Genomic DNA, 60,948 nt, shown 5'->3' on the forward strand with positions numbered 1-60,948 from the left:
TGCAATCCCACCAACAATGGAGGAGTGTTCCTCTTTCTCCACATCCTCGCCAGCATCTGCTGTCACCTGAATTTTTGATCTTAGCCATTCTGACTGGTGTGAGGTGGAATCTCAGGGTTGTTTTGATTTGCATTTCCCTGATGATTAAGGATGTTGAACATTTTTTCAGGTGCTTCTCAGCAATTCGGTATTCCTCAGGTGAGAATTCTTTGTTCAGCTCTGAGCCCCACTTTTTAATGGGGTTATTTGATTTTCTGGAGTCCACCTTCTTGAGATCTTTATATATATTGGATATTAGTCCCCTATCTGATTTAGGATAGGTAAAGATCCTTTCCCAATCTGTTGGTGGCCTTTTTGTCTTATTGATGGTGTCTTTTGCCTTGCAGAAGCTTTGCAATTTTATGAGGTCCCATTTGTCTATTCTCTATCTTACAACATAAACCATTGCTGTTCTATTCAGGAATTTTTCCCCTGTATCCATATCTTCGAGGCTTTTCCCTACTTTCTCCTCTATAAGTTTCAGTGTCTCTGGTTTTATGTGGAGTTCCTTAATCCACTTAGATTTGACCTTAGTACAGGGAGATAGGACCTTAGTACAGGGAGATAGGAATGGATCAATTCGCATTCTTCTACATGATAACCGCCAGTTGTGCCAGCACCATTTGTTGAAAATGCTGTCTTTCTTCCACTGGATGGTTTTTGCTCCCTTGTCAAAGATCAAGTGACCGTAGGTGTGTGGGTTTATTTTTGGGTCTTCAATTCTATTCCATTGGTCTACTTGTCTGTCACTATACCCGTACCATGCAGTTTTTTATCACAATTGCTCTGTAGTACAGCTTTAGGTCAGGCATGGTGATTCGACCAGAGGTTCTTTTATCCTTGAGAAGAGTTTTTGCTATCCTAGGTTTTTTGTTATTCCAGATAAATTTGCACATTGCCCTTTCTAATTCATTGAAGAATTGAGTTGGAATTTTGATGGGGATTGCATTGAATCTGTGGATTGCTTTTGGAAAGATAGTCATTTTTACTATATTGATCCTGCCAATCCATGAGCATGGAAGATCTTTCCATCTTCTGAGATCTTCAATTTCTTTCTTCAGAGACTTGAAGTTCTTATCATACAGATCTTTCACTTCCTTAGTTAGAGTCTCGACAAGGTATTTTATATTATTTGTGACTATTGAGAAGGGTGTTGTTTCCCTAATTTCTTTCTCAGCCTGTTTATTCTTTGTATAGAGAAAGGCCATTGACTTGAGTTAATTTTATATCTAGCTACTTCATTGAAGCTGTTTATCAGGCTTAGGAGTTCTCTGGTGGAATTTTTAGGGTCACTTATATATACTACCATATCATCTGCAAAGTGATAGTTTGACGTCTTCCTTTCCAATTTGTATCCCCTTGATCTCCTTTTGTTGTCTAATTGCTCTGTCTAGGACTTCAAGTACAATGTTGAATAGGTAGGGAGAGAGTGGGCAGCCTTTTCTAGTCCCCGATTTTAGTTGTATTGCTTCCAGCTTCTCACCATTTACTTTGATGTTGGCTACTGGTTTGCTGTAGATTGCTTTTATCATCTTTAGGTATGGGCCTTAAATTCTTGATCTTTCCAAAACTTTTATCATGAATGGGTGTTGGATTTTTTCAAATGCTTTCTCAGCATCTAATGAGATGATCATGTGGTTTTTGTCTTTGAGTTTGTTTATATACTGGATTACGTTGATGGATTTCCGTATATTGAACCATCCCTGCATCCCTGGGATGAAACCTACTTGGTCAGGATGGATGATTGTTTTGATGTGTTCTTGGATTCGGTTAGCGAGAACATTTTTTTTTTCCATTTTTTATTAGGTATTTAGCTCATTTACATTTCCAATGCTATACCAAAAGTCCCCCTTACCCACCCACCCCCACTCCCCTACCCACCCACTCCCCCCCTTTGGCCCTGGCGTTCCCCTGTACCGGGGCACACAAAGTCTGCGTGTCCAATGGGCCTCTCTTTCCAGTGATGGCCGACTAGGCCATCTTTTGATACATATGCAGCTAGAGTCAAGAGCTCAGGGGTACTGGTTAGTTCATAATGTTGTTCCACCTATAGGGTTGAAGATCCCTTTAGCTCCTTGGGTACTTTCTCTAGCTCCTCCATTGGGAGCCCTGTGATCCATCCATTAGCTGACTGTGAGCATCCACTTCTGTGTTTGCTAGGCCCCGGCATAGTCTCACAACAGACAGCTACATCTGGGTCCTTTCAGTAAAATCTTGCTAGTGTATGCAATGGTGTCAGCATTTGGAAGCTGATTATGGGGTGGATCCCTGGATATGGCAGTCTCTACATGGTCCATCCTTTCATCTCAGCTCCATACTTTGTTTCTGTAACTCCTTCCATGGGTGTTTTGTTCCCACTTCTAAGGAGGGGCATAGTGTCCACACTTCAGTCTTCATTTTTCTTGAGTTTCATGTGTTTAGGAAATTGTATCTTATATCGTGGGTATCCTAGGTTTTGGGCTAGTATCCACTTATCAGTGAGTACATATTGTGTGAGTTCCTTTGTGATTGTGTTACCTCACTCAGGATGATGCTCTCCAGGTCCATCCATTTGGCTAGGAATTTCATAAATTCATTCTTTTTACTAGCTGAGTAGTACTCCATTGTGTAGATGTACCACATTTTCTGTATCCATTCCTCTGTTGAGGGGCATCTAGGTTCTTTCCAGCTTCTGGCTATTATAAATAAGGCTGTTATGAACATAGTGGAGCATGTGTCCTTCTTACCAGTAGGATCATCCTCTGGATATATGCCCAGGAGAGGTATTGTGGGATCCTCTGGTAGTACTATGTCCAATTTTCTGAGGAACCACCAGACTGATTTCCAGAGTGGTTGTACAAGCTTGCAATCCCACCAACAATGGAGGAGTGTTCCTCTTTCTCCACATCCTCGCCAGCATCTGCTGTCACCTGAATTTTTGATCTTAGCCATTCTGACTGGTGTGAGGTGGAATCTCAGGGTTGTTTTGATTTGCATTTCCCTGATGATTAAGGATGTTGAACATTTTTTCAGGTGCTTCTCAGCAATTCGGTATTCCTCAGGTGAGAATTCTTTGTTCAGCTCTGAGCCCCACTTTTTAATGGGGTTATTTGATTTTCTGGAGTCCACCTTCTTGAGATCTTTATATATATTGGATATTAGTCCCCTATCTGATTTAGGATAGGTAAAGATCCTTTCCCAATCTGTTGGTGGCCTTTTTGTCTTATTGATGGTGTCTTTTGCCTTGCAGAAGCTTTGCAATTTTATGAGGTCCCATTTGTCTATTCTCTATCTTACAACATAAACCATTGCTGTTCTATTCAGGAATTTTTCCCCTGTATCCATATCTTCGAGGCTTTTCCCTACTTTCTCCTCTATAAGTTTCAGTGTCTCTGGTTTTATGTGGAGTTCCTTAATCCACTTAGATTTGACCTTAGTACAGGGAGATAGGACCTTAGTACAGGGAGATAGGAATGGATCAATTCGCATTCTTCTACATGATAACCGCCAGTTGTGCCAGCACCATTTGTTGAAAATGCTGTCTTTCTTCCACTGGATGGTTTTTGCTCCCTTGTCAAAGATCAAGTGACCGTAGGTGTGTGGGTTTATTTTTGGGTCTTCAATTCTATTCCATTGGTCTACTTGTCTGTCACTATACCCGTACCATGCAGTTTTTTATCACAATTGCTCTGTAGTACAGCTTTAGGTCAGGCATGGTGATTCGACCAGAGGTTCTTTTATCCTTGAGAAGAGTTTTTGCTATCCTAGGTTTTTTGTTATTCCAGATAAATTTGCACATTGCCCTTTCTAATTCATTGAAGAATTGAGTTGGAATTTTGATGGGGATTGCATTGAATCTGTGGATTGCTTTTGGAAAGATAGTCATTTTTACTATATTGATCCTGCCAATCCATGAGCATGGAAGATCTTTCCATCTTCTGAGATCTTCAATTTCTTTCTTCAGAGACTTGAAGTTCTTATCATACAGATCTTTCACTTCCTTAGTTAGAGTCTCGACAAGGTATTTTATATTATTTGTGACTATTGAGAAGGGTGTTGTTTCCCTAATTTCTTTCTCAGCCTGTTTATTCTTTGTATAGAGAAAGGCCATTGACTTGAGTTAATTTTATATCTAGCTACTTCATTGAAGCTGTTTATCAGGCTTAGGAGTTCTCTGGTGGAATTTTTAGGGTCACTTATATATACTACCATATCATCTGCAAAGTGATAGTTTGACGTCTTCCTTTCCAATTTGTATCCCCTTGATCTCCTTTTGTTGTCTAATTGCTCTGTCTAGGACTTCAAGTACAATGTTGAATAGGTAGGGAGAGAGTGGGCAGCCTTTTCTAGTCCCCGATTTTAGTTGTATTGCTTCCAGCTTCTCACCATTTACTTTGATGTTGGCTACTGGTTTGCTGTAGATTGCTTTTATCATCTTTAGGTATGGGCCTTAAATTCTTGATCTTTCCAAAACTTTTATCATGAATGGGTGTTGGATTTTTTCAAATGCTTTCTCAGCATCTAATGAGATGATCATGTGGTTTTTGTCTTTGAGTTTGTTTATATACTGGATTACGTTGATGGATTTCCGTATATTGAACCATCCCTGCATCTCTGGGATGAAACCTACTTGGTCAGGATAGATGATTGTTTTGATGTGTTCTTGGATTCGGTTAGCGAGAATTTTATTGAGTATTTTGCATCGATATTCATAAGGGAAATTGGTCTGAAGTTCTCTATCTTTGTTGGGTCTTTTTGTGGTTTAGGTATCAGAGTAATTGTGGCTTCATAGAACGAGTTGGGTAGAGTACCTTCCATTTCTATTTTGTGGAATAGTTTGTGAAGAACTGGAATTAGGTGTTCTTTGAAGGTCTGATAGAACTCTGCACTAAACCCATCTGGTCCTGGGCTTTTTTGGGTTGGGAGACTATTAATGACTGCTTCTATTTCTTTAGGGGATATAGGACTGTTTAGATCATTAACCTGATCTTGATTTAACTTTGGTACCTGGTATCTGTCTAGAAACTTGTCCATTTCATCCAGGTTCTCCAGTTTTGTTGAGTATAGCCTTTTGTAGAAGGATCTGATGGTGTTTTGGATTTCTTCAGGATTTGTTGTTATGTCTCACTTTTCATTTCTGATTTTATTAATTAGGATGCTTTCCCTGTACCCTCTAGTGAGTCTGGCTAGGGATTTATCTATCATTCTTGTTGATTTTCTCAAAGAACCAGCTCCTCGTTTGGTTGTTTCTTTGAATAGTTCTTCTTCTTCTTCTTCTTCTTCTTCTTCTTTTTTTTCTTCTTCTTCTTCTTCTTCTTCTCCTTCTTCTAAAATATTTTATTAGGTATTTTCCTCATTTACATTTCCAATGCTATCCCAAAAGTCCCCCATACCCTCCCCCCCCCACTCCCCTACCCACCACTCCCACTTTTTGGCCCTGGCGTCCCCCAATGGAGGAGCTATAGAAAGTACCCAAGGAGCTAAAGGGATCTGCAACCCTATAGGTAGAACAACATTATGAACTAACCAGTACCCCGGAGCTCTTGTCTCTAGCTGCATATGTATCAAAAGATAAATAGTTCTTCTTGTTTCCACTTGGTTGTGGCAGCTTTCCCTTCCTCTTCTCCTGAAAATCTCTACCCCGACCTCACCTTTCTTTTAGATCCACACCCCTTCATTTCCCTTTAGAAAATAGCAGGCCTCCAAGGAATATCAACAGAACATAGCATAACAACATACAATAGGTCTAGGTACCTCCCCTCATATTAAGGTTGGAAGAGGCAAATCAGTAGGAGTTAAAGTGTCCCAAAAGCAGGAAAAAGACACTGTAGATCAAAGACTTCAATGTAAAATTAGATACACTAAATGTAATAGGTGAGAAAGTGAGGAATAGCCTTGAAAGTATTGGTACAGGAGACAACTTCCTGAACAAAACACCAACAACATAGGCACTAAGACCAACAATTACTAAATGAGACCTTATGAAACTGAAAAGTTTCTGCAAAGCAAAGGACACTGTCAAAAGGACAAAATTGCAGCCTACAGAATGGGAAAGGATCTTCATCAAACCTATATCCCACAGAGGATATATATGTCTCTCTATATATATGTATATGTATGTATGTATATATATATATATATTTGAAAGAATTCAAGAATTTATATACCAACAACCCATATAAACCAATTTTAAAATGAGGTACAGAGCCAAATACAGAGAATTTTCAATAGAGGAATCTCCATTGGCTGAGAAACAAATAAATGTTCAAAATCCTTAGTTATCAGGGAAATGCAAATCAAAACAATACACCCATCAGAAGGGCTGAGGTCAAAAACTCAAGAGGCAGCAAATTTTGGCAAAGATCTGGAGCAAGGGGAACACTTTTCCATTGCTGGCAGGAGTGCAGACTTGTACAACCACTTTGGAAATCAATTTGATGGTTTATATGCAACCAATATAGATGGATCTTAGGAATAATTCTACCCCAAGATCCAGCTATACTGTTCCTGGGCATATACCCAAGAACCTACCATCCCACAAGGACATTTGCACAACTATGTTCATAGAAACTTTATTTGTTTTTGTTTTTGTTTGTTTTTTCTTTCAAGACAGGGTTTCTCTGTGTAGCCCTTGCTGTCCTGGAACTCACTCTGTAGACCAGGCTGGTCTCGAACTCAGAAATCTGCCTGCCTCTGCCTCCCAAGTGTGGGCATTAAAGACATTCCAGGCTGAAACTTTATTTGTTAATAACCAGAAACTGCAAACACCCAGATGTCCTTCATCTGAAGAATGGACACAGAAAATTTGATTCATTTGCACAATGGAATACTATTCAGCCATTAAAAACAAATATATTGCAAATTTTGCAGGCAAATGGATGGAACTTGAGAATATCATCCTGAGTGAGGTAACCTAGACCCAAAAGGACATGCATGGTATGTACTCACTTATACGTGTATGCTAGCCACAAAATACAAGATACCCACACTACAATTCACAGTCTTCATGTGAGTTCCCCAACAACTGAAGTGGGTGGTGGGCTATCCCCCAATCTGTTGCATGCCTATAGATCTTATTTCCCTAACTGAGCTACCATCTCTGGCCTCAGTGGGAGAGAATATACCTATTCCTTCAGTGACTTGATGCACCAGCATGAGTGATTACCCAGAGGCAGGGTATCCCTTCTCAGAGGAGAAGAGGTAGAAGATAAGAGGCAGGGAGAGACTGTGTGAGGTGGGGACTGCAGGGGGAGCTGTGATTGTGATATAAATTGAATAAATAAATCATTTAATTGAAAAACATTTTCCCAATTAAAAAAAAAAGAAATCAGAGACAGCTCCCACTTAGACTGTTAGAAGTCCCACAAAATCATCAAGCTATAATCTGTAGTATACATGCAGAAGGCTTAGGTCAGACCCATACAGGCTCACTGTTGTTTCAGTCTTTATGAGCCCTTATTAGCTTTGGACTGTTGATTCTGTGAGCTCTGTTCTTGTGGTATACTTGACCACATCTGATTCTTCTTATTATTTCTTTGGATTCTCTGAGCTCTACCTAGTATTTGGCTGTGGGTCTTTGCACCTGCTCCTACCAGTTGCTGGATGAAGCCTCTCTGATGTGGATTATCCTAGGCTCTAGTCTATGATTATAGCAGATTATCATTAGGAATCATTTCACTGACTATTTCTTTCCAGTTGTATTGAGTTCTATCTTGGGTCTCTAGTCTATCCAGATGCTGATTCCTGGCCCTCCAGGTAGTGTCAGGGGTGGGCTCCCTCTTATGGCATGAGTCTCAAGTTAGACAAGTCATTGGCAGGCCACTCTCACAAGTTCTGAGGTTTAATCTAGCACATATTGCAGACAGAACAAATTATAAGTGGAAGGTGTTGTGGTTGGGTTGGTGTTCTAATCCTCCCACTGGAAATCTTGCCTAGTTATAGGAGATGGCCCCATCGTTTGGAGTCTTCACTACAGTTACCAAAGTAGATTCCAGTAAGTTTCAATTGCAGTAGGTTTCTTGTCCTTGAGATGCCTTCCAATTTCAGTAGTCTTCCCCTCCATCCCCTAACTCAACCAGATTCTTCCTGTTTATTCCCACACACACCCATAGTCTACCTACAACATCTATTCTATTTCTGCTTCCCGGAGAGATCTGAGTATCCCACCACTTACTCCACCCCTTTGACTTAGCCTTTCTGGGTCTATGAATAGTAGTATGATTATCCTTTACTTTATAGCTAATATCCATATATAAGGGAGTGATATCCACATATATTATGCCAAGGAATAATAGGAACAGAAGAAGAATACCAAATAAAATGCTCAGAACATATTTTGAACAAAACCATAGAAGAAACTTTCCCTGATCTAAAGAAAGAGATGGCTATAAATGTACAAAAAGCCTACAGAACACCAAATAGATTGGACCAGAAAAGAACATCCTCTCATCACATTACAGTCTGTCTTAGTTAGGGTTTTACTGCTGTGAACAGACACCATGACCAAGGTAAGTCTTATAAAAACAACATTTAATTGGGGCTGGCTTACAGGTTCAGAGGTTCAGTCCATTATCATCAAGGTGGGAGCATGGCAGCATCTAGGCAGGCATGGTGCAGGAGGAGCTGAGAGTTCTATGTCTTCATCCAAAGGCTGCTAGTGGAAGACTGACTTCCAGGCATCTAGGGTGAGGATCTTATGCCCACACCCACAGTGACACACCCATTCCAACCAGGCCACACCTATTCCAACAAGGCCACACCTCCAGATGGTGCCACTCCCTGGTCCAAGGATATACAAACCATCACACAGTCAAAACACTAAATGCACAGAACAAAGAAAGAATATTAAAAGCTGTAAGTGGGAAAATACAAGTAACATATAAAACCAGACCTATTAGAATTATACCTGAGTTTTCAACAGAGACTCTAAAAGCCAGAAAGACCTGGGCAAATGTTCTGCAGACCATAAGAAACCACAGGTACCAGCTCATATTCCTATACTTAGCAAAATTTCAATCATTATAGATGGGGAAAACATGATATTCCAAGAAAAAACCATATTTAAACAATATCTATCCACAAATCCAGCCCAACAGAAGATAATAGAAGGAAAATTCTCACTCAAGGAAGTTAACGACACCCATGAAAACACAAGAAATAATCTTACACCAGCAAAACCAAAACAAATGAAACACATACAATCAGCACCGACAAAATAACAGGTATTTTATATTTTCTCATTGAAAATAAATCATGCAATGTATTCTAGTCATGTTTTTCCTTCTCCCAACTCTCAACTCCTCCCAAATCTCTCCTACCTCCCTACCAACTCTATGTCCATTTCCCTTCCCATTAAAAAACAAAACAAAACAAAAAGACCCGAGAAAGACACATACACACATATGCACACACAAATACCCTCTCCAAATCACCTGGATTTCTTTGCATAATATAATATCCAGTTCTATTTATCTTTCTACAAATGACACACTTTCATCTTTATTCATAGTTGAATAAAATCCCTATTGTACTCATGTACAACATTTTATCTGTTTATCACTTGTTATGTTAAAGAAAAAGTCTCACTATGTAGCTCAGGTTGGTTTCAAAATTATTATGTTATCCCAGGCTGGACAGGAATTCTTAGTCTTTCTGCCACAGTCTCCTAAGTGGGGAGATAACAAAATGTATATACTATTCCCAGCTCAAGTCCAATTCTTTACCACTTTTAAAACTTGTTTACACAGTAGTCATTCATCCTGAAATGCTTTGGGTACAATTTCTACCTATATAAAAATGTTCCTCAGAACACACAATTTGTCTGCCATCTCTTTCAAAGTACCTTGTTATACTGTGATCATTTTGTAATCTGGGTGATGTTTTCTTAATCTGAGTCACAGATAATATATCACTAATTTTATAGAATGATCAACTATTTCAAGCTGTACTGTTAATTACTGATACAGCAAGTGCCATGTGTGTTCTATGGCAGTGACTCAGCAGAATAATGAGTAAAGGACTCTGGAAATATCTGTGGCATTGAAACTAACTATATCATCTCTATATAAATCAAGGCCATGTTCTTCTATGCTAGGCTGATTCAACCTGGCACCAGATCCTGGAATGTTAGACAAGTAACAAGAAAAGTAGAAGCTGGGAGGCACATGTACAATATGGTTTGCCAATCACTACCTCTCTTTGCTCCAGTCTGTTTACATGGTTAACTGGACCTTACTCATAAATGATGCTGCAATATGGGAAGAGAATTATTCATCTATTTAAGACACAACCAGGATTTTTCCAGACTAGAGGGCTGTGTTTGGCAGGGGTGCAAATAGTTTCAATTTTTGGATTTTTAACAACTCTGCTTGAGTAATGATATAGACCTGTCTCACAGTTGCCTGTGATGAGGACTGGAAAGCCACAAATTTTATATCTGGGATAAGACTTGTCCTCAGCATTGAATCTAAATCCTCAAACACTCAAACATAAGCCTGATAAACAGGCTGAGATTTGAGACTCGTTGGAAGCAAGAGAATATTGTTAAACTGAAGGTACATGTAAATGAAGCAGAGAAGCCCTAGGTTGTAAGTGCTTTTGCTCTGAAAGCCTGTGATGGTATCATAAAGGGGACATAACTCATATGGCTTCATTAAAAATAAAATACAATAATAAGATACAATCACATTATGCTAATTAACTAACAATAAAAATATTACACAGCTGATTTAAAGAAGCCATCCAAACACTGTCCAATCCCAGACTCTTGACATCTCAGTGAACTTCTATACAGTTCCAATGGCCATTCTGCAGCCATGGAGCTTCACATAGGGATTTACACTTTCACTATCAATTCATTTTATGGATTTATCTACAACAGAAAAAGAAATGGGAAAGGTGGTGAGGTTGAAGAACTAGAGAAAATATATCTTCCTTCATATTTTCCTTTGCCTGTATTTTACCCTTTCTCATCACCAAATGTTACCTGTCTCTTGTAAAAATATATACTATACATATGTTGCAGGATTTTTCCCTGTCCAATCACAGTTAGAGGCCTGTGATTGGACAGGGAAAAGGGAGACAGAGCCAAGAGTTGCAGAGACAGGGAGTGTCTTGGGATAGGGGAAGGAAAATGTCTGCTGACATGTACCCATGTGGCATTTTCCAGCCACAAGTAGCAAGGTTAGAAATATTGGGATAATGCTTTTGTCATTATCAATTGGCTCTGAAATTATTGTATTGACATCTTGTAAATTGTGATATTATTGATTCATAAATCTGATATGTTAATTAAGCTTTAAGAGCCTTGATTCTACCAGGTTACTGGGTCTTGTGATATGCAACCTCAAGTTTTGTAGTTCCATTTAGTTGTGGGAATGTGGGATAGCCTACTGTCTTAGTCAGGGTTTCTATTCCTGCACAAACATCATGACCAAGAAGCAAGTTGGGGAGGAAAGGGTTTATTTGGCTTACACTTCCACACTGCTGTTCATCACCAAGGAAGTCAGGACTGGAACTCAAGCAGGTCAGGAAGCAGGAGCTGATGCAGAGGCCATGGAGGGATGTTCTTTACTGGCTTGCTTCCCTGGCTTGCCCAGCCTGCTCTCTTATAGAATCCAAGACTGCCAGTCCAGAGATGGTCCCACCCACAAGGGGCCTTTCCCCCTTGATCACTAATTGAGAAAATGCCTTACAGCTGGATCTCATGGAGGCATTTCCTCAACTGAAGCTCCTTTCTCTGTGGTAACTCCAGCTGTGGCAAGTTGACACAAAACTAGCCAATACAATTGACCCCTTGTCAACTTGACACACAAACACATCACTAATAAGCCTCAACCCTTACATTCTTATTCATCCCCAAGGTCTAAATAACTTTAAACATCCCACAGTCTTTACATATTCTTAAAATTTCAATCTCTTTAAAATATCCATCTCTTTTAAAATCCAAAGTCTTTTTACAATTAAAAGTCTCTTAACTGTGGGCTCCACTAAAATAGTTTCTTCCTTCAAGAGGGAAAATATCAAGGCACAGTCACAATCAAAAGCAAAAATCAATGTCCAACCTTCCAATGTCTGGGATCCAACTCACGATCTTCTGGGCTCCTCCAAGGGCTTGGGTCACTTCTCCAGCCATGCCCTTTGTAGCACATACGTCATCCTCTAGGCTCAGATGCCTGTACTCCACTGCTGCTGCTGCTCTTGGTGGTCATCTCATGGTACTGACATCTCCAAAACACTGCATGACCCCTTCAGTCCTGGGCCTTCAATTGCAACTGCGGCTGCACCTTCACCAATGGCCTTCCATGGCCTCTCACAGTGTCGAGCCTCAGCTGCTCTTCGTGACCCCTTCATGCCTTCAAAACCAGTACCACCTGGGTGACCCTTACATATTACCAAGTCCTGCTGCAGCAGGAGTACAACCTTGGCCATCTCTGGAACACAGCATCTTTGTGCTTTCAGAAAACACTTCCCAGAAGATGTCACCTCAATGATGCTGGTCTCTTCTTAATCACCGCTAATTTCTTAGCTCCAGCTAACCAGCATCAATAGTCCCAGTAATGCCAAGTTTTTGCTTTAGTAGTTCTGGTATCTTGTTAATCACAGCTGATTCTTCAGCCCCAGCTAACCAGAACCACAGAATCTTCACAATCAAAACAGCAATGGCCCTGAAAAGAGTCTTTAATTTTCCCTCTGAAATTTCACAAGCCAGGCCTCCATCTTCTGCACTGTTCTCAACATTATCTTCCAAGCTCCTACACAACATTTGACAGAGCTCTTAACAACAAATGGATCTTCAAGCCCAAAGTTCCAAAGTCCTTCCACAGTCCTCCCCAAAACATGGTCAGGTTGTCACAGGAATACCCCACTATGCTGGTACCAATTTGTCTTAGTCAGGGTTTCTATTCCTGCACAAACATCATGACCAAGAAGCAAGTTGGGGAGGAAAGGGTTTATTTGGCTTACACTTCCATACTGCTGTTCATCACCAAGGAAGTCAGAACTGGAACTCAGGCAGGTCAGAAAGCAGGAGCTGATGCAGAGGCCATGGAGGGATGCTCTTTACTGGCTTGCCCAGCCTGCTCTCTTATAGAATCCAAGACTACCAGCCCAGAGATGGTCCCACCCACAAGGGGCCTTTCCCCCTTGATCACTAATTGAGAAAATGCCTTACAGCTGGATCTCATGGAGGCATTTCCTCAACTGAAGCTCCTTTCTCTGTGGTAACTCCAGCTGTGGCAAGTTGACACAAAACTAGCCAATACAATTGACCCCTTGTCAACTTGACACACAAACACATCACTAATAAGCCTCAACCCTTACATTCTTATTCATCCCCAAGGTCTAAATAACTTTAAACATCCCACAGTCTTTACATATTCTTAAAATTTCAATCTCTTTAAAATATCCATCTCTTTTAAAATCCAAAGTCTTTTTACAATTAAAAGTCTCTTAACTGTGGGCTCCACTAAAATAGTTTCTTCCTTCAAGAGGGAAAATATCAAGGCACAGTCACAATCAAAAGCAAAAATCAATGTCCAACCTTCCAATGTCTGGGATCCAACTCACGATCTTCTGGGCTCCTCCAAGGGCTTGGGTCACTTCTCCAGCCATGCCCTTTGTAGCACATACGTCATCCTCTAGGCTCAGATGCCTGTACTCCACTGCTGCTGCTGCTCTTGGTGGTCATCTCATGGTACTGACATCTCCAAAACACTGCATGACCCCTTCAGTCCTGGGCCTTCAATTGCAACTGCGGCTGCACCTTCACCAATGGCCTTCCATGGCCTCTCACAGTGTCGAGCCTCAGCTGCTCTTCGTGACCCCTTCATGCCTTCAAAACCAGTACCACCTGGGTGACCCTTACATATTACCAAGTCCTGCTGCAGCAGGAGTACAACCTTGGCCATCTCTGGAACACAGCATCTTTGTGCTTTCAGAAAACACTTCCCAGAAGATGTCACCTCAATGATGCTGGTCTCTTCTTAATCACCGCTAATTTCTTAGCTCCAGCTAACCAGCATCAATAGTCCCAGTAATGCCAAGTTTTTGCTTTAGTAGTTCTGGTATCTTGTTAATCACAGCTGATTCTTCAGCCCCAGCTAACCAGAACCACAGAATCTTCACAATCAAAACAGCAATGGCCCTGAAAAGAGTCTTTAATTTTCCCTCTGAAATTTCACAAGCCAGGCCTCCATCTTCTGCACTGTTCTCAACATTATCTTCCAAGCTCCTACACAACATTTGACAGAGCTCTTAACAACAAATGGATCTTCAAGCCCAAAGTTCCAAAGTCCTTCCACAGTCCTCCCCAAAACATGGTCAGGTTGTCACAGGAATACCCCACTATGCTGGTACCAATTTGTCTTAGTCAGGGTTTCTATTCCTGCACAAACATCATGACCAAGAAGCAAGTTGGGGAGGAAAGGGTTTATTTGGCTTACACTTCCATACTGCTGTTCATCACCAAGGAAGTCAGAACTGGAACTCAGGCAGGTCAGAAAGCAGGAGCTGATGCAGAGGCCATGGAGGGATGCTCTTTACTGGCTTGCCCAGCCTGCTCTCTTATAGAATCCAAGACTACCAGCCCAGAGATGGTCCCACCCACAAGGGGCCTTTCCCCCTTGACCACTAATTGAGAAAATGTCTTACAGCTGGATCTCATGGAGGCATTTCCTTAACTGAAGCTCCTTTCTCTGTGGTAACTCCAGCTGTGTCAAGTTGACACAAAACTAGCCAATACACCTACTATATGAGTTTATGGCTGAGGAAGAACTAGCAGCACCAGGGACAAGCGAACAAGAACTGGGTACACATCAATCGGGAGTAGCAGGGGCTACCTCCAGAGAGCTGGCAGGAGCACGCGAGTGTGATCTGACCCCATGGAGAGTTGGCAGGTTCGTTTTTTAATATTTCCTGCAACATACATATACTTACATATGTCCACACACATATATGGCTAAGATCAACATATGAGGGAAAATGCATTTATTTTCTTTTGGAGTTTTGGTGACTTCAGTTAATATTACATTATTCAAAACCATACAATTTCGTGCAAGTGTAATTATTTCGTTTTTCTTTGCAGCTGAATAATACTCCATTGTGTGTATGTAACAAATTTTCATTACGCATTTACCTATTGATAGTCATATAGGCTGGTCTCATTTTCTTGTTATCATAAATAGAGCAGCAATGATAGGGATGTGTAACTATCTCTATGGTAGGATCTCTGTGAAGTTGTTTGGGTATATGCCCAGAAGTGGTATAGCAGGAGCCACAGTAACCACAGCTTATCTCATCTTCCTTCTGTGAAGTTGAAGACCTGCTCCCTGTTCTCTGAAGTTGCAATATCCTTCACTGAGTATAAACACTGTCGTGGTTATTCCTGGTTGTCAACTTGACTATATATAGAATGAACTACAATCCAGAATTGGAAGGCTCACCTATGATACTGATCTTGATGCTGAGAGATACAAGTTTCTGACCTGGATCTTGGCATGGAGATATTGAGGAATAGTGGCTATGTATCCCAGGAGACTAAGGCAAGGGGATCTCTGAGTTTGAGGTCATCTGCGACAAAGCAAGTCCCAGATCCAGGCATGGCAGCACACACCTTTATCTGGGTGACACCTTCTGCTGGAGACCTACATAAGGACATTGGAAAAAGGAAGATTCTCCCATGGCCTGCTTGCTGAGTAGGACTGAGCAACTGCTAGATCCTTGGACTTCCATTCACAGCTGCTGCTGACCATTGTAGGGAGTTGGACTACAGACTGTAAGTCACCAACAAATTCCCTTACTATATAGAGACTACCCATAAGTTCTGTGACTCTAGAGAACCCTGACTACTGCAGACACCTTGGTGAATTAAAGACAAAAATGGCACCGGTCCTAGATGCCAAACTTATGATTTTACTGGAAAAATTTCCAAAGACCAAGAGTTTCAATAGTCCCCAGCAATTGTTGAGAGCTGGTGATGAGTAAGTTATTGAAAGCCAATAAAGCCAGTAAATTAATACTCATTCCCTTGAAGGCAAAATTAAACCTACCCTATTGCATGGACCATTGTGTCTACAAATTCAATGTTTACTTTCAAATTCATGTTTTCTTTTATGATCTTTTGTGATCCTTAAATAAAAAAATGGCAGCATCCACCAATCTCTTGAAAACAACAGCATCCACTGATCTATTAAAGCTGGTATCATAAACTTTCTTTAGCTCTTCATTCATAATGTGGCATCTCAATTGTTATAGAATTGACATCAGTTTCTTTTGACTCTAACTTCTAAATCTTTCCCATATATCCACAAAACCCTTACTCTAGTATGGCCATCTCAGACCAAATGACATCAAATCTAGTTTAACCTATGACAGTAGTCCTAGGTAGAGTGACCAGAAGAAGTGACATTCTCTGGTTATTAAGGTAGCAACAATGGCAAAAAGGAATCTTCAGTGGGAAAATGACTTTATGTGTGAAAGACTATTGGGACTAAAACAAACTACAGGAGGACAGAACTTGATGCCAAAACAGTGAGCCTGACTGGGACAGCTTCAGTTGGTGACCTGCTTCTTCTGTTATGTAGATCAGTTACACTACACTATAATTCTTTAAGAATGCTATTAAAATACTTACATGATTACTTAAATGTAAATTTGATTTTAAATGAATTAGATTAAATACAATTGATAGCTAATTGAATTGAACACAATTGATAATTAAGTGAATTTAATTAATTACTTCTGGGTAAGGTAGACTGGATATATCTTCCTACTTCCCATGAAAATATCTGAAATAATACTTTTCATGACACTAGACATCAGTCAACAGTCACAATGATCCCATATTATACAGATAAGTTTTGAGCTCTATGAATTCTCTGGTTCTTTGAATATACAGTTTTGAAAGTTTCTGGGATGCCATTTAAAGAGAGAAAAATCTAGACAGAATGTGAAGAATCCCTTGAGGTGATAAAAATCAGAATCTAGAAAGACAAGTAGTTCCTGCCTTAAACCTTAAACACATGATCCCCAAAGTTCATACTGTAACTAGCTCAGCTGCACTCCAGGTTAAAACTTATACATGAGCATTCAAATAAATTTAGCAACAGACAAGTGAAATAAAAATGTCTGATTCCCATAAATGATTGTAGTGGCTCAAACTTGTAATCCTAGTACTTGGGGGGAAAGGTAGTGGCAGAATGATCAGGAGTTGAACACCACTCCTACAGAGAATTCAAAGCTAACCTGGGTGAAATGGGACCATACACACATATATACATACATACATACATACATACATACATACACACACATATACATACATACATACACACATATACATACATACATACACACACATATACATACATACATACATACATACATACATACATACATATATACTGGCTTCAGTCCTTGTGATAGTTTGTATGAGATGACCCCCAAATTCATGTACATTTAAATTCTTGGTCCCCATTTGGTAGGCTTGTTTGGAGAGGGTTAATATGTGTGGCCTTGCTGGAGGAAGTCTATCACTGGAATGAGTTTTGAAATTTCCAAAGCTATGTGCTGTTTCTAGAGTTCTCTCTCAACTCCCTGTTTGTAGTTTGAGATATGAACACATAGCTGATGTCCTATTTCCATGTCTGACTCCTGCCATGCTTCCCTTTCATGATGGTTATGGACTTTCATTCCTTTGGAATCATAAAGTCAAATAAACTCTTCCTTCAACAAACTGACTTGTTGCCCTGGTTATTGTGGTTCTGACCTTGGCTTTCTCCCTCAGGGTGTCCAGACTGTTACAAACTAAGCAGGAAAGGATGAATCTGAGTCTGGAACAGGTAGGCCAGCAGGATCCAGGTTCAGCAGTGAGTGCCAGGGTGTGGGGTGGGAGGGTTGGTGGGGGTCTTCTCCCAGGGATTCAATGTTCCAGTTCTTTTAGATGTTATTCAGTGAAGCAGCCCTCTTAGCCAATATTCAGTGAAACAGCTTGTGCTCTTTATTCGGGATGAACAGAGACTATATACATTTTGGAAGTAGGAAGGGGTTCTTCTTATGGTGAAGTTTCACTGGCCAAAGCTTAAGGTTCTGGGGATACCTCGTTTTCCTGTAATTTCACCAAGGACTATGTGATCAGGTAGAGAATGTGGGGGGGGGTCATGCTCCCCAGATAATGTCAGTCAGAGAAGAGGAAGCCCTGCTGGGAAAAGGAGTTCTTCATTTTGCACTGAGCTCAGGGGAGCTGTCTGGAAATAGTAGGTCTATGACCATTAAATAGCAGGAAAGATCTTCCAACAGTTTATGTTGTTTATCACAACAAGAGAAAAGAAACTAGAAAAGCATGAAGACCCAGAAAAACCCAAACAGCAATGAAGAAAGAAAACAATCATTGAAACCAAACACTGATGTCAGATTTTATAGACAAGAAGATGAATACAATTACTATGGCTGTGTTCCATAAGCATAAAAGACAAATAAAAAGCCAGCAAAGCCAGGGAATATATGTTTATTCTCAAAGTAAGGTCATCCTATTGGAAATTAATTAAACTTTATATATAACAATTATATATAAAATATAAAATGTAAAAAATTTAAAATGTATAAGATTAAAAAGTTAGATATAGAAGAAAAATGAAGGTGAACTAGAGAGTATAGCCATAATAAACATCCAAAATGTAAATCTAAATAAAAAGGAGAACAAATACAACACACACACACACACACACACACACACACAGAGAGAGAGAGAGAGAGAGAGAGAGAGAGAGAGAATAGGAAGGCAGCAGAAAAGTTATCTAATGGCCAGAGAACTTTTGTCAAATCTTATATAAAATTCAGCCATTACTTTAAAAATCTCAAAACATGAAAATTATCACAAGGTGCATCATACATGAATTCTTTTTTTAAAAGTAATAAAAATTTGTATTATAAGGGAATGTACATGAGATGATGGTAAATGACATTTTGATAGTTCTAAAGGAAAAGACCCTGTCAACATGAAGCTCTATACCTGGGAAAAGTATTGCTCCAAAAAAGTGATCTGAAAATTAAAATAGGTTACTGAAAAGAGACATAAACAATCAACCATAAAGTAGCACTTACACTAAGAAATGGCTTCAGTCAGTAAAAAGTTAAACAATATACAATAATTATAATATAAAATTCACTAAAAAGTGTGCAAAAAGAGAGAGAGAGAGAGATAAAGAGAGCCAAGGAGCAAATGGGGCAAACAAAACTTTAAGTGGTTAGGTTCAAACTTGACCATAATAATCACATCAAATATAATGGTTTAAATATGACAAAGATACAGACTGTCAAATTGAAGAAAGAAGCAACTTCTGACTTTATGAAGCCTATAAGACTATGTTTTGATCAAATCAATTCTCCATTTCTCCCTCCTACAATTCAGCTCCTATTTCAAACTGGCTCTCTTCCCCCCAGAAACCATATTGCTGCTCAGCTGGTGGTGAGATGAGCTTTCCCCAACCAATACTGGGATTTTGGCTGGCTTAATCTTGTAGAGGTCTAGTGCTTACCCTTACAGCTTCTGTAACTGCATGTGTGCATGCCATGTCTGGCAAATACTGTCTGACTGAAGACATCTAATTTCTCTGGCTCTTACTATGAAAAGGAGCTCATGAGATTTATCAACGATAAGTTTTTGGGATTGTGCTCACTACCATAGTATAATCTAGAATATCTTCATTGATGCAGTAGTGAAGACATAACTTGAACGAAGTGAAATTTGGCTTTGTCTACTTTAATATAATATTATATCTCATATATATGTATGTATATTTATATATATACATATATATGTACACACACACATATATATGTATATGTATGTGTATGTGTATGTGTATATGTATATGTATACGTATACGTATACACATACACATACGTATACGTATGTATACGTATATGTATGTGTATGTGTATATGTATATGTATATGTATATGTATATGTATATGTATATGTATATGTATATGTATATGTATATACCTGTGTGGTGGTTTGAATATGCTTGGCTCAGGGAATGAGTGGCACTTTAGGAGATGTGGTCTTGTTGGAAGAAGTGTGTCACTGTAGGGGCAGGCCTTGAGGCTATCGTCCAAGCTACCTGGAAGCCAGTCTTCTGTTTGCCTTCAGAACAGGAAATAGAACTCTCAGCTCCTCTAGTGCCATGCCTGCCTGGATGCTGCCATGTTTCCTGCCATGATAATAATAGACTGAACCTCAGAACCAGTAAGCCAGTCCCAATTAAATGTTTTCATTTATAAGAGTTGCCTTGGTCATGGTGTTTCTTCACAGCAATGGAAATTCTACCTAAGACAGATGTTGGTACCAGAAGTGGGATATTACTGTAATAGGCCTATCTTTTTGTATGGAGGAATATGGATTTGGGAGAAGTGGAATGCTTTAAGTGGTGCTAAATGGACCATCTTAGTGGGAATATGGAAGTCATTGGTGCTGAGGATGATTTGAACTGTGTGAGTTTGTATGTACATCTATACATGCCATGGCACACAGGTAGAGGTCAGAAGAAAATTTTAGGGCATCCTCTCCACTGACTGGATCCCAAGCTGGAACTTGAGTCCGTTGACATGGTGGCAGGTGCCTTTACCCATTGAGCTACCTTACCCTACCCACCTTAATTTTTGAGGCAGGACTTCTTCCTGAGATGTAGGCTAACCAATTTGGATAGAACTAGTCTTTACCCCTTAGCACTGGGATTGCAAGCATGTCACAAAACTCCACTTTTACATGGGTTCTGGGTATTTATCTCAGGCCCTCTTGTCTGCATTTTACCTACTGAGTTATTTCCTCAGACTCCAATGTGATGGATTTGAGATAGGATCTCATCCTAGGCTGGCCTCAAACTTTATATTACGTATCATCACTCACTGAGGATAACCTTGAACTTTTGGACCTATTTTGATCTTCTGTTTCCACCTGGTATTACTTCAGGTTCTCTAGAGTCACAGAACTTATAGCATGTCTCTATATATTAAGGAAATTTAATGACTTATGGTCTGCAGTCCAACTAACCTAAAAATGGGCAGCTGTTCGGAATAATGGGAAGTCCAAGAATCTAGTAGTTGTTCAGTCCCACAAAGGTAAGTGTTTCAGCTGGTCTTCTGTATAAGCTGAAATCCTGAAGAAGTAGGTTCCAACAGATGTACTGGCAAACAAGTGCAAATTGGTGAAAAAATTCCATTGTTCCTACATAGGCCTCTAGCAGAAGGTATGGCCCAGATTAAAGCTGTATACAACCACTCCTGGACCTAAGCTGCTTGCCTCTGTCTCCTGGAATTAAAGGAATAGACCACCTGGTCTGGGCCTATGCTTTTCATGACCACTATATGCTTCAAGATCTGAATCAAAATCCTGTGTCATCCAGCTTCAAGATCTAGATCACAGATGTGCCCTCCATTTCTGGATTGTAGTTCATTCCACATATAGTCAAGTTGACAACTGTAAATAGCCATCACAGTCCACACCTTGTCAACTAGTCACAAAGCATAACTCGTGTCCAAATGAAAACAATAACCAGGCCAAAAATATTTCCAACATGATATAACTAATGCTCATACAATCACAAAAGTATTGTAAATTTTAGGATAGGTCAATGTCCCTTGGGAAACACCCTTTTAGTAACAAAATAAAACAGCACCCATGTCACTTATAATCCTTGTTTCTGCAACTGGTCACATGGCCCTAGATAGTATTTATTACTACCTTCCTCTACTATCCATTATTAGAGATGCCAGTACCATGGGATGACCACCAAGAACAGCAGCAGCAGTGGAGTGGAGTCAACCATAGCCTAGAGTGCTACAGAGTTCAGAGCTGGAGAAGTGACCCAAGCCCTTTGGAGGATCCCAGAAGATCATGTGTGGATCTCAGACATTGGAACAAGCAGCTGCAAAGTTGAGATAGCCTTGGATACCCTGAGATGTTATAGATGCCAGAGCACCTCCCTCCTCTCCTCCCAGTCCTTCCCCTGAATATCTCCTCCCCCATTTGTTCCTCCTCTCTCTTCAGAGACCTGTGGGGCTCCCATAGATATCAACTAGCCTTGGAATACCAAGTTGCATTACCTAAGGGCATTTTCTCCTATTGAGGCCATGTGAGGCATCCCAGTATGGGGAAAGGATTCCAAAAGCAGGCAAAAGAGTCAGTGAAAGCCCCTGCTCCTTCTGTTAGGAGCCCCATGAAGACCAAACCATTCATTCTCCTGGTTGGTTCAGTCTCTGTGAGCCCCTGTGAACCCAGGTTAGTTGATTCTGTAAGTTTTCTTGAGGTGTCCTTGACTCCTCTGGTTAATATAATTCTTTCTCTTCCATAGGATTCCCCAAGCTCTACCTAATGTTTGGATGTGTGCCTCTGCATCTGTTGCCATCAGTTTCTTGGTGAAGCCTCTTTGGTGATGGTTATGTTAGGCTCCTGTCTGAAAGTACAGCACAATATCATTAGCAGTGTCAGTGGTTGTCTCCCTTCATGGCATGGGTCTCAAACTGAGCCAGTCATTAGTTGGATGTTCCTTCAATTTCTACTCCATCTTTACCCCTGCACATCTTGTAAGTAGGACAAATTGTACATCAAAGGTTTTGTGGCTGGGTTGGTGTCCCATTCCTTCCATTGTAAGTCTTGCCTGGATGGCCAGTTGACGTTCCATATCCCCTGTTGTTAGGAGTCTTAGCTAGGATTACCCTCATATATTTCTGGGAGTTTCTATTGCCCTAGGTTTCTAGCTTGTCCCAGAGATGCCTCACTCATCCAGATTCCAGTTGTCTCTCTCAGTACTTGCTCCCTCTGTTTCCCCCTACCTGATTTCTCCTGTCCCCATCCCCACCCCTACCCCTATCTAGTCTCCCTCTCTGTCCACCTGAAATGTCTATTCTATTTACCCTTCTCAGTGAGACTCACAAATCCCTCATTGAGCCCTCTTTGTCAGTTAGCTTTTTTGGATCTGTATATTATAGCTTGGTTATCCTTTACTTAAAAGCTAAAATCCACGTATAAGTGAATACATACCATGCTTGTGATTCTGGCTATGGGTTACTTCACTCAACATGATATTTTCCAGTCCCATCCATTTGCCTGCAAATTTCATGATGTTGTTGTTTTTAATAGCTGAGTATTACTCCATTGTGTAAATGTGCCACATTTTCTTTCTTCATTTTTGTGTGAAATCTGCTAGTTTTAAGGATAATTTTTGATATGGTATTTTTCAAAGTTTGGTCAGATATACTTTGCACAGGCAGATAATACTGCTCCAAGAAAACATGGTCTATTTAATGAAAAACTCAGTACCTGGCACGGGTTACTTCTCCATGGGCTATTTATTGCTCAGGGAGTACTCATAGGAACTCCTAATTACACAGCCTTGCCCTCTTTGGTTGGCCACTATAACTTTATGGTAAAGCTCTATTGCTAAAGACACCACACTCTTTGGTTGAAGGACACAGAGAAATCAAGCTCAAACTGCCAGAGTAACTTTCTCCTGACAGCTTTCATACTGCTGTCAGGTGCTGTGCAGGTGGCTGGGGAAAACATACATTAATAGTTTTACCCAACACCAGGTCTTTCATATTATATTATTTACTGTTCAAGCAAGACAGACCCACTGTTGCCATAATGGCAAGATTTTTTATGGGATTATGTAACATTTTCTTGATTAAATTTGAGTTCTGCTCCACTAGAAGGAATTCACACCTGGTGCTGTAAACATGCTCAAAAACAATGGTTAGTTAGGAAATAATTTCATGGGCCTTATAGCAAACTCCCTGTATCCAAGACTCAAGAGAGTTGAAGAATGTAAGGTCCAGAGCATGAAAAGGGGGAGCTATAAAACTGCTTTTCTGGCCTTGAAATGGATGATGAGCAAGTCAACTCACAGCACAAGACCTGCACAGATTAAGCAGATCAACATTCCAGTTTACATAAAGGAGGGGTTTGTGAGGCCCTACCCATAGCATAGAGGCTATAGACTGTTGCTAGCTGCTGAGTGTCATTTTCCCCTGTGTCTGTGGCTGATTGTAGGGTATAAGCCCATACCCTAGTGGCTCGTTCCCACACCCATTCACATATGATCAGCACTAATTGGACTCAGCAGGTTGATAATACTAAACACATGGTGTTTGGATAGAAGGATTGATGGTACCTGGGGTTGGAGTTGAGAGGAGATCATTTGGGGTCGTAAGATCAAAATACATTGTATATATGCATGAAATTTTCAAAGAATAAATAAAAGTTTTGTATAAGTGTAAAGCAAAAATAAAGTAAAATAAAGTAGACCATTTAATTAGCTGCTATTCCATCACATAATATCACAAGCACTTCTCTAATGTTTTCTACCTGCCCACCTCTGCCTTGAGATTTTCTTCCATAATTAATTTCAGAACATTTTTTTTGGACTTAGTTCTTAGAATCTTCCTGAATTTTTAATCCTGTTAGCTTTAGTCAATAGCTGCCCAGATAGAGGCAAATAGGTAGAGGAATTCTGGCATTTGAGGTTGCGATAACTGTTAACTTGAAAGAATCTAAAAACACCTGGGAAAACTAGCATATGTTGATTCAAGCTCCTGCTGCCACAGCTTCCGTGTCATGTCATACTGTAACCAGAACAGTGACAGAAAGATGCCCCTCTTTTCCTTGGTGATTTTGCTTGGTGTTTTATCACAGCAACAGGAAAAGTAACTAAGACAAGTGTATGTTTTTAAAATTCTAGAATAGTGAATTTTCCCTCTGCACAGTGTAAGGCAAGACCAAAATATGGCTCTGTGCCAGTTAAGGAAAAAAAAATCAGATCGGCTGGTAGCTTTCTGCATAAGAATATAACATTCCAGTCAGTGGGGTCAAGGTAAAAAGGCATCTGAATTTTCAAAAACCTGAGGAGTGAAACGTTTCCTTTCAGAGGGATAAGCAACCACCATTTAGCTGTGTGTGTGTGTCATTCCTTGCATCACTGTGTTTCCAAGGCAACTGGATTACCGGAGAGACTAGGGGAGTCTGTATTGCTCATAAACTGTTATCAGGAGTAGTTCCTGCCCTAGCACTGCCTTTAAAAACACAGATAATATGGATTGTGCTTGTATTTTTCTCAAGTGCCTTTAACCCAGGTCTGTATTTTCCAGTGCTGCTCTGACACAAATGACTGATTGGGAATGAATCAAACTGAGCAATCCTGTTCCTTTACTTATAGCTATGACTTGCATTGACAAAAGGTTAATATTTTGGCTTATGTTGACCCTCCCATCCCCCAGATCCTTCAGTGAGAGAAAGAAGAGTAACATTAGAACAACAAAGACCAAGTTATTTACAAAAAAAGGAGCACAAGAGTGTCTAAGATATTAACCTTCCAGACCCTTCTGGAGGGCAAGCCTTGACACTTTTGCAAAGGAAAAATTCATATTCACTTAGAAATATCTGGACAATTTCAAGATTTTGTTCAACAGAAAATCATACCCAGATCTCAGTTTTAAGAAGAAAATATTCTATAAAATGAACATGGATCCAATAGTACTGAATGAAATCTTAGCTTAGGGATCACTGAACAAAAGTAAAAAAAACAAAAAACAAAAAACAAAACAAATGAAACAGTCGGAAAAGAAGAAGAAGAAAGGAGGAGGAGGAAGAGGAGGAGGAGGAAGAAGAAAAAGAAGGAGGAGGAGAAGGAGGAGGAGGAAAGAAGAAGAAGAAGAAGAAGAAGAAGAAGAAGAAGAAGAAGAAGAAGAAGAAGAAGAAGAAGTAGTTAGCCCAAGGTGGAGTCGTCTTTAAGTGATAAAAACACAACCAATTTTCCCTGACACCATCTACCCTACGACCCAATTTTTAAAAAAAAATACTGGACACCCTCATTCTAATTCCATATATGGTGTATTTTAAGGGCCTCAAAGTCCACTGTGTGGACCATTAGATAGTCAATGTAGGCTGCTGCTAACACCCTGAGGAGTACTGTGCTCATTCCACTTTGAGACTTCAAGAGCAGTCTTCAGGCTTCACTCTACTTGTTTTGGATAAAGAAGAGAGGAACTACACATTCTCTCTCTCTCTCTCTCTCTCTCTCTCTCTCTCTCTCTCTCACACACACACACACACACACACACACACACACACACTTTCTTGATTGGTTTTGGATTTTGTTTCCAGACAAATTTCTTGTTATGTAGTCCAGGCTAGCTTTAAACTCATTGCAATCCTTGTGCATCTATTATGTGAGTTCAAGATGATAAGCTTTTAAATTTATTTTATTTTTGACAATATGAAAGACTGAACTCTGTCATTCCGACTTGCCCCCTTGCTTGGTGATAGTGATTTTGCCTAGGAGCTTTCTTGTCCTGAACACATGCTACTGTTCACCTATGTCCTGTCCCCTAAACAATCTTTTAGTTTACTTTTGTTTGATTTTATGACAAGGTCTAACTATATGGCCCTGACTAGCCTGGAATGTTCTGTGTAAACCACAACTCGTGGCATTTCTTTCATTTTCACTATTTCTTTTTCTCATTAAACACTTCTGGGGATAAAACCCAGGGGCTTCCTCAAGTTAAGCAAGCTCACAATTATTGAGACATACCCTCACTCATTCCCCATACTGAGAAGTTTATCTAAAGGAAAACAAAGCCCTAGAAACTGTCTCACAACTCTAGTCTCTGTAACATTTCTTTACTTCTCCTTCAATCACAAAGATTCTGCTGAAAATTCTGAACCGTCAATGAAGAAAAAGGGACCTCTGACCTCCTTCCAACACTTTCATCAACTTGACTACACTTGTACTGGAGAAAAATTGTTACCAACTATGGTACTCTAGTTTGGTCCTAAAAGCATCACTCACAAGCTGGGCCTGTAGCCCATTTGAAGAGGCTAAGGAAGAAGAACTGCTGCAAAGTTGAAAACAGTTTGCTCTACATTGCTAGTTCTGAGCTAGGCAGGAATGAGACTTTGTTTTAAAAGGGAAAATACTGAAAAACTCATTTGTAGACCAATAGCATCTGTTGTGTGAGTTACACACGTGCCAATGTATGTTCTCCAAGCCCACTGTGTTTCTCTAAAAACTCCACTCTTCTCCTGGAATTCCTTAATTTCCTGTATTGAAAGTGTATATCTAAGTTCTGGATTGTGTTGGGCCAGCAAACAATCACACTGTATTACTTCCAATACAGTGATTTTTCTCCCACCATTAATATTAATATCTTTGTATGGCTTTGAAACAAAATGTAAAAGAAGAGGTAAGATAATATACTACATGGAGCATTGTATCATCTTTTCCCTCCCTTTCTGTCTCTACACAACACCATACTAAGAAAAATCAGTACAATTGGTGGCTTGATTCCTCATGAGGGAAAATATTGAGAGACTCTGCCTGTTTCACTCAATTGACCTTCACCTTTCAAAATCTGTATCCTCTTCTGTGCAATAAGAAAGTGGAGAGATATAAACACATGTTACACAGGAAGAATCAAGTATTTGAAACCCTAGACTTCAGAAGATGAATCTGAAGGAACTAGCAAAGCAGAAGAAAATAGCAAATTCAAAGAGACATATAGAATGACAACAAACAAGTAGCGTTTGGAAAAATTTAAGTAAGACAAGAATGCATGCAGCATTTAAAGTGTTTATTCTTGCTAGAGAATTGATTACAGAAATATGCAACCTATTAGATTCTAGAAATGTAGACCAGTGCAGAAGTATAAGCAAGAGATAGTAATGACTTGAGATGGATGGGAAGATGTTAGCTGGCATGGTGAAAAGTAATAAGTCAGACATGTTTAAGAGGTGTGATTGAGAGAACTTGGAGATTCAGTAGAAGAAAAGAGGATGAAATGGGAGAGAGGAAGAGGAGGATGAGTAAGAAGTAAAGGAGGAAGAGAAGGAAGAAGAGAAAGAGAGAAAGGAGTTCCAAATAACTGTCAATTTCTGACTTGGAAAGATGGACTGAATATGACTTTGTCCATCAAGATGGAGAAATGTCATATAGAGGGATTCTGAATTGCATAGTGTGTCAGAAATGTCAGAAATTTATTTATAAGTAATCCAACTGCTCCATGCTGATCATATCATTAACAACTAAGGTTCAGTATCCATGCAAAATCTTTTTCTAAATCATTTGGAAACATTTCCCTTCTGTTTGTTACTAAACCCAACAATCCCTTTTCTTTAAGTGGGGCCCACTTTATGGAAAGATTGTTTCTAAGTCTTTGTTATGCAGTTGTCTCTAACCCAATGCTTGCAAACCTTCATTACTAAATAAGCAGGATACAATATTTCTCTTTTTTTGAGATAAACTGACTTTGATTCACTCAACCCATTCATTCCAATAAATGTCCAGCCAATATTTGAGATCCTTCCTTGTGTCAGACTGTGTGTGGAGCATTAGGAATTTTAAGAGAATGATCTCTATAGGCCATAGTAACCATTCACCCTTATTTCTTTAGTATCTTTGTTATTTGATTCTACCTTAAGTTTTTACTCAGAATTTCCAAAAACTATGTATCATTAACAGGTGTAATGAGTGAGGTAAGAAGGAAATTGAATAATGAAGCAGGTGATAGAAAATAAATAAGATAAACTATTTAACAAAAAGGCATGTGCCAAGCACTCCATTCAACTATGTTAAATTAAAGAGATCTTGTGTTTGGACTACCATTGTGCTAGCTCTTGGTTTTTCCAATCTATTCTTCCCAAAGTGACCAAAGGAACCTTTTAACTTCCTAAACCAACCTACTTTTTCCTGTGCTTAAATGTTTCCAGTGTTGGGAGTGAAGAAAAAGCTCAGCAGTTAAGGCTACTGATTGTTCTTCCAGAGGATCCAAGTTAAATATTCAGTACTTAAATTGAGTGTCTCACAGTCACCTATAAATCCAGTATTAGGAACGTTGATGCTCTGTTTTGGCCTGTGTGGGCATCTGTGCACATGCAGCATACATTTACATAGGTACACACACACACACACACACACACACACACACACACACACACACACATACACACACACAAACAAACACACGAATAAAAGTAAATAATAATTTTAAAAGCTTCCAATGACTTCCTATCATGCTTCAAATAAAATTCATGTACTTTTCCATGGTTTTTTGGAGGCTTTTATGCTTCTGAAGTGTCACCTGTCACCAAGATTCCCCTGGGTCATTTACTAAAGCCCTCAGGCCCTTTGTCTTCTCTGTCTATCCTCTCTGATTGGAATCTGTTCCCTGGGCTAGTTTCAGAATTAGCACCTTCTCACCATTTAGGTCTCAAGTCAGGAAACACATCCCTGGAGATCCATGCAGCCAGGAAAAAAAAAATGTGACAAAATACAGATAAAACCAACATAATGAATGAGCGGATATTCTATCCTGGTGAGTAATTTTATTGTGTGTGTGTGTGGGGGGGGGGGTGAACACCAATGGCTCAGAATTGATAACTGTTGCCATTTGGGGCCTCTCCACCATCCTATGCTATACTATTCAGCTATTAAAAACAACGACTTCATAAAATTCACATGTAAATGGATGGAACTAGAAAACATCATCCTGAGTGGGGTAACCCAGTCACAAAAGGACACACATAGTATGCACTCACTGACAAGTGGATATTATCCCAGAAGCTTGGAATACCCAAGATACAATTTACAGACCACATGAAGCTAAAGAAGAAGGAAGACCAAAGTGTGGATACTTTGTTTCTTCTTAGAAGAGTGAACAAGATACCCATGAAAGGAGTTACAGAGACAAAGTATGGAGCAAGAATCTGAAGGAAAGGCCATCTAGAGACTGCCCTACCTGGGGATCCATCCCATATACAGTCACAAAACCCAGACACTATTGTGGATGCCAACAAGTGTTTGCTGACAGAAGTCTGATATAGCTCTCTCCTTAGAGGCTCTAACAGTGCCTGACAAATACAGAGGTGGATGTTCTTAGCCAACCATTGAACTGAGCACAGGGTCCTCAATGAAGGAGCTAGTGAAAGGACCCAAGGAGCTGACAGGGTTTGCAGCCCATAGGAGGAACAACAATATGAACCAACCAGTACTATCAGAGCTCTCAGGGAATAAACCACCAACCAAAGAGTACTCATGGATGGGGGACTCAGCGGGGGGGGGCAAAGCAATAAAGGGAACAGCATTTGAAATGAAAATGCATAAAATATCCAATAAAAAGAACAAGTGAAAAAAAGAAAGAGAAAATAAAAAATAAAAATAAATTTAAAAAGAAAATATCTTAAGCCAGGTAACAGTATATAGTGCCTTTCTCATATGCAATTAAAGTTATTGTTTATCTATGATAGAAACCATGGACTGAATATGAATGGTCTAAATGGTTCACATTTTTCCCATGGTGATAAATAACAGGGTTGCTTTTCTTTATTTAAAAAAAGCAACTTATGTTAATATCTTTTCCTTCTTCCTTCCTTCCTTCCTTCCTTCCTTCCTTCCTTCCTTCCTTCCTTCCTTCCTTCCCTCTATCATTTCCCTTTGTCTTGTGGGTTCACTCTTTTTTGTTGCCCCTACTGACCTTACATTGCTAGCTTGAGAAGCTTAACAAGTGTGAATGCCCTCATTGTATAAACGGCACTTGGCTGTAGTGCATGCACTGTAATACTCATAAAAAGGCCATAGAAATTGGCTAAAGGCCTGATCTCATGCAGCCTTTAAAAAAAAGCAATTTAATTTTGGCTGGGGAAGTCAGAAGCTAACTGCAGATCTTCACTTCTCCCTTCTGTGCCCCAAATCTAATGCCTCAGTCTCATCCTGAGCTCTGCAGCAGATCACCTGCTGAGGTCTTTCTTCCCTCTGTCCCCCTACCCTCAGTAGATCATGAAGATCTTCTACTCCAAAGTTCCTTCCCCCAGTCATCTTTTTGTTCTAGCTCCCAACTCCAACAGACATTCCCTGAAAATTTACAGGCCACTCTTTTGCCAAGGAATCAAGGTAGCCTAACTGTAGATCTTTACGTCTCCCTCCTGTTCTCAAAATACAATCCTCTAGTTTTACTCCCAACTCTGTAGCAGACTACCTGCTCCAGCCTCCCCCTCCTCTATGCCATCATCTCTTATGGACCACACAGATCTTCTCTGCCAACCTTCCTCCCCACTCATCCTACTATCTCAGCCTCCAACTCCTGTAAGAATTCCCTGGGAACATGCCAGCCAAGCCTGCCAGAGAAGCAAGTAAACCAGAGAAGTGGATAGGGAAACTTCAGGTCTTTACTCTTCTTTTTATCCCCAGCTTTGTAGCAGGCTACAAAGAGTGCTGGGTCCTCTCCTCAAGAGCTCTGCCCCCATTCCCAGGGAACTAAGCAGAAACTATAGAATACCCTGCTTTCCTCCCTCCTGTGGATCTCCTCAGCCCCAATTCCTAGCCTATTCCTAATCCTGTGTTGTTGGGGTTGGGGTTGTGCTACTATATATGCACATGTTAAATTCTACACCCCAAGATCTTGTTGTCCCAATATAAGTGTATTCTCAGCACACCAGCTTTTGTTGTGCAAACCTTGCTCTCCCATGTTAATGGGCCAATAAAAGCCTAACGCCTGTGTCTGGGCAGTAGAGAGTAGAGAGCAGAATTTCCTGGGAGAGAGAAAGTAACTCTGAGAAGATAGGAAGTTTTTCTGGAATCCTGATTGGTGTGCCACTGTGAATTCCAGGTAAAATGTGTTTCTAGGTATTGGGAGATGACATAGTATGAACGATTTAAATTAAAGTCTGTGTATATTGATTAATGCTAGAAATTAACACGGTGGCAATTATGCCTTAACCAGCTAGTTCTCCAAATAACTACTCAGAGATCTTTTAATATTTCAAAGTTTAGGTATTAGCTGGGCAGGTTATCAACTATCTCATCTAAGTTAACCCTACTACCTAGCCCTGCTCAGACACATGGCTAGCTATAAATTTCAGGCCTGTAATCACATCCATCTACTCCCATGTCTCCCCTTAAATCCCAGGGAAACTTGTGGAAGGACAAGCAGAAAGACAGTAAGAGCCAGAGGGAATGGGGGGAGACTGTTCCTCTCTCTCTCTCTCTCTCTCTCTCTCTCTCTCTCTCTCTCTCTCTCTCTCTCCCATCTCCCTACCTGTGCCTGCATAGATATTATGGCTTCTAGTTTAGTGTTCTTATAGAACCTTGAGGGTGTGAATGAGTGGATCTCTGTGTATATATCTGTTTCTTTTGCTTTTCTTGGGCTTGTTCTCTTCTTCTGTTTGCTTTGTTCTATTCAGGTGCATTTGGTTTTTGTTTGTTTATTTATTTGTTTTGTTTTTTGTCTTACATTATTATCCCTTAGGCATCTATTTATTTTCTAATTAGAGATATAAAAGGGGTGGATAAGAATGGGAGGGAAAGAGGCAGAGGCAGGCAGATTTCTGAGTTCGAGGCCAGCCTGGTCTACAAGGTGAGTTCCAGGACAGCCAGGGCTGCACAGAGAAACCCTGTCTCTAAAACAAAACAAAACAACAAAACAACAAAACAAACAAACAACGAATGGGAGGGAAGGTGGGGAGGAACTTGGAATAGTAGAGGGAGGGGAAACTGTAATGAGTACATAATATGTGAAAAAAATCTATTTTCAACAAAAGAAAAAACAAAACAGAATTACTTAGGAAAAAAAAACCCAAAAACATGAAATTATCACTAAATGAATTTATTAGGTTGTAAATATACCTATTAGTATAAAACATTTTAAAATACATATGTTTAAAAACAAACATGAATTAAATTAGAGAGGGGGGACTTGAGACCACAGAAATGTTAGATGGATGAGTAGTAAAATGAAGTAAATAAAGTACATATCTAAAAAGTAAGCTAAAATACTTAAAAAAAGAGTATGACCTTTCTTGGTTTTGAGTAGTTTATTCTTGTATAGATATCACATCTCATATTTACTCATCTATAAATAAACTGGGTATTTCTTAATTATATCTATTAAAATAATGTTGTTATGAAATGTTTCCTTTAAATATTATACATGCATTCTCCCACCCAAAGTACTAGTCTGGCCTCTTGGTGCTGGCTTTGACTCACAAATGTGACCACTTGTAATTAGCACGTTAGTTTTCTACTATTTGTGACTGCCTAAAGGTTCTGCATTTGGGTAATTTCCTCCTCCCAGCCTGTCAATCTTTTCCCCTCCGTAGAGCTTTTTTTTTTAGTCAGGAAAAATAAAAATAAACAGTGTGAAGAATGCAATCAGTTGGAAATTAGTTATTTTCTGTTTTAATTAAATTTGTAAATTAAATTATAGTTACATCAATTGACTTTTCTACCCTACCTTCAAACCCTCTCATGATATCCCTTCCTCTCAAACACATAGCCTCTTCTTACCATTACATACACACACATATCTGTATACATGTATACACACATATGTATATGTATATATATCATATATATATGATTGATATAAGAATGTATAAAGAACTAAAATAAAATTTACAAAAGACCCAATTTAAAAATGAGCAAAGACTTTTCAATTAAAAAAAAAACAACTAAGAAATGCTCATCACCTCTAACAATTAAGAAAATCAAAATGAAAACTACTTTGGGATTTTATCCTACCCAAGTCAGAATGGCCAAGATCTAGAAAACAACTGACAACAAATGCTGACAAGGTTATGAGGAAAGAGGGAGCCCTCATTCACTGTCAGTGGGAGTGCTAAGTGCTTCAGTCACTCTGGAAACCAGTAGAGATTCGTCCAAAAGCTAAAAGAAATCTGTTATGTGATGCACTCTTTTGGCATATGTCCAAAGGAGTCCCTCAGCATCCTACTGTACAAACACTTTCTCGGCCGAGCTAACTGCCTCAGGAAAGTATCTCTGATGATGACTTGGCCAGGCCCTGATCTATGAGTATATAAGAACATCATTAGAAATAATTTTATTGATTTTTTTCCTACCATAGCTCTCAGGGTCATGAGGTGTTATAGCTACAATTATCTGTGGATAAAAGGATAATGTTTTGAATGTCGTAAGGAGGCATACTGGTCTACCAAAGTACACTGAAGGTTTCTAAGGTTCCTGGGCTCACTAGCCATGCTTGGAAGCTGGAGGCAACCAATAACTGTCTAATTAAATCTAAGGCTTACTTAACAGAGGAAATTCATGCTTGGTACTGGAAACCTAATCTACCTTATTTACTAGGTAAGGTAGATTAAGAAAGATCTAACTCTTTTTAATATGATCTAGATAGGAGCAGCAGTAAGGATGTTTGTCTGGTTGCCAAGCATTTTTTTAAAGATTTATTTATTTATTTTGTGTGAATACACTGTAGTTCTCTTCAGACACACCCGAAGAGGGCATCAGATCTCATTACAGATGGTTGTGAGGCACCATGTGTTTGCTGGGAATTGAACTCAGGACCTCTGGAAGAGCAGTCGGCTCTCTTAACAAATGAGCCATCTCTCCAGCCCCTGACTGCCAATCTTAAAAGAAAGCATTTAGACTCCTAGTATGTAGGTATGGTACTGGCTAGAGTGAGCTCAGAATATTTATCAATAGTGTAATGGGATTGAAAAAATCTTTGTCATAATTCATTTATAGATTGTATAATAGGATTCTTCATTTTATAAACAATAGATTAATTACACTGATGGATATTTTAGTGCTGAATCAGCTTTATTAGATATGAAATAATCCCACTCAGTCACAAAGTATGATACTTTATTTATTACTGGGTTCATATTTGGATTTTGGAGGGTCTCTGTTTTGACAGTCTTCCTTTCTTGAAATAGTCTTTACTTATTTGTGTGATAGGTAATGCTAGGTTCATGGCATGAAATATGTGCTTATTCTTCTCTTTTCTTGAAAGAGTCTGCATACATAGTAATTTTAACTCAAATATTTTGCTGAACATGTCAGGAAAATAATCTTAGACTGGCACTTTCTCTTTTTCAATTTATTTAATCAATATACTATTGATGATATCTTTGTACAATTTATTACCCTTTTAGTGTCCATGGAATAAATAGCAAGTTCCATTTCCCTTTTCTGAGGTTGGTACTTTGTATCTTTGGGTGGGGCAGTGGCATGGTGAGGCCTACACCTTGTCTACTGTATTTTCATTGAATTGGGGTTTTTCAGCATTGCTTTTCTTCATTGTTTTCCTGTTTGTTTTTCTATGCTAGCTTTTACTTGTTCTTTCTCCTGATTGCTTTAGCTTTAAAATACATTAGTATTTGGGTCCTTATTACAAAGATTTGTTTTTAGGTCTTCAATATTAAATATTTTATAAAATCATGTACATTCACAGTTACAAATTTATTGTGTTATGCTGCTTCCTTTTACAATTTCAGATAAACTATGTTATATTCTAACTTAATACAAAGTAATTAGTACATTTAAAGTTTTATTCTGAAGCTATTTCTTTGATCTGTGAGAATGCAGATGTATGATGTTTGATTTGTAAGTGTCTGCCCATGTTTTGCTTTATGTTTATAGTTTACTTGGACTCTGGATATGAGATTATGACATTATGACTTTTGGGTCTCTGTATTTTCAGGGTGTGTTTGATATTCCAGAGTATGATCTATCTTGATGAACATTTCACATGAGGGTCAAAAAGTGTGTGTTCTGTGGTAGCTGAGCAAAGTGAGCTAGTTGCTGTGCAGATAAACATCAAGTCTCCAGTGTTATCTACCTGCTTCATCTGGCAGATCTGACATGGGATTTTGTACTTATCATTCTGACTAGTGATTGGCTTAATTCCCTGCAAGTTTTACAAGAGGAACCATTATGGATTCTGATGCATTGAGCTAAGTACAGTAATGTGTGGTAGAATTGTGCTATTTGAGAAGTTACTTCTTTGTCCCTGGTTATTATTATTTTGTTCTGAAATCACCTTTGCATGATAGTGATACAACTTTCCAGCTTTCTTTTCATTATGTGTGTTTTATCCATGTTTTTATATTACCTGTGGACTTATATCTCTAATTTAACATAAAATGATACTAGTGATTTGAGAGGGAGAGGAAAAAAGGGATGCAGGGCCAGGTGTGGGAAAGGACAGGGGAGATATAAAGAGGTATGTAGCAGTGGGGGATGGGGAAATAGGGGTACCTACCAGAAAGTCCCAGATTCTAGGAAATCAAGAGGCTCCCAAGACCCAATGGAGATGACATTAGCTGAAATACCCAACAAAGGGGAGAGAGAACCTGTGGAGACTATATCCAGCCTATAGTCAAGGTCCCCAGTTGAGGGATGGGTCCACCCACTCATCTCAAAAATGTTAACCCAGGATTGTTCCTGTCTAAAGGAAATACAGGGACAAAGAGTGGAGCAGATTCTGAAGGAAAAGCCATCCAGAGACTGCCTCAACTGAGGATCCATTCCATATCCAGTCACCAAACCCAGACACAATTGCTGATGCCAAGAAGTGCTTGCTGAAAGCCATCTGCTGAGAAGCTCTGCCAGATCCTGACCAATACAGATGTGGATGCTCACAGCCAACTATTGGACTGAGCACAAGGACCCCAATGGAGGAATTAGGGGAAGGACTGAAAAGATTTGCAACTCCATAAGGAAGAACAAGATCAACTAAGCAAAACTCCCAGAGCTCCTAGGGACTAAACCACCAACCAAAGAGTACACATGGAGGGGCCCATGGCTCCAGCTGCATATGTAGCAGAGGATGGCCTTTTCTGGCATCAATGGGAGGAGAGGCCCTTGGTCCTGTGGAGGCTCGAGGCCCCAGTGTAGGGGGATGCCAAAGTGGTGAGGGGGGAGTGGGTAGGTGGGTAGGGGAGCATCCTTATAGAAGCAGGGGGAGGGGACAGGGGGTTTGCGGAGGGGAAACTGGGAAGGGGAATAACACTTGAAATGTAAATAAAGTATAACCAATAAAAATTGGAAAAAAGAACAACTTCCTGCTAGAAGCAATGAACTTGCCTTGAAACCTGAGAATGGTAGTAAGACAAGTGAAGGAGACGTCAGTCAGCACTAAAGCTTGGAGACAGGATAAGTATTGGATGTGAACATGCAGAAATCCTGGATGAACTCTGTGAGCAAGAGGCTGGTGCTGTGGCTTGCACCAGACCTGGATCAGAAGTTAGAGTCTCAGAAAGTGCCCTGTTGCCTGCTCGAATAGAAAGCACAGTGATAAACCCTGCTTCCTTTCTTTCTGCAGCAATGAGTATTGAACTCATTGCCTCATTCGTGCTATACAATTGCTCTTTTATTGACTTAAAACAGCAGCCTTTTAATTTCTATTTTCCAAGGCTATTTTTGTGTGGATCAATTTAAACTTGAATTTCTCATATTAGTATAAAAATACAAGTATAAGATCTTATTTGTAGTGACATTTCTTTTTTTGATTGTACAAAAAAATTTTATTAGATATTTTCTTTATTTACATTTCAAATGCTATTCTGAAAGTTCCCTACCCACCTACCCACCCCCTGCCCTGCTCCCCTACCCACCCACTCCCACTTCTTGGCCCTGGCACTCCCCTGTACTGGGGCATAAAAAGTTTGCAAGTCCAATGGGCCTCTCTTTCCAGTGATGGCCGACTAGGCCATCTTCTGCTACATATGCAGCTAGAGACACTGTAGTGACATTTCTAAACTCCACTTTCTTCAGACTAATTTGTAAATTGGCAGAAGCTTCAGCTCGTACTATATTGTGGGGCTTAGAAATGCAGGTTTAATTGTAATATGGTAGGATATGTTCACTCTGATGCAGCAGGAACAGCTACCACAAAACAATTTGGAACCTCAGTGGTGAGCAGTTTCAGGTTGTTGTCATTTGGGAGGAGGAAGCTGAGGTTGCTTGTTTTATATCCATGGCCAACATTAGCATTTGACCCAGAAGATTTTGTCTGTTCTCATGAGTCTGTGTGTCTAAGGCACTACTATTCTTGATATGATTGTGACCCTGTCAAACAATACACATTTACTCAGAATTTCACCCACTCTACACATCCACTTGGGTCTCCTTGGCTCACCATATTGACCTTATAAAAATTTCTTCACTAGTACATCAGCTAAATCTACGAAGTAAGTGTGTGATTACGTTGATTCTTGTTAGGACTTCAGGGGAAAGCTGAGGGTGTACAGAAATGTAACTCTAGAAAGAAGTGTCTTAAATAATCCAGCTGTGCTCTACATGTGCTGGGGCCAATTTATATAAATGAGCCTCATCTACACATTTTCATCATATTCAAGGAGTTGGGGAAGCTTATAGGCATTTTGTAAGATTCTCAGAGTCCACTTTCACAGTCAAAGACGCTTAGCTCCAGGGGGAAGAACCCCAAAGTATACACCAGCACCCCCGTGGACAGTTTACCACCAAACCTGGTGTGATTATTGGAATTTGCTCCTACCCATGATCTCTCCCTAGATACTGTTCATGGAACTATTTTCAGATTTCCAGAGACACTGAAAGTAAGACCTCAAGGTTCTCATCCAAACACTACAGCTACTCCTGTGGCAAGCAGCAGACCAAAAGGGCCAACTAGTATGAATGGGCCTTTGAGTGTTTATCTCTACATTCCTGGGGTCCAAACACTAGAGACCCTCCCTGCTTTCTTTATATGTTCAGGGGGGTAGAAAGGGCTGCACTGTTTGCAGGGTAAAGTTGGACCGAGAGCAGAGTTTGGACACTCTGGTCTACATAGAAGGATCTCTGATTACATAGGACAGGATAGTTTTGTGGCATACAACAAAGGCTCATATGTGGGAATGAGCCTTTAATCCTTCCACTCCAGAGACTCTGACCATAGGTGCTGTCACAAGTTTCTAGAAAAGTCAAGATGGAAGTTGGGAGTAGATTACAGATAGAATTAACTGGAGATAGTTTACAGTAGAAGCCAGATTCCACATGGACAGGCCCAGACAATCAAGCTATCTTACATCCTTTTGACAGCCCTGTACCAGATGGGGATAGACTTGTGAGAATTAGCCTGTACCCAAGCCTCCACATGTGCATCCAGAGACTTGGGGAGTACAGAGCTAATTTGTGAGGTTCCTGGAGCCTAGAGGCTGCCTTGGTGCTAACTAGCAGAAAGGAGTTCCTCCACGTTCTTCCACAAACAGAGAGTTCAGGTTCAGAACGATTTTGTGAAGCTTTTAAACAAGAGACTGCCACTCGGTGCCTTCCAAGTCGAGGTGAGAGATAGGCTAGACTAGAAAAGCCCCTTTCCAGGATAAACATTGCTAAAGAATTCAGATTCATCCCTTGGGTCGCCTAGACCTGTAGGCAGGTCTGTCTGCCCGGTAGGTCCAGTTGTAGGAATGAGATTCTTGCCCCTTGATTTGTGGAGGAAGTGTGTGTGTGTGTGTGTGTGTGTGTGTGTGTGTGTGTGTGTGTGTGTACATATATGCTACATTCAAACATTCCCTGAGGGAAAGTGATGGAATATCTGGCTCCATGATTTCTACAGACTACGTGCTGACTTGGGGGAAATGAGACCCTCTCCAGCCCTGTATATCTGCTGACATGGAGGCCTTGGGGAAGTTTTCTGCAGTTCCTTCAGTTTAAAGAAGCCTCTGTACTGAGTTGTGATAGAGCCCCTCCGGCCCTCGCCGGTGCCCAGAGCCCCGCCCCCCCAACATCCCCCCTCTGCCAGCTCCATAGCCGGCGACTTTGTCTGCTCAGCGCCATTTTGGAAGACTCCTGGAAGGAAGCGGCATTGCCGTGTCAGTTGAGGTGAGAATTTCGGGCAGACTCTGAAGCCGTTAAGGATAGATGGTGCCCTAAATAATACAGCCTCCTTCCTGTGGTCTGCCTAGGTCCTAGTGGAGTAATCTTTAACTCCTTACTCCTCAATTGTGGAGACCAAAGTTGCCATTTGCAAACAGTCCGTGAGGGAAAGTAATAAAGTAGCTGGCTGCGGGAAAGGAGTACCGAAGAGTGGCCTGTGGAAGCTCTGCTTTGGTCAGAGCATCCCATATAGTTTAGTAATGTGAGCTGAATCAAACAAGGGCACACTTGTGCGATTGCGCACCTGCCCCTCCCTGTCCCGGAACTCTGCCCCTAGGCTCCATTTCAGAGGTTTCTAGAAATGCCGGACCATGTAACAATATTAGTCTGGATGGAAGCTGGGGAGTAGGTTGTTGAAGCTGGATCCAGAATCGGCAGGCACAGGCTACTAAACTAGATTTGTATCCTTTTGGGGTCCTGAAGCAAACTGAAGCCTACTTAGTGGAAAGAGCTTGGGTCCAAGTTTCCGTATCAGAGGCCTCTGGAGCCTGAGGGCCATTGTTTTTTGTTTTTTGTTTTTGTTGTTGTTGTTTTTGTTTTGTTTTGTTTTTAGTTTAAAGGATGTCTCAGTGCTGATTTGGGGGAAATGAGACCCTCTCCAGCCCTGTATATCTGCTGACATGGAGGCCTTGGGGAAATTTTCTGCAGTTCCTTCAGTTTAAAGAAGCCTCTGTACTGAGTTGTGATAGAGCCCCTCCGGCCCTCGCCGGTGCCCAGAGCCCCGCCCCCCCCCCAACATCCCCCCTCTGCCAGCTCCATAGCCGGCGACTTTGTCTGCTCAGCGCCATTTTGGAAGACTCCTGGAAGGAAGCAGCATTGCCGTGTCTGTTGAGGTGAGAATTTCGGGCAGACTCTGAAACCGTTAAGGATAGATGGTGCCCTAAATAATACAGCTTCCTTCCTGTGGTATTCTCTTTTGGGAAGAGACCCTCCCCATCTTCCATATTGGGCACCTGGGGGCTTTTCTGATGTTTCTAGAAGGAAGACAGCCATTCTGCGCTTTTGTACTGGACATGAGAGCATAAGGTGGTGGAAAGGGCATCTTCCAACATTGACAGTACTTTGAAATAATGCAATTTCACCCCTGTCGTCAGCTTAGCTCCAAATAGAACTCACTTCTTGGAGTGAACCCTTGCTCCATGATACCTGAGGACTAAGGATAATCAGTAGTTTTAGTCATTCTGTGAGGGAAGGGGGTGCAATAGTATCCTGAGTGAAAGGAGTTCCCAGGAATGTACAATGAAAGCTCTGCTTTGGATAGGATGGATAATGTGAGCTACATCAAACAGGGACCCATTTATCGAAATGAGCCCCTCCCCCTACTTCTTCGGGAACTCTGGCCAGAGGTTCCATTTCATAAGTTCCCTGAAATCAGGAATCAGCAAACATTTTTAAATAAAGATGGGAGTTAAGAGTGGATTGTGGTAGCCTGTTTCTAGATGGTTAGGCCCAGGCTGCCTAGCTACCTTGAATCATTTTGAGGGTCTTGAAGGAAACCCGGGCAGACTTGTAGGAATGATTTTCTATCCAAGCTACCAGTACTGCATACATGGACTTCAAGGACTTAGCACCATTTCTGAGGTTCCTTGAAGAAAAATGGCCACACGATGCCTTCCGAGTCTAGGTGAGAGCTTAGGGTGGACACAAAAAGTCCTTCAAAGGGTCTTTGGTTTAGATAATTTTGGGGGGGAGGCAATTGGAGTAGAGAGGGCCTAAACTTCATGAACTAATATGGTAAGACCCTGAGGGTAAATGGAAGAGATAGTCCAGTTGTATACCTGTAAATAGTACTATACTACATGTGGCTAGACTAATCAGGGGGGTGTCCTACTTTGTTCTCAGAGTAGATATAAGGTCAGAACCCTTTTTGAGGCCCAATGTAACAGAGGTCCTAGGATAGATACACCAGTAGTCAAGGAAATATCTAGGGTCCACTGAGGACAGCACAACTCAGATAGTCCACTTGTAACCCAGCATTCCCATTGCTGTCAGTCCTATTCTCATAAGCTTTGTGAGCCCCCACCCACAGGTATACAGATATGCGTCATTGTCACTTCTCTTCCCTCTTCAAGGACGGTGAGTGTACTCACTCAAGGATATTATCTGAGCAGCAGAGGGAGCCACATAAAGGTTACCAGAGGAACTGTCCAGCATTCCTAAGCAGTCTAGGTGAGTTTGAGTTACCATGGTGAGAACTAAAGGTAAGGAAAAAGTACAATCCCCTCCCCAACAAGGGATGTCATAATATCTGTCCACCTCTCTTAACGTTACCCAGAGAGCCCTGGGTATGTGGGTGCTTTGTCTAGCTCTCCTTTATGCTTCATGGTTTGTGGTGGAACTTCTCTAGGAGGTGAAGATTTTGGTTCTAAAGGTGATGTCACTTTGGCAGAGGGAGCCACATGTGGTAAACAGAGAGAGGAGTCTCTGGATTAGCCATATCTCAGACATGTACTTCTGGGGACTGTATGTGTCCACAGCACAGAAAGAAGGAACTGTGCTGCCTGGTTATATTCTGAGGCCAAAATTCCGAGGCACTAAGTGGCATGCTTACTTTTACCTTCGGCAGGAAGGTGTGAGTCTTTGGAGAGATGAGATCTTGTGTCATCTGGACATAAGGGAAGATGTCAGGAAGTACAAATCATATGAGTGAACCTCAGATGGAATTAGAAAACTCTAACATCAGCAGAGATGAGCTCAGACCATGTGAACATCCCGGGACAACCCATGCAGATATAAGGAAATGTGAAGCCTTCTCAGATGTCAAGGTGAGGCTATTGACCAGAGTGGGTGGCCTTACTTAAAAACAGGATTTCCCAGGATCTTGCACTTCTCACATACCTGACCCCCACAGTGCTGGGTACGGCTATCAGCCTAAGCACCTCATCTTGTTTGTAGGTCACTGGTCTCAGGGAGCTGAAAGATCTGGTAAAGGGGAGTTTGACTGCAGTCATCAGAGGGAAAATCTCAGGGGTGTCAGGACTCAAGGTAAGGACTGGAGGAATCCTGCCTTTTAAACAAGAAGTGACTTGTTCTCTCCCTGCCCTCCTGTCAGTTGTGAGAAAACCCAGGGACCATAGATGCATTTCCTCACCTCATGTCCTCTTCCCTCTGTTTCACAGAAATAGGCTCTTGACTTAAAGAAACAAGCTTTGGATTATCAGGGGAAACAGTCAGTCCTTATTGCTTATCAAGGTAAGTGTTGAGACTTCTAACATCTCAGGACACATAAAATACATTGAATTGAACCTGAGCCAGATATGAAGTGCTCTTAATCCCTTTTATTATGTTTCAGAGAGGTGAACAGTTAAGAGTTTGAGTTTGCTACAGGCCAGCAGAAGGGCAGTGTCTGGCCCTTGACAGGGGAAACCTGAGAGCCCAGAATGATCGATCATAGAAGGCACCACTTACCTTAAGTAGGGTTACACTCCTACAGTCTGCCTCACCCTTCCTATGAAGAATGGAAACTGTTTCAAACTAGCAGTTTGCAGCTGTGGGATGCTGTCATCATCTCTTATACTAGTTTCGGAGGGCAGGAGATGAAAGGCTTCATCTGAGACAGTGTCTTCAGTTCATACACAAGCACAAAGCTGTGCAGCCTCAGAAGATTGGGGGAGGTACATACTACAAGTATATATCAATGATACCAAAAGCTTAGAATATAGACACTCCAGATTCCCTGGCCTCAAATATTCTGATGGTATCCCTGAGGCTACCAGCTCTGTGACTTGGCTGCACCCAAAATAGTTGGGTCACTTCCTCTTTCAGGCTTTCAGGGTTCTAGGTCTGCTAAGAGTCCTTTTGACCCTAGAGAAATCAAATGACATGACTTTGTGAGGGCTGTGAGACAGTGGCTGCCAGTAGAATCCACTCACTCTCTTCCTTTCCCCACCAGGTGTGTATATCCTCTCTGCTGTGATTGGGACACTATACTGTCCATTGTTACAGGAAAGTCACAATGGAAAATCCCGATAACACCCATTACTGCAGCCTCCAAGGCAGTGCTCGGAGCCAAAGGGAGTTAGACAATGTTCAGGCTACAATAGCTGTGGTAGATGAAGAGGAAGCCACTCCCACCTCAAAGAAGGTGTACAGTAGTGGAATACCAAGTCCTCCCCAGAGTCCTCAAAGAGCCTCCTCTCCCCTTGTGATACTAGCCTCTGTTCCTGAAGGCCCATCTGAGGAAGCTTCCACCAACCAAGTAGAGGAACAGGAAGACCCACTGTGCATGTTGTACAATGCACAGAACATAAAGTTATATGAATTGGCAACCTTTCTGTTTTTCAAATATCAAATGAAGGCATTTACTACCAAAGCAGAAATGCTGGAAAGTATTGGTAGAGAGTATGAGGAGTACTACCCTCTGATCTTTAGTGAGGCCTCTGAGTGCTTTAAGCTGGTCTCTGGCATTGGCATGATAGAAGTGGACCCATTTGTCCAATCCTATATCCTTGTCCCTGCCCTGGGGCTCACCTATGATGGGATGCTGACTGATGTTCAGAGTAAGCCCAAGACAGGTATCCTAATAGTTGTTCTTGGTGCTATTTTCACGCAAGGAAACTGTGTCAGTGAGGAGATTATCTGGAAAATGCTGAATAACATAGGGTTGTATGGTGGGAGGCATCTTTACATACATCAAGACCCCAGGAAGTTCATCTCTGAGGAGTTTGTGCAGGAAGGGTACCTGGAATACAGGCAGGTGCCTAATAGTGATCCTCCAAGCTATGAGTTTCTGTGGGACCCAAGGGCCTTTGCAGAAACCACCAAAATGAAAGTCTTGGAGATTTTTGCCAGCATTACTATGACCGATCCCAGAGCTTACACTGAAAAATACGCAGAGGCTTTGAGAGATGAGACAGAGAGGGCCCAGGCCAGGATCATCCAGCAGATAGTTCTACAGCTCTGACCTGCACAGTCTAATGTACTGGCACTTCCCATCCAAGATCAGTTCAGGCTGAGTTAGTGATCCAAGTATTATACTCTCATTTGAGAGCTGGTGGGAGGAGAGCATAAAGCATTCTACTTTTATTTTGAGTGACTTTAGGATTCTTGGTATTCCAAAATGTTAATATTCTTGATACAAGATCCATTAATTTTAAGTCATTTGTAATGGGTGCATTGTTATTGATCCAGGTTTGAAGAATTTTATTATTTTGAAAACAAATGAGAATGGTTTCTGTTTTAGTTTATAAAATGTCACAAGATACCAGTGGCATTAAAATTTTCTGGGCAATGGGAAAAATTGGCATTAACTTGAACAAGAATAAAATTAATTTTTGATTGTCTTAACTATTTAGTGTGTGGTGTGGTTAACTAATTAAAATGACAACTAAATAAATAAATAAATAAATGGAATTTCTAACCCAAAAGCCTTCGCCGGGCATCTGTTTATTGTAAAGTCCTCTGTTAGCAGTGGGGCATGGCAGAAGCCAGATGTTTCCTTACCTGTAGAAAAGTTTGATATAGTAGAAGCCAGACCATCATTTTTCTGTAGATAAGGTGAAGGCAGGAGCTGCAGCCCTGTCAATACAACTAGGGGTTCTTTCAGACCATAAACACTAGTACATAAGGTTTGTGGAGAGGTCTGCCAGGGCAAGTAGCTCAATGTCAATGCTGTAAAACAAGGCAGTTTGGGAATCATACACACATGGAAGTTCACAGGTCTGTAAATCCTCTTCCAGGAGATCTGATCCTCACAGGGTCCAGGCACTCATAAGGTGCTCATGTAGGAGAAGCATCCATTCATTTTTAATTGGGTATTAGCTATTAAGTAAATAATAATAAGCTACAGTTCACAGGCTCAGAGAGGTTAGGCAAAGAAGAGGGCTGGGGAGATCAGTGAACCTCCCTGGGAAGGAAAAATAGAAAAACACATTTGCAGTTCAGTTGAGGGTGGGCAAGGACAGATGTGGGAGGGATGGGGAAATAAATGAAGAGAGTACAGGGGGAGACAGATGGAATTTGGAAACATTTGCAGGTGTGGGGGGTGAAAGCCTAGTGCAGTGAAAACATCCTGGACTCTATAAAGGTGATTGTGGTGGTTTGAAAAAGCTTGAACATGGGAAATGCCACTATTACAAAGTGTGGCCTTATTATATGAAGTGTGTCACAGTGGGGGTTAGCTTTGAGATTTTCCTCCTAGCACCCTGAGGATTCCAGTCTTCTGGTTCCCTTAGGAACAAGATGTAGAACACCAGTGCCATGCTTCCCACCTTGATAATAATGGACTGAACCTCTGAACTTGTAGGCTAGCCCCAATGAAGTGTTGTTTTTATAAGAGTTGCCTTGGCCATGTCAGTTTACAGCAATGCAAACCCTCACTAAGACAGTGACATAGTTAGACTCATAGTAATGGAGGATATGGAGTCTGAACTGACCATCATTGGTGGCCAAGCAAGGCTTCCAGTGGTGGGAATGCATTGTATTTGGTTGAGGTTTTGGCTGAGGGGTTTCCATGGAGATCACCAAACAACCCCTGCTGATGCTAGGACAGAGGATTGATCCCTGCACACTGACAGTGGGACTCCACTGCAGTGGAAAACATCAAACAGCTAATTGAATGTAGGGAAGTCGAGCTGGTGCCTGAATGGAGCCTTTACTCTTAACATTCTAGTCACCTTGGTGTGGGAAGGTACTCTACAGGCTACAGAAAGAGAATACAAACTCAGCCACAGTTCCTTCAACTTCATGCCTGCAAGATGTGCTGGGGCACTTCAAGGGGCATGGTGGTGCGAACTTGTAGAAGTGGCCAACCAATGTTTGGTTTAACTTAAGGTCCATGCCCTACATTGCCCTGTGTATGATTGGAAACTGGATAGCCCAAAGATCTAGGGTAGAACCGAACAGGACTGGCCTAAAAATAATTAAATCAATGAAATGATTCTTTTTTTTCCATTTTTTTATTAGGTATTTAGCTCATTTACATTTCCAATGCTATACCAAAAGCCCCCCATACCCACCCACCCCCACTCCCCTACCCACCCACTCCCCCTTTTTGGCCCTGGCGTTCCCCTGTACTGGGGCATATAAAGTTTGCGTGTCCAATGGGCCTCTCTTTCCAGTGATGGCCGACTAGGCCATCTTTTGATACATATGCAGCTAGAGTCAAGAGCTCCGGGGTACTGGTTAGTTCATAATGTTGTTCCACCTATAGGGTTGCAGATCCCTTTAGCTCCTTGGGTTCTTTCTCTAGCTCCTCCATTGGGAGCCCTGTGATCCATCCATTAGCTGACTGTGAGCATCCATGATTCTTAATGATAGCCTGCTATACTCATGGATCTGTGCTTCTTCCAGTCATCATCAGAGAGGCTTCCTCCAACAGCAGATAGGAGAAGGTTCAGGGACCCCCAGCCAGACATTATACAGAGATAGAGTCTAAATTGGAGGTCTCCATCTGATCCTTCCCCTTACAGCTCAGCAACCCCCAGGGAAGTTCAGTAGGAAAGATTATAGGAATCAGAGAGGGTGGGGGACACCAGTAGAACATGGCCCACCAAATCAACTGAACTGGGCTGACATGGGTTCACAGGGACTAAAGCACCAAGCACAGGGCCTGATTTGGTCTGCATCAGGTCCTCTGCCTATATGTTGATCTAAAAGTATATTTTATTCTCCAGATGCAATTGTCATCTCAGGGGGTTATGGCTGAATAAACTCACCCTTTCTTGTTCTTTCTGAACTGTGGCTGGCTGGTTTAACTCAGCTAGTTTGACCCAAACTCTTCTCCAAGCTGACATATTCAAACTGGCTTCTCTTTTGGTTTCTGACTGAATTACTCTGTTTGGTCTCAAGCTAACTCTGGCAATCTCTTCTAATTTTCTGACTTTTTCACATTCTTTGGCTTATTCGGTCTCTACCTGCAACTATCTCTGTAAAAATTGCCTCTGCTATCCCCCTCTCTCTCCTGCTCTCTTAACCAGCCTCTCCTTTCTGTCTGTTCTCCTGAGAGTTGGACATATCCTATCTCTGACTCCTTCTGTCAAATCTTTCTTTGATTTGTCACTTTGTCTGCCGCCCAATTAGACATCACTTTCAAACATGGCTAACTTTACCTTCATTGTTTAAGAGTAAATGTGTGTACTAAGGGTGTGTCATTCCAGCCATACTATACAGACTTAGGTCTTTGGATGTGATCCTTTGGCAGAGCAGCCATGTTGCTGGATTAAAATTCTTCTACATGTTATAGCTTGGTCATTTGTGGGACTGCTAACAGTGGGAGAAGATGTGTCTCTTACCTTTTCCTGCTCTTGGGACTCTTTTCCTCCTATTTCCTTGTCCCACCTTGATATGTAAGCTTTTGCCTTGTCTTATTGTGTCCTGTTTTGTCATGTTTGGTTGTTGTCCCTTTGAGGCCTGCTCTTCGAAATAGTTGGGGGGTGGATGTGGGAGCTGAGAGGTATGAGTAGAGCTGAGAAGAGTGTAGGGGGTGGAAACTGTGGTTAGGATGTATTGTATAAGAGAAGAATCTATTTTTAATTAGAAATATTAGTCTATATAAATTGCAAATTTTGGTAAGCTACAATTTACATACCAAGTAAGTGCACAGAAAACAATGCTGAACTTATAAAAACTAAACTTGTTATGTATTTAACTTTTTTCTAAATATATTATTTACATATAAAAATATTTTTTAAAAAGGTTACTTCATGAGTCAAACATAATTTGGGGATTGTTTGTGGCTGGATCTTGGATAGGTGAGTACCATGGTCTGAGATGCTCACATTGGTCTGAGATATATATACTTAGGAGCCTACATATTCTATCTTCCCAGTGGACTAGAAATTCACTCTGACATGGTAGACAATTTGCTGTTCTGGATCTATTACCCTGATAGCGGGAGACTGATTTTGTTAGCTAAAATAGGAGTTTGTCTCCCTGGACAGATTTATAACTTAGCAAAAGGCTTTGAAAGATAGACTGGAACTGAAGCAACAGAGGTTTGAGGGACTATAGTGTGCTGGATAGTTTTCTGTCAACTTGACACAAGCTGAAATAATTTGAGAGGAGGAAATCTCAATTAATAAAATGCCTATATAACACTGGGCTATAGGTAAGCCTGTAGGGAGTTTTCTTAATTAATGATTGATAAGGGAGTGGTATACTATCATGGGTGGTGCCAAACTGGGCTGGTTGTCATGGATTCTATATGAAAGTATACTGAGCAAGTCATGGGGAAGAAGCCAGTAAGTAGCACCCCTCCATAGCCTCTGGATCAGCTCCTGCCTCTAGGCTCATGCTCTGTTTGAGTCCCTGTGCTGCCTTTCTTCGATGAAGAACAGTGATATAGAATTGTAAGCAAAATAAACCTTTTCTTCCCCAAGTTGCATTTTGGTCATGGTGTTTTATTGAAGCAATGAAAACCCTAATCATGGCACATAACTAGGCCCGACTGATTAGTTATACAGAATTTTGTTTTCTATTAAAACTTTAACCTCATTTTAGGATTGTGATGACAAACTTGGAGACATAGCTATTGGATATCTTTGTCTCTCTTCCCAGTGTCTACATTGAGTAATTAAGCGTTCTCATTGACTGACCTATTGAGAATAGATGTCCAAATCTCATTTGATAAGGCATGCTAGAACACAGGCTCTGATCCTAGTAATGCTGGTAAAATTACTTCTGTGCCTTCTGGCCTCCACACAAGTTCCGCTTGACTTAGCTGTTGAAAGTATCTTGGGCTCATCCAAGCTCCTGTTTCATCTAAACATACATGACTGCCTTTATTTGTTCCCTTAGGCAAAAACCAGGCAACAGTCATAGGCAAAATGTGTTGAAGCAATATGTATGTCACAGTAGGTTTCCTTGCAGGGGAAAAATATATAATCTCAGAGGGGATAATTACTGACCTCTAGGACTGGTTTAATCTTTCTCCCTACACATCAGTTGTTACCCATTGTTCCGGGAGTTTTCTGAATTGAAGATTAATATAACTCCACAATTTATCAGTCAAATGTTCTCATATTAGCAAGCATCAATGAATCTACTCTGGTAGCCCTGTGTTATCTTCAACTGAATACAACCTTGAGCATGCAGTTAGGGGAGGAGCTGGAGTAGGATGCATCTCATAAGAGCTCCTTCCTCCAAGACAACGGTGTAATGGGAATCAGATTCTATTCAGTTTCATTCATGCTTCTAGTGAACTATTGTTCTGGCTTCAAAGTCTTCCAGAGGTTTAGAAGAACATTAGACTTCTCTGTTAGTGTACCTTTAAACTGTGGTTTCATGTAGTTCTTGCCACATAATGCATTTGTTTGATCTGTTGTTTTGTTTTGGTCTGTTTTCCCTTATGTTCCTCACCTTAAATGTCAGAAACAACATTGTTAACTTCTGGATCATTCGCTTTCTTTATCCATTTTTTTTTTGATACTGTATCAGATGTGAATAAGGATGAATCCTTCCTCATGTCTACTTCCTATTGAAATTCTGCCTTGGGTAAGTTCAAACTTAGGCAGATAGCTCAAAATCAATTCCATATCTCACAATCCATAGCAGAGACCACACAACTATTACAATAACTAGGAGACATGCCATTCCATACTACAGAAGAGAGACTGGCAATACCTTTAACTCATCTTTTATTCTGTTAGTCACTGATTGGTCCCTTGTGTCACAAGGTTTTTTTGTTTTTTTTTTCAAGAAGACAAGAAGAAAAAATTTCCTCCCAGATATAGATAATACTGATAAACCAAAGGAATGGCTTCACCTCTCCAACTGTTTTAACTAATGAGTTTATTGAGGTCACTACAGAACCATAGATGACTCAAAGGCAGTTACACTCCTGGGCTTTATCCTGACTGGTGGGAACAGGCACATCCCTGAAAGCATGGAAGAGCACCAGAATCTAAAATAAACAAGAGTGCTATTCAGGGCTTGGGACACACACAAAGAGACACACCACTGAAGAGTCATATTTGGGCTATATACAGGTAGGTACTCAACCAAAGAGTCCTACTTTAGTCAATTATTTAAGCAGAGAAGAAAATGCCTCTTAACCATACAATGAGCTCCCCTAACTTCATGACTCATCTAATCAACTAAAACATAATCCTTTTCAGGTTTCAATTGCTTTAGTCACATCTAGCTAAACAAGTAGGAGCTTTGATTAAGAGCTTTCAAAAATCAGGCATCAAAAATGAACATGTCCTGGGCCATAAAAATGAATTCTGTTGGGAAGAAAGGAAAACTACTGGCATTTCTCTTGACAGCCACAAAAAAATGACACTGAAAGGCAAGTGAAATTCCACATGTAAATTCAAAACACAGCTGAGGAGATAGCACATCAGTCACATAACAGAGTTTGAAGTAAAATTACCACTGAGGATCAAGCAGAATCACTTATACATTACTATGCTTGTGAACAGGCATATGTTGGAAACAAGAACATTCTTTGTTTGGGTCCATCCAAACACATCCAAGAAAGCAGAAGCAATTTGAAGATGTGTAGGAGCTAGTGGAGAGGTATCAAGCAAGGCTAGACCTATCTGTCATCATCAGACTTTAGGATACCCAAGCTTGAACTAAATGAGGGCAGACACTTAAGTAAAGCAGAGAGGAGGGGAAAGAGTAACTTCCATCCTCACTTTAGAAACAGAAAAAGAAACAGATTTTGTTTTTTAGCTGATGCAACAGTAAACCTTATCAGAATATGCTTGTAGACACACAGAATATTGTTCTACAAACTTTTTTGAGCAAAAAAGTTTTATCCTGTGATTTTTACACATTCTCAAACAAGTTAAGATCTCCAGGTCCAGGTTGGCTATTAACTACCTTGTGATATCACGTGACAAAGAAGATGTCTTCATCAGATGGGTGCCCCACCACTGATGCTAGAATTTAGTGGTCATTATTTGTGGGCACCTGTCCTGGAAGGATAGGCAGTCTGGACTATCTTGAGAGTTGTTTTGTGCTCTGCAGTCCAAAATATGACTGATGGCCAGTCGTAATATGGGTGAGCACAGTGACACCAAGCTGGACCTTCCCATTGGACAAGGGCCAGGCAGAGAGACACCATCCAATTCTTCATCTGAACCACGGGTGTATTCAAGGAAAGGTTTGGAGGGGCCAGGTGGCCTAGTCAGTGCACGAGATCCAGCCTTACAAGAGACCCTCCACCCTGAAGACCTAAGCCAACCTATAGCCAACGTGGAAGATGACAACAACCTCCTGAGTCTTCCCTTCCTTAGGAAACTGTGAATGATAGCACACAGCAAGGCCTTTGAGTCCATGAACTGGAGTGAGGATGGAGACACCATAACCATTGAAGTAGACATGCTTCAGAGAGAGGTCCACAAGGGTGCCGAGAAGATTTTTGAAATGGTAAACTTGAAGATTTTTCCTGTTTTTTTGTTTTTTGGGTTTGTTTGTTTGTTTGTTTTTTGTTTTTTGTTTTTTTGGTTTTGGTTTTTCGAGACAGAGTTTCTCTGTGTAGCCCTGGCTGTCCTGGAACTCACTTTGTAGACCAGTCTGGCCTCAAACTCAGAAATCTGCCTGCCTCTGCCTCCCGAGTGCTGGGATTAAAGGCGTGTGCCACCATGCCCGGCTAAACTTGAAGATTTTTATTTGCCAGCTCAACCTGCATGGGTCCAACAATTATTCACCCAGAGAATTCTGCACTGTGCTCTGGAGACAACAGGAAAACAATGGTAAAGTACAAAGTTCTTTGTCTCCCACATTTTGTGATAAAAACGTATTCCTATCTGCACACCCCAAGAATGGTGTGCTTCAATCCCCTCATATGGCAGGGGATGTTGTTTACTGAAAGTAATAGACTTTGACATTGAACTCCAGGCTGCCCTTTGGATGTCTGTAGGCAGACAAGCAGGCAGGCAGGCAGGCTCTGAGAAGCCAGTTAATGCCACATACGTGCTTCTCCATCTTTACTGATGAGTCATTGCTCTTTTGCGGGTCCTGCTGCAGCACATACCACCTCTCTCCAGCCACTTCAGTCATTTTCTCAATCCCACAAAAAACCAGTAGAATGTAGTGGGATCAGTTTAGCTGCATTTCAAACTGGCTATCCAAGTCCTTTTCGTTTCAGGTCTATTGTAACTACAACTTCCAGAGGGACAAGCCAGACAGAGCTCGTGGCGAATATTGAGAGAAGCAAATGGGGAAATGTGGCTCTGGTGTGTAAGGCACAATCTATCTCACAAGTGCTGAGGAGCCAGGGCCCAGTCCAAGGAAGATGAAGCTTTTACCTACCAGACATTTCCCACAGTTACATAAGGCCAAGGAAGATGGCATGAAGTCCCAGCAGGCACTTAGCAACAAAAAGACACCTGCAGGCAATCTTTCCAAGGGTCCTTCTTGTACATTTAGAAAGAGCAACGGTCCATAGAAGCCTCCCAACAACTCTCCATCTCAGAAGACAAGTAGCCCATGTAAAGATGGCTCTTCAAATAATGATACAGATTGTCTATCAGATACTGTTGAGATGAAAGTGGCTGGGAATGTGCAGCAACCATCTACTGATCTCCAATTTCTAAAGACCCTACCATACTTTTTGGAGGTAAGAAATGTTTCCTTTGTACATATACCATCTCCAATATAAAGAGAAAATATACTTCCCCATGATTTCATTGTATTCTCTCTGGAACCTGACCCATGGGAAGTTACTGGCTGTCAGTCTGACTAATGCCACTGTTCAGTTCATCAGGTAAGAAGGGTCATGCAGAGCATAGAGAGACTACAGGTGAGGCATTATTTGAAGGAGAAAATTCTCAGCCTCCCATAGGATGAATGATGTTGAAGAAGGTGGTACAGAAAATTGCCCTTGACTGCAAAAGATTGGTATTTCTTCTTAGCTTTCTCATGATCCCTTCAAACGTGGCTGATAATGTAGGAATCAAAAGTATCTGCTCAAATCCAGGGATGGGATTGGATGCCTGTAATTCTGACAATTGAGAAGGACAAGCAGAAGGATTAGAAGCTTAAGGCTGGCCTGGGCAACATAGCCTTGTATGAGATCTTGTTCCAAAAAAAAAAAAAAAAAAACCCCAAATTTAAAAGTGTGGTCTCAGAAATACTACCAGGGAGACAGTGTTGTTGCTTCAGCAACTATAACAGTTGCTTTTTGAAGAATATGTATTATATAACACTTTGATTAAGAGTCCCAATTACCAGGCATACCTTCTCCTTTCCTATCTGGGAACAAGACAACACCAAAATCCATAGTTGTTAGGAGGAAGCAGGAATCTTCACCTTATGATATGTTTGTCATATCCAGGCAGTTGAGAGCAGTATGCCTTGGCCTGTGTTCACTGTTCCCTCAACAGCAGGTTTGACAGCCCGAGGTTCACATGATGGAACCACAAGAATAGGAGGTCCCTACCAAATTATATGTAAATTTATGTCTCTTAGGTGCCTCTGTAGTGTAGAAGAAAGCATTTCAGGCTCATAAATGTATGTACTCAAAGAATATTTTCTTGTGTTGAGGCTTCAAATCTCAGTTTGTATTCGTCTATCGGCAGTTACTTCACCTAATATACAACTAATATTTTTTCCAGTTAGGCTCATTTGAACATTTTAGTTGCAAAAAGTATTGGTTTCATTCTAGTTGCAAACCAGCCTAATTTTATAAATATGTTATAATTGTCCCTTTCAAAGTTCAGCCCTTTCTTCTAAGATCACAATGGTTATCCTGATACTTATGAGTTTAGAGCTTATTTTTGTCATTTTCATACAAGTTTTACTTTTAAAATATGAGTTACTTTAACATAAATGCTTAATGATGTACTTATTGATCTTCAACTTGCCGCCAACACTTATTAAAACAGATACACTTCTTCCCATGATAGCATTTGTAGGTCTATCTCAACTTTGTCATCATGTTCTGGGATTTCTAAAGCATTCATAGGACACAATTTTTGGTATTTATTTATTTATTTATTTATACATTCTGAGTACACTTTCCCCTCCCTCATTGCCTCCCAGCCCTCCCCCCACTTCCATTTCCTTCTCCCCATCCATTACTCCTCCATTTCTCTTCAGAAAAAGGCAGGACTCCCATGGATATCAACCAGCCATGGCATATCAAGTTGCAGTAACCCTATGTACCTCCTCTCCTATTAGTGCTAGACAAAGTAACACAGTAGGAGGAAGGGTCCATGTGCCATAACTAGTCAAATCATTTCATCCAAATGGACAGAGAGATTATTCTTCACTTTCGATTTGATTATTAGAGCTGATGTACACACTATTAGCATGAATTATTTTGTAAATATACATCCTTCATTCTAGGAAGATAGCATGGACATTGGGCTTAAATACAAGTTGTATGAGTATTTTAATTTTTATAAATATTGTCAAAATTATATTCAGAAATTACTAGTTACTTTACATTCTCATAAATTTACAGATGGTTTTCAATCTTCTTCCTTTGAAGAACATAGATTTTGTAGAAACAGTATCCAAGAGCCTGGGTGAGAGAACAGATAGGAAGAACTCAACAAGTGAAGAGCATTGCAAGGATCCAGATAGAAACCATTCAGCAGGGGCTGGAGAGATGGTTCAGTGGGTAAGAGCACCCGACTGCTCTTCCAAAGGTCCGGAGTTCAAATCCCAGCAACCACATGGTGGCTCACAACCATCCATAACGAGATCTGACTCCCTCTTCTGGGGTGTCTGAAGACAGCGACAGTGTACATACAGTGTGCATACAGTGTACATACGTTAAATAAATAAATAAATAAATAAATTAAGAAAAAGAGAAACCACTCAGCAAAGCCAATCTAGGGAATCCCAAGGCTCCTTGCTACTCAGCAATGTGTCCAGAGTTCAGTACAATGGGAAAGAAATATAAAAAGAACTGAAGCCAGCATAGGGTACAAGTATGGGACTAGGAATGCTAAGCACCATTGCTGTAATGAGGTCTCTGTGAGCAGGCCTGTTGGATGAATGGATCAGAGGCATTCCAGACACTCAATCTCCTTCACGAATTTCTCCTACTTATATGATGGATATACTCATGTATAATCCTGGAGAAACAGCTTCTTTGGTCAACTCTAGTGGTTCAGAATATCGTGTCTGGTATGCAAAGTCCATAAGACATTGTAATATTGCAAGTAGTGTTCAGCTGCATGAGATTGGGTCACTGAATGTAGAATGCCTGGGTCTAGTTATTTCAGTGCTTCAGAGAAGGGTTGGCTATGCACATCTTTGAAAAATTGCTCCAATGGTGTCTCTGCTTCATACTGTTTCCTGAGGCTTCTGAGGTCTTGGCTGGAGACAGCCATCCTGTGGCTATGGCAGCTGGCCTATATTGCTCACAGATACTTGTCTAAGATACAGAGTTGCCCCAAAGTACTGACATTTGCACAGTTGAAGGAAACTCACTAGAAATGGTATGGATTTCCTTGTTATGCTAATGGGGTTAGCTAGGATAGAGTATAGGAAGCACTCTGCACCATCATCTTAATAGCATCTAAGTCTCTAGAATAATGTTTGGCTTGAAGAAGAAACATCCTCAAAGATATGTTCAATGATAATTTCCTTGGAAATTGTGAAGGGGACAGAATAGTTAAGTGACCTTTAGGATTTCTTCAGGAGGGCAGAAGTCCCAGGTATTGGGAAAGCTCCACATTTTGAGTTGGGGAATTGAACCCATTGGTGACCTTCCAAACATGTCCTCATTTTAATCACTGGGGCATGTGATTATAACCCACATGACAAAGGGACTTTCTAAACAGCAACAGGACTAAATGTATACATTAAATTTATTGCTATGAGTGCTAACAATAAAAAACCCACATAATTCAAATAATAATACATCTCAGTATCTTAGGAATATAAGAATAGATTAGGGCCTAAATTATTTGTCCTAGAGAAATAATAAAGTTAAGGGTAGGAATTAGTTAAATGAACAGTGAAAGAACAATGCAGAAATCAATAAATGAAATAGTTGGGTATTAAAAAAACAGAAAATCAGAATTTGACAACTCTTAGTGAAACTAAAAAGAAAGTAATATATTAATAAAATTAGAGATTAAAGGGGAGCATTACAACAAATACCAGTGAAATTCAGAGGATTATTGGTGAATACATTGCAATCTGTATTGCAAAACTCAGGAAATATCTAGAAAAAAATAGATACATTTACTGACACATGTGATCAATCAAAATTAAATCAAGAGGATATAAAAATTTAATCAAATCTATTAGAGGGAATGTGGTTGAAAAAGCAACTAAGAGTCCCCTGGTGACTAATATCCAATATATATATATATATAACTCAAGAAGATGGACTCCAGAAAATCAAATAACCCTATTAAAAATGGGGTACAGAGGTAAAGAAAGAATTCTCAACTGAGGAATACTGAAGGACTTAGAAGCACCTGAAAAAATGTTCAACATCCTTAATCATCAGGGAAATTTAAATCAAAACAACCCTGAGATTCTACTTCACACCAGTCAGAATGGCTAAGATCAAAAATTCAGGTGACAGCAGATGCTGGTGAGGATGTGGGGAAAGAGGAACACTCTTCCATTGCTGGTGGGATTGCAAGCTGGTACAACCACTATGGAAATCAGTCTGGCAGTTCCTCACAAAATTGGACATAGTACTATCGGAAAATCTAGCAATACCTCTCTTGGGCATATACCCAGAAGATGTCCCAACTTGTAATAAGGACAGATCCTCCACTATGTCCATAGCAGCCAGGAACTGGAAAGAACCCAGATGTCCTTCAACAGAGGAATGGATACAGAAAATGTGGTACATTTACACAATGGAGTGCTACTCAGCTATTAAAAACAATTCATGAAATTCTTAGTCAAATGGATGAATCTGGAGGATATCATCCTGAGTGAGGTAACCCAATCACAAAAGAATACACATGAATACACTCACTGGTAAGTGGATATTAGCCCAGAAACGTAAACTACCCAAAGATACAATTTGCAAAACACATGAAACTCAAGAAGAAGGAAGACCAAAGTGTGGATACTTTGTTTCTTCTTAGAATGGGGAACAAAATACCCACAGAAGGAGTTACAGAGACAAATTTCAGAGCTGAGATGGAAGAAAGGACCATCCAGAGACTGCCCCACCTGGGGATCCATCCCATATACAACCACCAAAATCAGGCACTATTGCATATGCCAGCAAGATTTTGCTGACAGGACCCTGATATAGCTCTCTCTTGTTTGGCTATGCTAGTGCCTGGCAAACACAGAAGTGGATGCTCACAGTCATCTATTGGATGGAACACAGGGCCCCCAATGAAGGAACTAGAGAAAGTACCCAAGGAGCTAAAGGAGGAACTCTGCAACTCTATAGGAGGAACAACAATATGAACTAACCAGTACCCCTCAGAGCTCTAGCTGCATATGTAGCAGAGGATGGCCTAGTTGGCCAGCATTGGGAGGAGAGGCCCTTGGTCTTGTGAAGATTATATGCCTCAGTACAGGGGAATGCTGGGGCCAGGAAGCAGGAGTGGGTGGGTTGGGGAGCAGGGTGGGGGGAGGGTATAGTGGACTTTGGGGATTGCACTTGAAATGTTAATGAAGAAAATATCTAATAATAATAATAATAATAATAATAATAATAATAATAATAATAATAAAAGAGTCCCCTGGCAATCAACTACACATAGATGGTTGAACTTACTACCAAAGTTTATCAGTCCTCTAAGGAGAATTTACATCAATGTTTTAACCTTATCCCACAAAACAGAAATGTAAGAATGCTACAAAATTCATTCTAAAAAAAACAGTCTGACCCTGATACCAAAACCACATAAGGATACAACAGAGGCCAATTTCCTCATGACCATGAACAACATTTCTTCATAAAATGTATGAAAAGTAAATGCGCAGAATATAAACAAAGGTTATAAAATGTATGTGTGAAAATGTCATAATGATACTCATCATTTTGCATAAAGCTTATATGGTATTTTGCAAAAGAGTACTTTGGAGTCTGAAGTTCATAGAATTTCCTCAAGTTATAATGTATTCATACATAAAATCATGAATGCCATTTCAATATATGTGGGTATCACTGGTCACTGCATTGGGCCCAGCTACAAAGAGAAAATCAACTGACTATACTCATTAGAATTTAGAAAACACAGGACAAGAACATCAAGAGAACATATCTTCTGTTAGTTTCTCGTCTGTTATTAGAATAAGTTTTGCTTCCCAGTGCTATGTATTCCACTTACATCCTTAAAACTTTTACAGCCATTTCCCTAGTGTGATGATTATTTTTATTGTTAACTTAACACAACCTAAAATCACTTAGGCAGAGGGAACCTTAATTAAGAATGAACTTGATTTACATTAGTATGTGGCCATGTCCTTGTGAAGTTGTCTTAATTGTGGACAGTACAACACTTTGGGCAGTATCATCCCTAGGACTGTGTAAGAAAACTGAGCATATGCCAGTCAGTTAGCAAGCAACATTCCATCCCAATTTCTTTTTCAGTTCCTGCTTGAGTTGCTTCCCTGACTTCCCTCAAGGAAGGAGTAACCTGGAAGTGTAAGCTAAAGAAACCCTTTAGTTCCCAAGCTACAAGCTAAAACATATCCTAAGGAAACAATCTCTGTAGAGTTGTCATTTCCGGGTCCTCCATAATGTTGTTTTGATGCAAATTTGTACATAATACCATCATCGTTTGTGTTGGGAGTTATGGCAGTGCCTGTGAATCTGGCAAGGCATGCACGTGGAAGTAAGTGGTCAACTTTCAGAATGTGATTCTCGCCTTGTTTTCCAGGCAGAGTCTTTTTGCTCTTTCTACTTTCATGTGTACTCCAGGCTACATTTACCATGAACTCCTGCATGATTCTTACCACCCATCTCTCTGTAGGAATGCTGGGATTATAAATGTGTGCCACTTCATGTGTATGCATTCATCCAGGGATCAAACACTGGTTAAGCATGCTTGTATGGCAAGTACATTTATTTATTTGTTTTTTAATTTACATCCCAAGTGCTACTTTCCAGGTCCCTCTCTCCCAAAGTTATTCCTCCTTTCCCCTCCTATCCTGGCACATCAAGTCTCTGCTAGATTAGGCACATTCTCTCCCACTAAAGCCAGATAAGGCAGCCATGAAGACTGAGTTGCATGTCTGTTGCATATGTATCTGGGGCCTCATTTCAGCCTATGTATGTTCTTTGATTGGTGGCTCAGTCTCTGAGAGCTCACAGGGGTCCAGGTTAGTTGACCCCGTTGTTATTCTTATGAGGTTCCCTTCCCCTTCAGGGCCTTCAATCCTCTTCTGAACTCTTCCATAACTGTCCCCAAGGTTTGTTCAATGTTTTGCTGTGGGTATCTGCATCTATTTCACTCTGCTGCTGGGTAGAGCTGAAAACATAAGAAATTAATCATCTCACAGCAAAGCTAAAAGAAGAAAATCACACGCACACAGTACAACCTCCAACAACAAAATAACAGAAACTAACAATTATTGGTCATTAATATCTCTCAACACAGTGGATCATATTCTCCAATAAAAAGACACAAGATAGCAGATTTCATATGCAAAAAGGTTTCAACCCTCTGCTGCATACAAAAAACACATCCCAGCAACAAAGATAAACACTACCTCAGAGTAAAGGGCTGGAAAAGGATTTTCCAAGCAAACTGACCCAAGAAACAAGCTGGAGTAGCCATTCTAATATCTAATAAAATAGACTTTCAATCAAAAGTTTTCAAATGAGCTGGGGAAGGACACTTCATAATCAAAGGAAAAATCTACCAGAAGAAGTCTCAATTCTGAACATCTATGCCCCAAATACAAGGGCACCCACATTTGTAAAAGAAACTTTATGAAAGCTCAAATTAAACATTGAACACCAAACAACAATAGTGGGGGACTTCAATGCTCTACTCCCACCAATGGACAGGTCATTGAAACAGAGAATAAACAGAGACACAGTGAAACTGAAAGAGGTTATGAACCAAATGCATTTTACAGAAATCTACAGAACATTTCACCCCCACAAAAGAATATACCTTATTCTCAGCACTCATAGAACTTTCTCCAAAATTGATCATAAAGCAAGCCTCAACAGATACAAGAATAATTGAAAAACTCCTTGCATTCTATCAGATCACCACGGATTAAGGCTGGAATTCAACAAGAGAAACAATAGAAAGCCCACATACTTATGGAACTTATGGATGCTGAATAACTCTCTAGTCAATGATCATTTGGTCAGGGTAAAAAAAAAGAAATTAAAGACTTTCTAGAATTCAATAAAAATGAAGGCACAACATACTCAAACTTACGGGAC

The 60,948-nt window shown here is 40.5% G+C and overlaps 1 protein-coding gene and 1 long non-coding RNA gene across 3 annotated transcripts; both read left to right on the plus strand.

Moving 5' to 3' along the window:
• The first annotated feature begins 40,505 nt into the window (after positions 1–40,505).
• Positions 40,506–42,456, plus strand: Gm39519. Its single transcript, XR_001782786.1, has 3 exons — positions 40,506–40,546; positions 41,786–41,882; positions 42,280–42,456. It is a non-coding gene; the product is annotated as a predicted gene, 39519 (long non-coding RNA).
• A 210-nt stretch (positions 42,457–42,666) lies between these two features.
• Positions 42,667–44,616, plus strand: Magea4 (melanoma antigen, family A, 4). Of its 2 annotated transcripts, XM_011247539.1 has the most exons (3): positions 42,667–42,698; positions 42,833–42,905; positions 43,606–44,616. In XM_011247539.1, the coding sequence occupies exon 3, from the start codon at positions 43,669–43,671 to the stop codon at positions 44,614–44,616; it is 948 nt and encodes a 315-aa protein (XP_011245841.1). In that variant the 5' UTR covers positions 42,667–42,698; positions 42,833–42,905; positions 43,606–43,668. The 2 variants fall into 2 exon arrangements, with proteins under 2 accessions (XP_011245841.1, NP_064676.2); NM_020280.2 differs by lacking the exons at positions 42,667–42,698; positions 42,833–42,905 and having other exon boundaries at positions 43,669–44,616.
• The last annotated feature ends 16,332 nt before the right edge of the window (positions 44,617–60,948 follow it).

The sequence above is a fragment of the Mus musculus genome, chromosome X (genome assembly GCF_000001635.26).
Source record: "Mus musculus strain C57BL/6J chromosome X, GRCm38.p6 C57BL/6J".
Classification (NCBI taxonomy): domain Eukaryota; kingdom Metazoa; phylum Chordata; class Mammalia; order Rodentia; family Muridae; genus Mus; species Mus musculus.

Coding starts and splice junctions, on each gene's coding strand:
- Magea4 (XM_011247539.1), top strand. CDS start 43,669: ATGGAAAATCCCGATAACACCCATTACTGCAGCCTCCAAGGCAGTGCT.